Source organism: Tamandua tetradactyla, chromosome 4, assembly GCF_023851605.1.
Source record: "Tamandua tetradactyla isolate mTamTet1 chromosome 4, mTamTet1.pri, whole genome shotgun sequence".
In the NCBI taxonomy this organism is placed as follows: domain Eukaryota; kingdom Metazoa; phylum Chordata; class Mammalia; order Pilosa; family Myrmecophagidae; genus Tamandua; species Tamandua tetradactyla.
This window is the reverse complement of record NC_135330.1, coordinates 72,960,037-73,032,125: the sequence shown is the minus strand read 5'-3', so window position 1 is coordinate 73,032,125 and position 72,089 is coordinate 72,960,037. Positions and strand designations below refer to the sequence as shown.

At 40.8% G+C, this 72,089-nt stretch overlaps 1 non-coding gene across 1 annotated transcript; it reads left to right on the top strand.

Moving 5' to 3' along the window:
• Nucleotides 1-50,852: 50,852 nt before the first annotated feature.
• On the top strand, nucleotides 50,853-50,924 carry TRNAE-UUC (transfer RNA glutamic acid (anticodon UUC)). Its single transcript has one exon. It is a non-coding gene; the product is annotated as a tRNA-Glu (tRNA).
• Nucleotides 50,925-72,089: the final 21,165 nt, after the last annotated feature.

The window sequence follows — 72,089 nt, the reverse complement described above, 5'->3', positions numbered from 1 at the left end:
CATTTGGAGAGAAAGTGGGGACAGTTTATGTAAAATCCAAAATAGAATCTCCTTCTATTTGTTTAGGAGCAACCCTACATATGTTTAGGAGTAACCCTACTTTTCGGTAGCCAACCCAGTGCCAGGACTTGCTGAAAGAGAAACAAGAAGAAATAGTACTCTTCATAGTTAGTAATCATCCAAATGTTGGTCAACAGTAATAAGGAATAGCAATTATGAAATATTCAAGGAGTCTGAATTTTGCAGTTTTGCAGAGTTCCAAAGTGTGTAAACTGGCATGCCCACTCTCAATGGATGAGTGTCTGTAGCAACATTTTCTGAATGTCAACGTGTGTTGGACTGGCCACCACCAACTGACTTGCTGCCAGGGAGGAGGGCCATCCTGGTTTGTTTTGACTCTTAAATGACACTTCTGAATTGCAGTGTTTTAGAATATTTCTTCTTCATCACAGCCCTTCGAATGATCTTATAAAGACTTTCTGTGCAAACTGTCCTTACAGCAAATCAAACACCCTAATTTTAGGATGAAAGCTTTCTTCCAGGAACAGATGCACTTATGAGTAGCTACCATGGATAAAATGCCACTTCCCACTCCCGATGCTGGAAACATGGGGCTTACTCAGCCTTAGGTGTGTGGGTTATCACTACACTTTTTTTTTTTAACCCTGTTCCTATGCCATACTTGGCAAGATTATTCTGTAAAGGTGGTGGCTATTTCAAAAATCAAAAGTAGAAATTCTGAAAGGGAGAAAAACAACTGTGGTTTGATGAAATGCCAAGTGGACTATTTGGATACAGAAAGATAGATCCTAGAGAATATTCTAGAAAGAGAGGCCAAAACAAAGGAAGGACTAAATGAATATCCCTGCATCAGGAAATGAGAGGATTGTGTGTGTGTGTGTATACCTTTATTCAGAAATCAGAGAACAGATTCAAACACTGGAGACAATTCAGGAAATGTTAGGAAGTCAAGTGGCAGAGAAGAAGGTAAGGAGACTGCAGCGTGCAACATGCGAGGAGAGAAAACTTTGCCATTGAGATATTCTAGGTTTGGGCATGACTGAAAAACTGGTAAGAATGGAGATATCTAACACTGCATTTTAAATTGTTACATGGAGCCATGCTATGACCTCTCTCCTATGCTCTAAACCTTCAGTGGATTAGTGGTACTTAGAGGTAAGAGGGAGGGGTGTTGAAGATGAAAGGAATTACAGGAAAAAGAAAGCTGCAGTTCATGTTTGCATCAAAGAGAGGAAACTCAGAGATCAAAAAGTCGCTGGATTGGTGGTGCAATAGTGGCTCAGTGGCAGAATTCTCGCCTGCCATGCCAGAGACCCAGGTTCAATTCCTGGAGCCTGTCCATGAAAGAATAAAAAGTCACTGGATGCAAGAAATCTTAGCTAGTGGTGACTAAGGAAAACAGAAGCCCCTTCACTCCCAAGAATCTTCAGAGGTATTGATGGAAATACTGAATTTTATGTGGAGATTGAAATTTTGTCAATTTAAAGATATTTGCTAAAGAGAAAGATGATGTCAGAAGTCTGTAGGCCCCAGGGACAGCCAGATGGCTGATAATGGGGAAAAGCCACCCACATTTATGTTGGGAGAAAAAATAACAGTGGCCAAAAGTCCCTGAGAAGTTAGGCTTCACTCACACTCACAACAGAGTATTCTTTGATTTCCCATGCACTGAGCATGTAATCAGTTCTGGTCAGTGAAATGTAGATGGAAATGGCACCGGTCCCTTCCTTGCCAGACCATCTACCATCCGTAGCTGACTCTTCTGCCTTCATTTTCTCTGCTGAGGCCATGGTGGAAGCCACACTGAAATGCGGTGCCAGGCTAGAGACCTGGAGGACACCAGTTGCAGCAAACCAGCCACACCTGTGGTGGACTTGGCCTGAAGGACAAATAAAGGCTTTTGTCATGTTGAGCCCCTGAGGTTCAGGCTTGTTTGCAGCCAGAGCCCCACCTGGACCTTCCCGATTGCTACACCAAAGGGCAGTTTCCAGCCACGTTAAACTTAACTGATGCCGGCATGCAGAGGTTACCATACCTAGCAGGAAAATCAGTTATGACAGAACCCTGAACCTGGTAAAGAAGCAAAAAGCCATTGTGGAAGAAAATGGTAACAATTTAAAATTATGAACTCAGTTTTAAGGGTTTTCTCCAGCCTAAGCAGTATATAGGTCAGGGCTGCAGTGTCCATTCTGCTTCTTCCAGTTTCTCTGGAGAAGGCATTTTTAGGGGAGAACAGAGGTGGCTGCTATCCATCATTTTGGAAAGTCATGAGATTCACAGAGATAGATGCCTAAACAAAGGACAAGCGTATTAACAAATCTAGCTGTCCAAAAGTCAGGGCTAATGTTAACCAAGATGAACATTACTGCGATTCCATCAAGATGTCCGGTTATTTATTTAACTTTTCCATTTTCATTTTTTATTTGGGTAAGATAATTGCTTGTGATAAGCCTCGGGTATGGAGGCCTGGCGCATACAGAGTGGAAGAGACAAGCTTCAATCTGTAGTCTCAGGGCTGTACTGGGGAAAGGAAGCGATGGATTAACATATTGAAATGATCTCAATTAGCGTCCTTCAGTGGTTTTCTTCAAAAAGGAGGACCTCTCCAAAGTGAGTAGACCACTTGTTACCAATAGGGAAAAAAGCCATTAGTAGGATAATGTGTTTACCTGCTTGAGGTAAGACGATCTCTTAAGAATGGCTTTCATAAGGAATGAAAATATACAATATTTCTTCTTCTGGGTCTGATAGCACAGTGTATCTGGTGCATTTCATTTCACAGCATCTACACCAGAGGTTACCAGTACTTTTTGCTAAGGCCCTAAACTAGCCAGTGCTAGGCATTTGTGTCACGGACCTAAATTGGATCTTTAAGTGAGACTTGTTTATTAAAATCATGACATTAGCATATAACCATGATAATTTCAATAGAAAAACAACCGTGACCTTCCAACACCAGGGGTTTCCCTGGCGCTCACAACAAGCCCCAGAAATGGTATTGCTATTCTCCATTTCTCAGAGAAAACTGAGGTTTGGGGAGCAAGTAGTTTCCCAGGGTGACCATCCTACTGCTTCTTCTAAAGCCAACAAAGAGGACAGGGGAAGGGGCATGTGGCTGTGGCTAGAAGCATCATCCCTTCCCTGACATCCCCTGCCTATGAGAAAAATATAATATAAAACACCTTTCCCTTTCCTGCCCTGTCTGATGGTTTGAAAGGTAGAAGAAAAAATACATTCTTTGGCCCTTCTGTAGGCTCCTTCTAAAGATAACTATTGACCTCAGCAAGGGTCATGAACCCAAAAAATGTAAATGGAGAATAAACAATATCAAAAGAATTTTGACTCTTTGATCCTCTGTTGACCCACGCTTACCCGTTATTCATAAGTCAGCTTAAATTCTGGCTCTTCCAGAAAGTTCACCTGTCTTGTTTAATCTGGAGTGATTTATCTTCCCTCTGAGAGCATCTACGCTTCCTTCACCACCTGAAACACTTCTGAGCCCAGTCATGAACTGTAAAGGACTTCTTCACCTGTCCCCACCCCACCCTAGAGGGAGGTCACACTTCAGGACAATGTAAAGAGATGGTACCTTCTAGCTCCTCCATCCCAGCAGCTTTGGAAGATTCCCACTTGGGAAATCGAGGCCTCTGAAGCATATGTTTAGCCTCCCTTTGCAGTAGGGGCTGGACCAGACACTACACACACAGAGCAAGAGAGGCCAGTATCTTCTAGTTCGTGGGAGTTTCTTCCCCGATAAGCACAATTTCATTAGTCTACTTTGAAGAGATTTTATTTCAGGTTAGTTTTAACTTACAATTCCCATATGGTTTTTGTATTTTTGACATTTTGAAATATATATTTACATATATGTACATATATAAATATGTATACAGTTTAAAGAATTAAAATAATCTCCCATGAGCCCATCACCAGGTTAAGTAATAGGACATTACTAACACATGTGTGCCCGACACCCATTAGCTAAGTTTTATATTAACCATTCCCTTGCAATTATTTACAGTTTTTATAGTTTCCTTTTTAGTTCATTTGTAGTTATACAAATAAATAATAGAATAAATATATTGTTTGGGTTTGCATATTTTTTTAACTTTCTATACATGGAATATACTATACATCTTCTAACTTACTTTTACTTTTGCTCAACGTTTTTTTTTTTTTTAACATGGGCAGGCACCGGGAATCGAACCCAGGTCCTCTGGCATGGCAGGCAAGCATCTTTGCCTGCTGGGCCACCGTGGCCCGCCCTTGCTCAACGTTTTGAGATTCAACTTGTTGAAATTAACTACAGTTCATTCAGTTTTGCTGCATGTAACTTCCAATCATATGAATAAACTATGATATCTTTTATCCATTTTCCTTTTGGTAGATATTTGGCTAATTCTATTTTTCTTTTCTTTTTATTTTTTGCTACTTACTCTACCAACAATACCACTACGAATATCCTTGCACACATGTCTCATTGCACATATGCTTACATTTCTCTAGGGTACATAAATAGGAGTGAATTTTTTGGTTATTGGGATAGAACATCTTCAACTTTGCTAGTAGCAAATGATTTTCCAAAATAGCTGCAGCTTTAGACTTCCACCAGCGTTGTATGAGGGTTTCCGCTGCTCCACATCCTCCACACTGGCACTGCCCCTGGAAGAACTTTTAGTTTAGGAGCATCTAAATATGTTACAAATAAAGGGGTTAACGTCTAGACCCAGGAAAATAAACCTATGGGACTTAACAGTCAGAGGAAAATAAACCCAGGGGACTTAACAATCAGATTCACAGTGTAAAATTTACCTGGTTAGGTTATTTTATTTACTAAAATAGTGCGGCTTATTGGACCATTCCAGCCAATCCTAGAGAACACTAGGGCAATATATAAGATTCCACAAGGGTTCCCTGCACTAGAGTAACTTTCCAGAAACCTACAACCTCCAGAAGGGTCCCTGAACCAGGCGAGTCCTGAAACCTAGAGGGCCCAGCCTCTCTAGAACATCAGCTAGTCCCATCTCTCTACCCCATATTACTGACAGCCCCTTCCAATATGAAAAAGTTAGAATTGCCATAACCCAAATACCCCTAAAGAGATAGAAAGATCAAAGGTGATGGTGGAGCTATACAGAAAAGATAGGATTTAACAAATGAATATGATTGCTGAATCAGTATATTGATATCTCTTTTAGTCTCCAGTATCTTAGAGCAGCTGGAAGTAAAAGTCTAAAATTGTGGAATTGTAACCCATGTCAAATTCTGAAATATGTTCTATAACTAATTGTGGTTCTGTGCTTTGAAATTTATTGGGTTTTTTTTTGTATATATGTTATTTTTCACACAAAAAGGAAAAAAAGCCTATTGGGATGATAAAAAAAATATTTATGCCTCCTATATTCTGGAGCAACTAGAAGGAAAAATTCTGAGAGGATCGTACGGTAGCCCATGACAAACTCTGGGATCTGTCCTGTAACTACTTGTTGAAAAGCGCTTTGAACACTATTCCTTTTTTATTTCTTTGCTTTGTATATATGTTATATTATACAATTAAAAAGTTTTAAAAAATAGTGCGGCTTAGGTCGACATCCAGAGTCATAAATCATAATATAGTATGTACCCTTGATATGATGTGATAAAAATGACACTTTACCTCTGTGACCTTCACCAAATTCATAACCCCAGTCTAGTTATAAAAAATAGCAAACAAATTCCAGTAAAGAGATGCATTAGTCAGGATTCTCTAGGGAAACAGAAGCAACAAGAGAAATACATACACACACATATATATTATATAGAAATATATATAATATATATATGTAAGTGATAGACTTAGATTTAGATATAAATAAGATTCTTTTATGGGAACTTTCTCACACAACTGTGGGGTTGGGCATATCTGAATTCTGAAGGGCAGGTGGCAAGCTGGGAACTCTGGTGGTTTTTGATGAAGTCCCCAGGGCTGAAGTAGAGATGGAAATTCTCCCTTCTGCCTGCTGAAATTATCACTCCTCCTGAAATTATCACTCCTCCTTTTAGGGTCTTCAATTGATGGATGAAATGCTTCCTTTTGCTGAAAGTAGTCTCCTTTGTTAATTGTAGATGCAATCACCTTACTGATGATTTATATCCACAAAATAATCTCATAATAACAATCAGGCCAGTGCTTGCTTGATCCAATACTTGGACACTATAGCCTGGCCAAGCTGACACATGAACTTCACCATCACGGGGCATCCTGCAGTATATGTGGCCAGTACTTCTCAAAACCATCAATGTCATCTAAAACCAGGCAAGTCTGAGAAATCATCACCGTCAAGAGGCAACTAAGAAGACATGACAACTAAATGTGACGTTGGGTCCTGGAACAGAAAAGGACATGAGGTAAAAACTAGGAAATCTGAATAAACTATGGATATTAGTTAATAATAATGTATCAATATGGATAACAATTGTACCTTACTAACACAAGACATTAGTAAAAGGTGAAACCGTGTGCAGGCCTGTAAAGAGTTATGAGAGCCCTGTACTATCTGCTCACTTTTTCTGTAAATCTAAAGCTGTTCTAAAAAACAAAATCTCTTTTAAAAAAAAAAGTAGTATGGCTTTAGCTGGATACACTATCAAAATCCTAATACATAAAATCTCAAAATTTGTAAACAGAAAGAAGAGAGGATAAATTTTCGTGTTGCAAAAGGATTCATTACTTATACATACTTAATAAAATGTAAGAGTATATGTTGTGTGCAGCCACAGGTTTCTACACATACATTGGCTCTTGATGTAATAAGAGGCCTTTTTTCAGGTAGGAACCTTCATGCTTCCCCTTTTGTGGATCAAATACTAGATCTTTGCGTCGGCTATGGAATTCCTGCATGGGTCTGGTTACGGTGAATCAGTGATGCTTCCACCCTCAGTTTCTGCCTGCTGTTAATAGGACAATTCCTACCTTTTCTTCTCAGGGTGAGAATGGACTTTACTAGTTGATCAAGTTCATACCACTGGAAAGGAAATTCCATGAGACAAAGACAATATCCATTTTCTTATCATCACAGAATAGCGCCTTGCACCAAGTAAGCACTCAACACATTCTGTTGAATAAATAAATTACTACTCAAAGAACAACCCATTTCTTCATTTATTGCTTGTTAGTTCCTACATTCATTCTAGGCAGGAACGCTCAGCCCCCCACTTCTGGACTTTGGTCTGCCTGAGAACCAGAGGGCTCTCTTCTCGGTTGCACTGTGGGCACTCTGAACCCAGCCGCCAAGAACTGCAGCACTGTGAACTGATGGGAGTGGACACAATTACACGTCCCTAAATATAAGATGACTCAGGCCAGGCACAAGGCTGTGGGAATGCAGAGGAAGGAGCCCGGAGAGCTGTTGAGGAGAACACCCTGGAGGAGTGGACTGAGTGTGCAAAACCAGTGCTGACAAGAGAGAGAGGTAGGAGGAACACTCATGGTCATGAGGAAAGTGTGTTGGGTGAGGAGGGAGCAGAGTGAAGGAGAACTGAGAAGCAGAGTGTGTCCTCGCGGAGCCCACACGGTGGAAGACATCAAACGCAGTGCTGATGGACCAGGCCCCTTTGTTCTGACTTTGCTCCACTGTTTTCAAAAATGTTTGTTTTTGTTTTTGTGTACGGGAAGACTTCATCAAGAAGCAATGAGAAACACAAAGGCCAGAGAAGGATCGCCTCCAAACAGAGAAGATGTTCTGTACAGAAAAATGGAATGGAGCCAAATCAGCTTTCTGAGAGAGAGCGACAATGAGCAGGTCAACTGGTAGCAGGTCAAGTGGCACTTCTCTGAGAAAAGAAAAAAAGGATGGAAATATGAAATTTGTGAGATGCAAGCAGAGGCTCCTCAGAACCTGGGACAAAATGTGTTGTGAAAATGTAGGAAGCAAAGCATAATCTGCCTATGGGTCCGCTAGAGAGAGCTAAACAAGTGTGTCGAGAGGGAGTGGACAGAGGGGCCGGCCAGAATGCTTGACCTGCAGAGCTCAAGCTGCCAACCAGAGCATATCCTGACCCGATAAAAGCATCAGAGAGAAAGTGGATGGACTCCAATGTTTTATTTTTACTTGGCATTGTAATCCTTAAATTCCTAACAACAACAACAAAGATTGTATAGAGATTTACCCCTAGTAATCAGAAAGCTAACTGATTGTCTGTGTTGTATCCAGCTTCAGTAACTCCTGGGGAATGTCCTTCCTCCAGCCCTAATGTCTGCAGTTTCTTTCTATTTTTGACTCAGCTTCATCGTTTTTTTCCTTCATTCTTTTCCTCCTTCTCTCTTCTGTCTCCTCCTCCTCTTCTCAAGTTTTCTTCCTTCTTTATGTTGGTGTGTTGATATATATATATATATATTTATATATATGATGTAGGGGATGAATGCCTGTCTGCCAGACAATACTACATTGAGATAGTTCACTTAGCTCATCATTAATTATTTCAGTGCTGCCTGAAAGTTTAGCAGTTAATTGAGATCCTTCATAAAATGTGTGCTTGGAGTTTGCTACCATGGCCATCTCTGAGCTGAGTCCGCATCCCACATCTGCAAAGAGTAAGAGGTAATGAAAACAGGACTGTAAGTCCCATCATACCTTACGCATATGAATCTCAAAAAATTCTATCTGAATTAAATGGAATTAAGGATAGATCAATTCTTTATTGGGATAAATGTTCCAAACTGGAAGGGTGTTCAACGGAAACTGAAAGGTTGGATCTTCTGCTTCTCTTTGTAAATTGGGTATGTCTCCATTTATCCTGGATGCTTTGAATTTGACATGGATGCGGGCTAAAGACAGAAGGTTGGATGCTAACCTCTTAAGGGGTTAAACCCAATTATAACCCCAATTATCAGCCATCACCCCAAGCTGACTTCTCTCTCCCTATCCAAATCTCATCCCAAGCTAGGAATCTGGAAGTCATCCATGAGTTCTCCTCTCACATGGCTCAAGTCATTCAGTTGGCAGACCCTGCCCTTTCTTCTGCCTCATTGTGTTCTCAATCCATCCTCCTCCTCGTCCCCCACTTCCTCTATCTCTGTTCAGGGCCTGTTCTAGTTTGCTAGCTGCCAGAATGCAATATACCAGAAATGGAACAGCTTCCAAAAAGGGAAATTTATCAAATTGCACATTTACAGTTCTAAGACCATGAAATTGTTCAAGTTAAAGTAAGTCTATAAAAATATCCAAATTAAGACACCAACAAGAGGTTACCTTCACTCAAGAAAGGCTGATGAAGTTCAGGGTTTCTCTCTCAACTGAAAAGGGACATGGCACACATGACAACATCTGCTAGCTTCCTCTCCAGGTTTCTTGTTGTATGAGCAACCCCAGAGGGGTTTTCCTTATTCATGTCCCTGGCTGTGTGGGCTCTCACGGTTCTCATGGCTCTCCTGCTGTTTCAGAGGGTTCTAGTAAACTAATCAAGACCCACGTGGAATGGATGGAGTCACATCTCCCTCTGATCAAAGGTTAATATCCACAACTGGGTGAGTCACATCTTCATGGAGATAATCTAATCAAGTTTCCGACCTTCAGTGCTGAATAGGGATTAAAAGAAATGGCTGCGTCCAGAAAATGGATCAGGATTAAAACACGGTTTTTCTAGAGTACATAATCCTTTCAAACCGGCACAGGGCTTCATCACTTTGACGTGAGTCAGGTCACTGTACTGGCCTCCTAAGTGGATCCCATACCCCTAGCCTTATTCCTCTCCATTCATCCCTCCCTGCTGTCTAGTGACACCATCATGCCTTCTACCTGCCATGCCTCCACGGCTCATCGTATTCTCATGGCTAACCCAAACTCTTGGACAACACTTCTAAGTTTTTCATGAACCTCTCCAGCCTCATCTTTCACTATCTCCCAGTATCTGTGGCAATGCTTATGTGAACTACTTGCAGTTCCTGAATGGGACATTCTCTCTCTCTCTCTCTCTCTCTCTCTCTCTCTCTCTCTCTCTCGCTCTCGCTCTTGCTCTCGCTCTCTCTCCTCCTTAGCTTTACATTTTCTTTCTCTTCCCCCTGCAATGTCATTCAAACCCTTCTTCACCCGGTTGCAGCACCAGATTTATCACTCAGTAGCATAAGGGCTAGTTTACTTGTCCCTCCCCCTCATCTGTCATCTGGAAAGTCCAGCCTATACCCCAGGGCCTGCACACACCCTTTCCAACAACCCCAGTCAGTGGCACACATTCCTTCATTTGAATTCCAATGGAATTTCACTGCCTTCTCATCATGACACAAAATCATATATTGCTTAGAAAATCATAATCAAAACAATAAATACTATGCTATTACACGTTATTACAGAATCTCTATGTTAACATACATTATATAAAATAGTACGATTTCTTAACTATTTCGTGAAGGTTGGTCCCCTTGCTTCAAATATATCATGAGACTCTTAGGACAGAGGACCATGTATTTTCCTTCTCTATTATTCCCTTAGCTCATGAGCTCATGAGACTATACACAGGGTGAGTGGAGAGAATTCAAAGTCATACACGAGGTGAGAATGAGAATGGGCAATGCACTGCAGAGAGAAATATGATGCAGACAAAGCTGGAGGTAAGACATTTTTACCCTGTCTGGTAGTTAGATTCAGGTGTCAACTTGGCCAGGTGAAGGCACCTATTTCTGTTGCTGTGGACATGAGCCAATGGTACGTGAACCTCATTTGTTGCTGATTACATCTGTAGTCAGCTAGGAGGCGTGCCTGCTGCAATGAATGATGTTTGACTTAATTGGCTGGTGCTTAAATGAGAGAGGGCAATGCAGCACAGCCCAAGCAGCTCCACATACCTCATCTCAGCAATTGCAGCTCAACCCAGGCCTTTGGAAATGCAGAAAGGAATTGCCCCGGGGAAAGTTGTTGGAACCCAGAGGCCTGGAGAGAAGGCCCTCAGAGATTACCCTGTGCCTTCCCACATAAGAAAGAACCTTAGTTGAAAGTTAGCTGCCTTTTGTCTGAAGAACTAATGAAATTAATCTCCTTTTATTAAGAGCCAATCCATCTCTGGTGTGTTGTATTCTGGCAGCTAGCAAACTAGAACACCTTGCAACCCCCAACTCTACTGGATGCACTTAATAAAAATAATTGGCTGTCCCATCCATCTGCAAATGCTAACACAGGCTCTGCACTTCCTACTTCCCATGTGGGAGGAGGACCCTGCTGACTACAGGGTTGGTGTGTCCAGTGAGATCAAGGAAGAGGGCTGGAATGGGGATAGCAAATAGTTCTCGTCTCACGTGCCAACGGGTCTGGTGGCAGCCATCTGAAGAACTGTGTTGAGACATCTTCAGAGGCCGAGTCAGGGTTCAACAGAAAATGTGCTGACTTAATCAGCAATGGCTTCCAAGGGCTTGTGAAGGAGATGGTGGTCCACGCACTTCGATCTGGAGACTTCTTTAAGTGGACAAATCATTCCTCCTAATCCTTCAACATTCTGACTAAAAGTATATTAAAATGCTCGTCTCCATTCCTGGAAGGAGGAGAACAGGTGGCAGAAGAAGACAAAGTCCCAAAGTTGAAGGATATGCAGGAAACCTATTCTGGACTCAGGAATGCCTCCGTGAACCTTTGCCTGCCCCCAAAACTTGGGATGGCCTTCACCACCTGGCAAACTTCTGCTCAGTCTTCAAAACCTGTTTACATGCAGTCTCCTTGGCGAAGTCTTCCCCAGATCCCCCAGTTAAATGTCTGTTTGCATAGCATTGTCCTATGTCCCTAGTACAATACTACAATTTGACAAATACCATTCTTAGTTTTCTACCCAGACATCTCTCCTACTGGACACGGAGCTCCTTGAACTCATGCCTCAAGTCTCAATTAACTTTGTAGCCCCACTGCTTCATCAGGCGCTGGGAATGGATTTTGGCTGTTATTAAATTGAAAGTTTCCTCAAAGGACCATCTTAAAGCATTACAGATTTTAAAAGTCAATAATAAATTCTTAGCATTTATAACTTATAAATAATATAACTTTGATTTACAGATAACAGGAATTAGAACTATGTGCCTTTCCCTACTGGGTAAACTGAGATTTGGAGCACTTCACCATTTTGCCCCAATCATTTTGCCCCAGGAGAACATACAGGGGCAGAAAACATGCAGGTCCAATGCCTCATGATGGTAGCACTGCTCACCTCTCCTGATTTCCTTCACTAGAGATGGCTGGGGATGTTGTGTAGCAACAATATTCAATTCATGCCTTATTACATCTGTTATCACTTGCTCCAAATACTACAACTGCAACCTGTCCCCGGCACACATCTGCTTCCCACTTCACTCTGTGGGAACACCAGTTAGAATTAAGAGCCCAATCTGGAGCACTGCCCCATAGAAAGATGACCCCACCCCCACCCCCAACCCCCTGCCAGATCCTTTTTACTCTCCAACTGGAACGGCTTGTGAAAAAGAAACTGCTGTGCTTCGGGTCAGGCAAATGAGCTGCAGCAACAGCACCAACTGCAGAGAGGAACGTTAATTCCTCTTATTGAAGGAAGCCTCTATCATTTCAGAATATGCTTCCTTTTTTTCTGCAAGGAAACCAGGCCAATTTATTCAACCGTTTACAATGTCATCGTGCATTTGCTAAATGCAACTGTTCTCTGGGTTCAATGTGACAGGACGCTGATTGCCTACTTCTGGGGACCCACTACCAGAAAGCCAGTGTCAGGGCGATGAGAAAAGGGCCCCAGGGCTGACAGTTCTGCAAAGAAAGGGGAAAAAGAGAAACCAGCTTGCCCTCATGCAGAGTACACATTGGGAGAGAAGGCGTGACGGGAATCTGGCATTCACTGAATATCTTCCGTAGCCCACAGTACAGGAGACACAACATGCTGGAGGGGAAAGAGCCCGGGATTGTGTCCTTCGGTTAGTCACCCTTGACATTCAGAGTCCCCTCATCTGTAAAATGGAGATAATTATATCTGCCCTGCCTCCATCACGCAGTTGTGGTGTGGATAAGGCACTCTGCACTACTATAGACCCTTCACAGCCCTCACCTGCCCACCCCCACTTTATCAGGGCCATCGGTTGAGTCATTTGTATGTTTCTCTTTCCTCCTTAACACAGTGCAGTGCTCAGCCCAGCTCTGATTCCATGGGTCTCATCTGATAAGAGATACATTTCTCACCAAAGAACAGGAGAGTAAGTCCTAGAATATAAGAGTCATCGTCAAAACTCCTAAAACATCCAGGTGTGGAAGGAAAGGCTCGAAAAGGACTTATTCTGCAAACTTGCTAAGGAGTCCACATTTCCTTCCTGCTTACGTATCTCACCATATAGATATGCATTAGTCCACTAAATCTGGGAATGAAGAAATTTCCTAAAGAAACTAATTCATACTAGCTGAGAACCTGGGCAGGTGCTGAACCTTCCTTTTAATGGCCAGGTGTCCTGCAGGGAAAGGGTCCTAGGAATTAATATACCCCTTGAGGTGGCCACCCTCCCCACCCCGTCGGACTCCATTGCTAGGACTGGATCCTAAATAAGAAAAGACTCAGGCATCTCTCATATAGGGAGGTCCTAACTGGTTATTCATCATAATTTATCTCTTTCTAATAAAGAGGAAAAACAGTGACCAAGGTCACTGACGCAAAACATCTGGAGCCTCAGCTCAGATTGTCAACAATCTGAGCATCTCAATTAGTCAGGATGTCCTAAAACACAAAAATTGTGGGCTATTACCAGAAGCTAAACATCTAATTGCCCCCTAACACAGTAGCCAGTTGACACACAAACTCATATACACCCACATTATCAACTTGGCCTAAAATTCTATATAGCTCCCTCTGGGTTGTGATTGTTTGGGGAGTATTTAGAGGAAAGTGGCTGATTTCGGTTCTAGCTCAGACTCCTGATAGGTGAATGAACAAAAGTACAACTTCTAAGGGCATCCCCCCTCTCCACGCACCAGGCACGGTTAGATAAGGTATCTCATTGATTTTCCCTAATGCACCTGTGATATGGGTGTTATTCCAATTTCATAGGCAAGTGAGGAAACTGAGGCTAGAGAATATTTCCTGGGCATAAAGCTAGTCAACAAAGACTAAGGTTATAGCCAGGACTCCAAATCTAAAATCTATTCCTTTCCCCTTTATAAACCAGCCTCACAGGGAGTGGGACAGTGGGGGACAGCAAGAATGCGACAAAGGTGACCCATGTCAAAGAAGAAAGGAGATGCCAGCTGAGGCTCTTTCTCATGCATGCGCCAGTTCTTGTACAACAGTTCATTTTCAGCCTTAAGATACACACTCATGTTCAGACTCTACCCCTTCTCAAGGTAAGGATGTGGCTCACCCATTTTCCCTGTTTTACTCTTTTCATAGCATTTTATTCATTTATTTATTTTGTATATACTGAAGGTCTGCGAAACCCCAGATATTGCCCTGGGTGTCAGAGATTGTGCAAAATAAAACAGACAAAAACCTCTGCCCTCCTGCAGCTTATAGTTGTTACCATTATTCAAAATCATTTTGCTAGTGTATTTGTTTTCTTGTTTACCTTATTGTCTACCCCTCACCCCACCCGAGTCCTGCATATATAAGCTCTGTAACAGAAGGGACACCGCGTCAGCCACCGCTGTGACTCCAGTGCCTGGAACAACATGCCACCCACAGAAAGCGATACTTCATATTTCTAAGCAGTCTGACATAGCCGCCAAAATGGAAATTGTTCTTTTCAGGAATTCGCCCTTTAAAGACACACACACCTCAGTATTTTTACTCAGTTCTATATAGGATAAGCATACTTGAAGGGTAGAAGCACCATGTATCATTAACCCTGAACTTGAAGGGAACATTTTGAACTATCTGCTAGAATCTTTGGCTTCATCTTGCACCTCCTCTATGGACCTTAAACCTAAAGCAAGAGCACTGAAGAAATAAATAAATAAATGGGAGCTCCTCAAAATTAAACACTTTTGTGCATCAAAGAACTTCATCAAGAAAGCAGAAAGACAGCCTTCACAATGGGAGATAATATTTGGAAATGACATATCAGATAAAGGTCTAGTATCCAGAATTTATAAAGAGATTGTTCAACTCAACAACAAAAAGACAGCCAACCCAATTACAAAATGGGAAAAAGACTTGAACAGACACTTACCAGAAGAGGAAATATGGATGGCCAAGAGGCACATGAAGAGATGCTCAATGTCCCTGGCCATTAGAGAAATGCAAATCAAAACCACAATGAGATATCATCTCACACCCACCAGAATGGCCATTATCAACAAAACAGAAAATGACAAGTGCTGGAGAGGATGCGGAGAAAGAGGCACACTTATCCACTGTTGGTGGGAATGTCAAATGGTGCAACCACTGTGGAAGGCAGTTTGGCGGTTCCTCAAAAAGCTGAATATAGAATTGCCATACGACCCAGCAATACCATTGCTAGGTATCTACTCAAAGGACTTAAGGGCAAAGACACAAACGGACATTTGCACACCAATGTTTATAGCAGTGTTATTTACAATTGCAAAGCGATGGAAACAGCCACAATGTCCATCAACAGACGAGTCGCTAAACAAACTGTGGTATATACATACGATGGAATATTATGCAGCTTTAAGACAGGATAAACTTATGAAGCATGTAATAACATGGATGGACCTAGAGAACATTATGCTGAGTGAGTCTAGCCAAAAACTAAAGGACAAATACTGTATGGTCCCACTGATGTGAACCGACATTCGAGAATAAACTTGGAATATGTCATTGGTAACAGAGACCAGCAGGAGTTAGAAACAGGGTAAGATAATGGGTAATCGGAGCTGAAGGGATACAGACTGTGCAACAGGACTAGATACAAAAACTCAAAAATGGACAGCACAATAATACCTAATTGTAAAGTAATCATGTTAAAACACTGAATGAAGCTGCATCTGAGCTATAGGGTTTTTTTTTTTTTTTACTATTATTACTACTTTTATTTCTTTTCTCTATATTAACATTTTATATCTTTTTCTGTTGTGTTGCTAGTTCCTCTAAACTGATGCAAATGTACTGAGAAACGATGATCATGCATCTATGTGATGATGTTAAGAATTACTGAGTGCATATGTAGAATGGTATGATTTCTAAATATTGTGTTAATTTCTTTTTTTTCTTTCCGTTAATAAAAAATAAATAAATAAATAAAGCTTACAAAAATGAAAAAAAAAACATAAGAGTTCCTAGTATTTGACAAGTGACATGAGCACCATAGGTTGCCTTCTCAGGGTCCATTTCCCCTCACTCCAATCCTAACAGGTCCCCGGCTTTATTTGTACCTCTCCCCCAGCTCCCTCCCACCCCGCGCCCCACCCCCAGCTCCCAGGATTTGGTCCTAGAGCTCTCTCACCCCTCATGAGTGGTTCAGGAGTGGGCAGATGGCCTTGATTCCAGCCGATAACACAAGAGGAGAATGACACCAGAGGGTGTTCCTGACTCCTAAAAGAGAACTGCAGAAAAGACGGTCTCTCTGTCTTCCCTGATTGCTGTTGTGTTTGCGGCTCTCTTGTGACAAGTCTGAGGATGGAGCTAGCTCTAAGGATGGCTGAGCAGAAAGATGGAAAGTACTTGGATCCTGAAAGCCATTGATGAGCCATAAGTCATCAATCCTGGAGCCGATATATCTTACGGAGTATCTGTTTCATTAAAAGAAAAAAAAAAAACTTCCTTATATTTTTCAACAAATTTAGGTCAGGAGTTTGGTAATTTTCAGACTAGAACATCCTAATTGATACAACAGACTTACATGGGGGTTAAGGGTCAGAGGAGAAATAATTTGCAAAGTAACCACAAAGGAAATCACACTCAAGGGGCTTCCAGGGAACATAGGGGAATGTGACTGATGCATCTCCCTTGACTTAGGTGAATTCAAGGTCCTCTGAGGAGGTACCAGGCTCTCTCCTTCCATAACGAAAGCTGTGATACTCTGTTTTTCATCTTGCTCTGGCTGCTAGGATGCTCAACATGAAACCTGCCACTACAGCATGACAGTCTTAACGCGTGTGATTGGTGATATTTGCTTCCTTTTCCTTTTCTCAATCAAGGTTTTCTATTTTTATTATATGCTATTAACCTAATTGTACATGGCCACTTTAGAACTCTTTCTGAAAAGAGACAAGGTATAAATTAATTAATTAATTGAAAACACAACCATAGGACCAGTGACTAAAGAGGAATTAATAAAATAAACCTCCAGATGGAGCCTGCTGACCTATACTGATAGAATTTCTCAAAGCAAAATGCACAAATCGCCCTGATGTCAAGCCACTCAACAGTTTTCAGGGTCAGGAGAATATTGCTCAGAATTGTACTGAGTGTGGACAGGACGTGTCCCCAGGTGAACCTGATCATGGCTTAATGATGATGGGGGACCAAGGGTGACAGTGACGCTGAAAGTATAAAAGAGGAGAATGTTATTGTGGACTCAAAATTGTAGAACAACCTGAAATCAGGGGAGGCTCTAGCAGGCAAAGACTTCTGAATGAAGTGGGGTTTGAGATGGGCCTTTTCTATTCTGAGGTATGAACCTCTTGAGTGCAGTAACTGGGTTGCATTTACTTATTTTTGAGTTCTCAACTTCCAGCCTAGTGCCCAGTACACACTAAATACTTAATATGTCATTGTTTCTCTCTTATAGTTATTTTTTGTTTTTGTTTTTGTTTTTTTGGAAGTTATTTGCTTCCAATACTGAGGCATAAAACTATAAACACTGGGAACCATACAAGTTTATGTTTTCAGGAAAAAACTAGAAATCACGAGTGAGCTCTGTGCCCCACTACTAACAATATGCGTGATCTACAGAGAGGCAGAAGAGTGGCTGTTGGAGATGCAGGTTAGGGCAGTTTACCTTGGTTTGAATTTTGGCTCCTCCACTTCATGCTTTATGGCTTTGGGCAAGTCATTTCCCCTCTTATTTCCTCATCTGCAAAATGAGGGTAAACTCCTAGGGGTTGTTGTAACAGTTAAATAAGTTACTATATATAAAGTATTTAGAGTACTCCCAAGCACATGTTAACTATTAATGTATTTAATAAATCACAGTATTTCTAGACCTTATGTTTCGCATCTCTCAGGAGCCAGGTCTGAACCACGAGAGATGGCATTCATCACTGTATTCCCATTCTTTGTCCATGACAGACACCACTAATCGATCACAGAACTTTCTCCCACTGAGTATAGTCATAGCCTCAAAATCTTTTCCAGGGAAATACTGCAGGAAGCCACTGCCAGTCTTTCAGAATTAGCCCAGGAAGCGAAACCTATTTGCTATCCTGGCAAGAAATAATCTTAAATATTCTGTGATCCCCATGATTCCCAGTGAACGTATCTAAGAATGAGCAAAGAGGTCACAGGAAAAGATTGTAGTCTGCCTGGACCAGTCCTTCAATGCTATTCCGAGGACCTTGATGGACTGACCCCCTCCAGACACACAGCTTTGAGCCTTTGCCCTTCCCCAGCTTCCCTCTGGGACAATGACGGGGCTGTTTTCTCCCTTTGCAGAGTAATTACAGGGATAAAATGGTGTGTGGCTAATTGCTGGGTAGGCCACAAACAGAGCAAACCCACATGTAATTTCAGACTGGCAGAGACTGTAAATTATTCAACATGATAACCAAAAGATTATAGCAACGTGTGGAAGAAGAGAGAATGTTTCAGGGAAATAATAGGCTGGCTTTCAAGCCAGGAGAGAAAAAACAACCTCACATAAAAGGGAAGAACATACTTTGGGTAGAAATACGATGGGGCAGGGGAAGCTCAGGCCTCTAGGAGAAAGATCTGTGGATTCTTGTTCATCAGGAACTTTGTTTCCCTGTGAGAATGATAAACTGCTACAGAGAGTTAATTCTTAGTTACTGTATTCCTGAGGAAAGGGATGGCTTGGATCAAGAATATCCACAAATAGTACAAAACAGTATGTACCATGTTGATTAAAAGGACCCAAGGTAAAAGCCCTTCCTGTCAAGCCAGTACCTCCTCCTGACTTCCCTTTTTCATTCTCTCACTTACTCTATGTCTTCCTCTCCTCCTCCCTGATTCCATCGTCATTGTATCCTAATGAAGGACTTTCCGCCCTCCTTTGCTCTCCACTCCCATTCAGTGAGTGAATTGTCACTGCCCCATTCTGGTGTGAAAAACTGTGGCATCTCCTGAGCTCTGACTTCCCTGCTCTGGCTCTTCCTGCCCATTATGACCTTCTCTGGATTTTTAGGGAAACTCTGATCAAAGCACACTTCTATTCAAAAAACCTTCCCTGGCCCTGCTATCTATCAAGTGAAGCCCAAGCTTTCTGGCCTATAATTCAGGTTCTATTAATACCTTCAGTATATTATGTAATACCTCAGCCCACCCTTTGTATTTTTCTTTCCACTTGCCCTCTCCTCTCCCAAAGTGGTCCAGCAGTTGGTCCTGGGGTACACTTGCTCCTTGAGGAGACTTCAGATGGCTGTTTCCCCACCTCGATGTCCCTCCCCACAGACTCTGATGGCTAGGTCATGGAGATTCCTTTAAGAAGTTTGAACATGCTGACAATTACCCCTTGAGCCACAGAATCCAAGACACAGTGTTTTAGCCAAGTTGGAACATGTGCCTCCCTCTGAAAACATGCAGGGGATCTGCTCCTCCTTTCTAGCAACGCCTTGACTATTCCACTCACCACTGATGGAAAGAGCTTCTTCAGCCGGGATCCCAGCACTGAACTGTCCTGGCCTGGAACAGTGGGGAACCTGAAAGCCTACTGTTGGGACAGTTGGGGTGTGGTGGAGAAGGGGTTGGAAGAGGAGTCATTGTAGGTAAAAATCTCTTTAGCATCCTCTCTTGTCCTTTTTTTTTTTGTCCCCTACTATTTTCAGCATTGTTCCTGATTTCCAAAACTCCCTGAAGGCCATTAAAGTCAAAGCCACAATGCTTTGTTGAGATCAAAATCATTTTCTTTCCACAGAAACCAAAGCCCAACCATCTGGGTGCAGGCTAAATGGTAAGCTTCATCGCCTTTAACTCCTGTCCTATAAATCTAAGAGGGAGAGAGTCATCCTGACACATCCTCAATTGAAAATCAAACCCTGAACACCTCTACTTTATGCACCTCCAGGATGGGGCTGTTTTGGCTGCTCCCCACCCCTTCACCCATCTGCTGGAATGGCATGGTGCCCACTCACAAGTTGGTTACAGCCCATGGAGGTGCCAGGCAACAATGTGTTTTGATGGGCAGCCTGCAGAAGGTGGCAATTGCCATCTCTTGTGAGTGAAGGCCATAATCTGTGCCAGCCCTGGCATGCCAGGTCTCTGTATACATGTTCACACCTGTTGACTCTCCTGTGCCAAGAAAAGCATACTCTTGCTGGGGACAAGGCTGCAGGGAGATGAAGTTCTCAGAGTACCAGGGTCATTGGGTTTCTATATGGGGGCAGACAGAACCTAGAGAGATTTGATCTATCAGACCCAGAACTATACCTGCTCTTTCTCCTCTAGCAGTCATCTGTGTTCACTCAGGAAGAGATACTAGCTGTTAAGATGTAGCACAAGTACAACTCAATAGTGACACAAGCCTTGTCTACAAGCCAGAGAAGAGCAGAGAGAGGAAAACCAGCCTGGGTTGAGGCAAGTTCTTTCCACTAATAGTCTAAAATGCTTTGAACTCTAATAAGATATGTCCAAGTTATCTGGAGTTCTCTTCTTTCTCACTGAATCATCCGTCTGTCCTGAGAACTGCTGTTTTCTAGTTAGGACGTGAGTGTAGCTCCAGAGTCAGGCCAAATTACTGATTGAGTGGCCTCGGGCAAGTTACTCACCTTATTTGAGCCTCAGATTCCTCATCTCTAAAACTGTCTCTTCTCCTTGGATTTTAGCAAGAATAAAATAAGACAACTTGAATAAACTGCCTCATGTGGTGCCTGACACATAATAGGAACTCGACAAATTAGAATTTCTTCACCTTTCCTACCTTTCCTTGTTTTCCTTCATTCCCCATTCTCAGTAAGAAAGATGTTTTGAGAACCAAATCACATTATAGAAGTCATTCCACGGATATGTCATTGGGATTAAGTAGAAGAAGAGATTCTAAAGTAAGGACAGTGGAGGAAGGAAGGAAGAGAAAGAAAGGGAAACAAGACAAGACAAAACTATGATTCACTTTCTAAAAGACCCCTTAATCTCTGCACTCCCAAGTCAATACCTCATTCCATAACAACAGTTCCTTTAGCTCCACCCTCACCCCAGTTCACCAATATCTTTCCGCTCTGTCATTCCAACTTCTTAACAAGGCCTGCATAGAAAAATAAAAATTAGGAAGGAAAGTACATAGCAAATTCTTATCATCTAAATGCTCTGTCTAAATCCAAACACATAACTTTCTATACCAAACCCTTGACATTTTCTTGTTCATTATTCTGTGCTACCTGCGATGTGCCAAAAGCATGAGTCCTGTCCATGGGCTCAGGGTCTAGGAGGCAGAAAGGAACTCAAATAAGCCCTCAATCATGCCAGACCAGAATGAAGCTCCAACTAATACGTAAGCAAATGTATTAGCTATTCTGGGAAAATATGGCTTTAATTTGCCTCTGACCTCTACAGTTGACCAATGTTCATGCCCCAAGCTCATCAATCAGATCTGCCTCATGCCAGGGGAGGTCCCACATGCACCACAGCAAGGGGTCTTGTTCAAGGAAGCATTTGGTGACCCCGAGACCCTTGTTTGCATCAGAAAATATGAGGAGCTAAGACAAGTTGATTTGAGTAGCTGCTCTGATCTCACTGGTTTCCTGAGCTATTCTAATGGTGGCCTAAGGGATTTGAAGGTTGAATGATACACTTGGAGACAGATCTGAAAGGTGGCAAGTCACACGTAGATATAGGATGTTGAATCTGTAGCTAAAAGTCTGAAAGGCAATTCACATATTCCAGGGATAGCTAAATGATTTCTCCAAGGAACAGCCCTAACTAAAGGATGAGGTTGGTGGAGAAGGAAAAAAAAGGGCAACAATATATTGGAAGAAAAGACACAGTCAAAATCCAGCCTGCTTCCTTAAGATAGGAGAGGAGTTTTTGAATGAAACAAAGGTAAAAACGGGGAGAGTAACTCTTAGAAGGGGAGAAAAATTCTTGTGGGGGTTGTTCCTGGATCCTCAGGACATTTAATGGAGTGAGGGCCCCAAAAACACAAGAAGGACAAGGGGTGTTTGTACAGAGTAGACGGTATCTCCCTATCCCAAGCAAAACAGAAGAGTTAGAGGTGTCTTGACCCACTAGAAACCAGTCAATTGAGTTCGCAGTCACTTAATCTGTTCCTACCATGAGCCTCATGCCAGGGATCAACAGTGAGCGAAAGCTCACCCATCCCAGCTCCATGGAGATCAAAGCAAGGCCTGGAGTCAGGATGCCTGTATTCAAAGATGGATTTGTCTCCACTGAGCAGCTGGGCAAACCTGAACAGGTCACTTTAGCTCAGGGTCCCCAAATGTGAAATGCAACTAAAAATAATGTATAGCGCATAGCTTTTGTTTGAAATTTATATAAGTTATTGCATAGAAAGACTTAGCAATACTAGAACACAGGCTCAATGAATGCCAGCTGTTATCATTGTTATTATTACTATTATTGCATGATCATTATTATTTATTATTACTTTCAAGGTCTAGGAGAGGAGACAGATCAATCAAAAACAAGCACTGAAAGGTAATTTCAAATTTTGATATGTGCCATGTGAGAGTAGCTTATGGTACTTTGAAAGTGAAAACCAGGGGAATCAGGAAAGGCTTCACTGAGGAATTGGCCTGTGAGTTAAGAACGGAAAGCTGCTTAGGCATTAGCCGTGGGAAGTTGTCCTAGTTTTCCAGAGCTACTGGCATAAATCCCACAAACTAGTTTGGGCTTAATAACAGGGATCTATTGGCTCACAGTTTCGAGGCTAGAAGTAGCCCAAAATCAAGATATCCGCAAGGCTTTCTCCCAGAGTCTGTGCATTCAGGGGCTGGCTGCCGGCAATCCTTGGCAATCCTTGGCTTGTACTTTGCGTCGCATCACATGGTACTGTCCTCTCCTTTCTGGCATCTTTAACTTCCAAGTTATCTTTATAAGGCTTCCAAGGATGTGGACCAGCCTCATTCAGTTGGCTATATCTGAACTAAAAATAATAGTGCCAAAGGCCCTATTTATAGGGATGCAGCTTAAGATTAAGAACGTGCTCTTGCTGGGGTCCATAACTCAATCTCCCATAGAAGTGGAGAAGGGGGGATATGAGTGGGTGGATCAGACAAGTGTTCCAGGCAGAAGAGACTGCTTGTATAAAATCCCTGAGGCAAGTCCAAAGTCAAGGCAAGAAGCTGAGTCCCAAAGAGCATCAAACTGAAACAGGAAGTCCCAGGAGGCAAGAAAAGGTTGAAATATGGTCCTTATTATATCAGCGTGAGGTTAAGAAAATCCTTGGGAGAATGAGCTTCTCCGCCTACAGCAGGCTGTTGGCTGTTGATGTTCAACGTAACTCCACCGTGATCTGGAACTCATAAGCCACTTATGTGCCAGCACAGCCCAGGCAGGCTGCCAGACGTGGGAAAAAATAGAACTGTCCGTTTCCCTCCCTGCCCTTCACCAGTGCCCAGGTAACAGGAGTCCCTATCCTGCCCCAGGCCAATCACCTCAACGGTGCTCTCCCTTTTGTCTGACAGGGTCACGCGATCTCGTCAGCCTGTCTCCCACTTCCCCAGAGAAACAGCCACCTCCACCCAAAGCCCTCCTGACTCAGGAGATCCACTAACTCCCCTTCTAAGAGATAAACATGGCCAGAGAGGCAAAACTTGAGACTTTCCTCTTAGGTTTCACCTGAGGCCCCAGTGCCCCTCAAATCACTCACTGAGTATCTGTCTGTCCAGTGAGTCAAAGCATGGGCTCAGGAGTCTCTAAGACCAAAGTACAAATCCTGCCTCTGCTACCTATTGAAAACCTCCAAATGCTAAGCTTCAGTCTCTTCATCAAAGATGGGCCTTATACCTCACAATGCTAGCCAAAGGAGACAACAGACATAATGTGTGTAAAGCACTTCATACAATGCCTAGTATGCGCATTCAATAAAAGAGGAGAACATGGCTATTACTATGAAGTAGTCTGCTCAGCACCGGCAAAAGAGATTCAATCATCTAGGAAACACAGAGCTAACTCCTTTTGTGAACCCTCTTGATCACCACTCACCAAATTCTCTCCTAAATTACTAGCTGAGTGACCATGGGCAAGTTAATTAACCTCTTTCTGCCTCAGTTTCCTCATCTGCAAAATGTAGAAAATGATAAATCTTATCTTGTTGGATTTACGAGATTAATATTTGTAAAGTGCCTGGTAAATGTTTGCTATGATAATAATAATAATTATTATTAATTTGGATTATAGAAAGATCACTCTGACAGGTATGGGGGCAAATTAAAGTCAGAGAGGTCAAATAGAAGTGTATTGTAGTAAACCAAGCAAGAGATGATGGTTTGGATCAGAGTGCTAATAGTACCAGTGCAGAGAAGTGCTTGGATTCTGGACCCACTTTGAAGGCAGAGAGACAGGATTTGCTAAAAGCTCTGTTGTGAGGCATAAGAGAAAGAAAGCAATCAAGGATGACTCCAAGGTGCTTGGCTTAGCAATTAGAAGGATGGAGTTGCCCTTTGCTGAGATAGTGGTGACAACAAGTAAAGAAAGTATAGGGAGGAAACTAGTTTATGATTTTAGGTGCAATTACATGTTCCGTGAAAGAGATTTAGTATGCAGCTGTTTGTAAAAGTCTGGAATTTAGAGATAAATAAATTGGACATAAATTTACATTTAAAGCCAGGAGACTAAGATAAGATTATTAAAGGCTGGGAAGAGATCAAGAGAAAAGGTCCAAAGGCTCAGCTCTGGACCTCCCCACACCTAGAAGTGTCGGATGATAACCCACCAAGAAAATCTAAAGGAGCTGAAGCATGGTAGGAAGAGAAGAGAGTTTTCTTTGGGGATTTCAGGAGAGGGTGGCGGTCATAAGAGCTGTGTTCAAGAGAAAACAAGATGAGAGAAAGTGGAAACTTTAAGCAGAGACTGACTTCTTCAAGGAATTGTGCTGAGAATGGGGAGAAAAGGAATGGTCCAAGGCAGAGGGAAACGTGGGTTCCAGGGTGGATCTTGATCTGTTGTTTTTGTTTTTTTTCTTGTGGGAGATATGGCATGTTTGATTTCTGGCAGGAATATTCCAGTATAGAGGGGAGAGAGAAGGGACATCCCTAGGAGAGATGGCATCCAGAGAATGGGGCAGATGGCCTGGGGCAAAATGTAGGTGCAGTGAAGGGCATGGCGCACAGTGTGCTTATATGGTCTTCTCTGTTTGCCGCATTTTCTCAGTGAAAAAGGAAGCAAGTTCATCATTACAGTCCAGAAGAGGTGTTGTCAATTTTAAAACTAAGAGCATATGGCACACTAGGAGAACAGGGGCATGCACAGATGACTGCAAGTGAAGCAGGATTTCTTGGGCATGCCAAGGGCCCAGTGGAGCTTAAGCAGTCATGAACTTACAGCAAAGCCAGGGGCCAGGGCTGACGTTTGTCTCCAGCCAGGATCAGGTGCCTGCATGCAACATGGAAGGGAAGAGTTCAATGTAACTAGGGCTGGATTTTGCCAAGCAAGAATGATTATGAAAGACAAGGCGAGGAATTTGAGGGTGTGTATTCAAAGGATGCAATCTATTCGAGAGAATGATAGCATAGAAAGAGTCCTGACATGGCCGTCCAAAAATGGATTCCAGTCTGGTTCTACCATGAACTGTGTGAACCTGAGTCACTTCCATCCACTGTGCCTCCCTTCCTTCACCTAAAAATTAGGTATATAATCCCCCTCATGGGACAGCCACTGGAGTGATAAGATGGATGTCAAAGTAATTTATCCAACTGAAGCAAAGCCCCATTCATAAGTCAAAAGTCTACTGGAAAATGCTTTGTTAGCCCAGTTTGAGTTACTGTTTGTTCTTAAAAGGAATACAAATTGCATTTCTTCAAAATTATACTCTAGAATTAAAAAGGTTTCTTTAATTTAGACTATCAGTCTTTCCACCATGATACGACATCCTGGGTTTTCTGGTACCTAGCTAGCTCACTGGGTGATTTAATTTACATCCATTTGCCACTTCACAACATTCATCAAAAAGAGGTGCTTTGCACTGGTCACGGAGGGAAGGTGGGGGTACTGCTGTAAAGATGAATAAAGACCTGGTCCAGGAACTTGAGAAACTCAAATTCTAGTGAATATTCTGAAAGTTTGCCTCTGTAAAGCTCCAAGAGGTCCAGAACTACATCTCTTTAATTTGCTTTACCTGTGATTATCTCAGCTCAGAGCAGCAATCAGTACTTTAAAAATGAGTCATCAGAAGTGAGAAAGAAGGGAGTGCCAGCAAGGGCAAGGGCACATTTGCCGGTGAGACTGACAGCACAGGATTTAGAAACAGAATGACAATAACAACTGCATCAATAATGATCACTTCCATTACCAGGTATCGACTATTGGGTTGGTTCTTTTACATTCAAGATAGCTCAAGATAAGGATTTTAATCCATAACTTTGCATTGAAAAGGCAGAAACTGTGTAAGCTTGGAAAGGAACTGTAACCTCTCATCATCTCAGTTTTCTCACCTGTATCATGGGGAAAACTTTCTGGCTCACAGGGCTTTTGGAGGATCCAATGAGACCCTCCATAAATACATGTATTATTAGTACTATGATCGGTATTGTTGTCATTCTCTCTGCAGCTATTGAGTTAGAACAGGGAATGATCGCTAGCATGAAGTACAGTAACCCCTGTACCCAGTAGTTACCACGTGGCTGCTCTTTAGATCTACTGAAAAATGGTAACTGCGGAAATAATTTTAGTCCCATTCACAGATTTTTAAATAACTGACTGTATGCAGGGGAGAGGATTTGGCTGCAGGGCGGGGTGGTTGCTGGTAGCACGCAGCTGCTATGGCTGTGAAAATTTAACCTCAAGCAGCCTAAACATTCATTTTACAATGTACACTGCTGATTACTTAATTATGTCTAAAATATAAGTCAGACACACTACAAACCCCAGGGAGTAAATTGCACAGATCTATGAAGCAACATCTAGGCACGCATTCTGGTCTCACGTCTGTGAATTATCTTTTCCCACCAGTGGATTTGAAAACCTCTTCGTTTTCTGCAAAATGTGTGGCGATTGCGAACAAATGATCATTTTCTCAGTATTTGAAGCTCGGGGTAGGAGAGCTCATCTTCAACCTGACATCACGGACTCTTACCAACAGATCCTTCTCTTTATGTATATTTCAACTGGGAGATCTACATATGCTCAATCTCAGCATGAACCTCAGTATGACCTGATTTTGTTACCATGGTCACCAATTAGATGAGTCTTGTTGACTGCAGAACAACAGTCAAAGGATTTCTATTAAGTTACAGGGTGGAATAGCAGTCAGATTTTGTGAACACACTTTATGGGTTATTTTTCCCATTTGTTTGCCCCAGGTCTACCTGCCTCTATCTGCTGAGAGTGCCGTTGTTATATAAAATCCAAAGAAAATGCTTCTTGGGGCCCATTAATTAAATTTTCTTATAAAATGAATGGATTGACTGGGACACTCGTCTCTCTTTTCTCTCTCTGGGATCCAGCCATATAGGTCTTACCCCAGAACTCACCTACAACCATACTTTCCTTCCCTAAATAATCTCATGCCCACTTCACTGCCTTTCTCATAGGTACACAATGTAAAAACACATTGTAAGCTTGACCCTATATCAGACATCTTTATATTTAAACTGCTTACAGGTATTTTTTTAAAGCTTTAGCTGACAAGCTTTCCATGCTACCATTCCAGCCAAAAAGTGGGGCCCGGGGTTTCCATGACCTCATGAGGGCCATGCCTGTTGATTTATAAATGTTGACATTAACAGGTGGCATGGAGATACTGACTGTTTTATGACTGTATTGGTTTTCTCTAGGTGCTGTAACAAATTATCACAATCTCAGTGGCTTAGAAGAAAAGAAATAGACTCTCTCATGTTTCTGGAGGTCAGAAGTTTGAAATCAAGGTGTCAGCAGGGCCATTCTCCCCATGAAGACCCTAGGACAGAATTCTTTTTTGGCCTCTTCCCATTTCTGGTGGCTCCAGGTGTTTCTTGGCATGTGGCTGCATAACTCCAATCTCTGCCTCCCTCTTCACATGGGGCTCTCCTCTGTGTCTTCTTTTTCTCTTCTTAAGAGACGACTCATTGGGCCACCAGATAATCCAGAACCATCTCATCTTGAGAATCTTAACTCAGTTACATCTGCAAGACCATTTTTTAAAATTAGGTGATATTCACAGGTTCAAGGGATTAGAACAACATGGGAATATCTTTTCTTGGGGCAGGGAATGGTGAGGGGCAAGTACCATATATCCATTATTGCTTTTCTGAAGGTTTTTTAATATTAAGCTTAGAAGTTTTATATGTGTAACGCCAGGCACATATCACTAATTTTGAACTTAATGCAGTGCCAAAGACTTTAAGAATATTAGTCTCCCTTGGCATTTAGTCATTGACAAAGGTTAAAAGACTGATTTTAAATTGATAAGGCAGGTGCAAAAATGCTGAGATGTCTTAGAAGAAGTTCTAATGAAATACCTTATTTCCAAATGGATCTAAGACCAAAATAAACTCCCAATACTGAAGGCATTCTGAGAACAGTAAAGAAACAGAATAATGATTCAAAGTGAGAAGAGCATGGAATCATCAAAAAGATGGGCTGGATGAGAACAGTCAACAAGCTGGAGACAACATGGTAGACATAAGGCTGGCGATATATGCTACAACTATGAGTGCTTCGGTGCAAGAAATCAGGAGCAAAGGCCATTGTTGTATTGATAGTCAGATAGCTGGAATGGCACATACAATACTGGTAAGGCTGCTCATCAGTGTTACTTTGCATCTTCATGCCAAGTCTTTATGCGCTTTGTGCAATATTATGTTGTTCTTGTGATAGTTGTTTCTGACTACTTATCTGCAAGTTGCTTGCCTACTAAAGCAACAAATTAAAAATGGGATTTGAAAACTCCTCTGTGACCCCCAAAGAAAAATTGTAGAAGACCTTCATTTTGAGATTATTCTCTACCACTCCAACATTACATTAAAGGAAGGCACTACCTTTTCTGCTTCTTCAATTGCCTGATACAAAGTCCATGGACCACCTTGGGTATTGTATTAGTTTTATGTTGCTGCTGTAATAAATTTAGGCCACCACTAACTTGGTGGCTTAACACAACAGGTTTTTTATCTTATAGTTCTGGCAGTCAGAAGTCAGAAATTGATCTTGCTGGGCTGAAATCAAGTTATCAGCATGGCTATATCCCCTGTTCTAGTTTGCTAGCTGCCGGAATGCAATATACCAGAAACAGAATGGCTTTTAAAAAAGAGAATTTAATAAGTTGCTAGTTTATATTTCTAAGGCTGAGAAAATGTCCCAATTAAAGAAAGTCTGTAGAAATGTCCCATCAAAGGCATCCAGGGAAAGATACCTTGGTTCAAGAAGGCCAATGAAGTTCAGGGTTTCTCTCTCAAGTGAGAAGGCAAATGGCCAACACAGTTAGGGTTTCTCTCTCGGCTGGAAAGGCACATGGCGAACATGGTGTCATCTGCTAGCTTTCTCTCCTCTCTCCTGGCTTTCTGTTCCATAAAGCTCCCCAGAAGGCATTTTTCTTCTTCATCTCCAAAGGTCGCTGGCTGGTGGACTCTGCTTCGTGGTGCTACAGCATTCTCTGCTCTCTCCGAATCTCTCATTTCCAAAATGCTTCCTCTTTTATAGGACTTCAAAAACTAATCAAGACCCACCCAAACGGGTGGAGACATACCTCTACCTAATCCACCTTAACAACCACTCTTGATTAAATCACATCTCCAGGGAGATAATCTAATTGCAGTTTCAAACGTACAATACCAAATAGGAATTAGAAGAAATGGCTGCCTTTACAAAATGAGATTAGGATTAAAACATGGCTTTTCTAGTGTACATACATCATTTCAAACCAGCACATTCCACATTCTGAACCCTAAAAACGACATGTTTTCCCTATATACAAAATATATTCATTCTATAACAATATCAGAGAACCTTAAACCATTTCATTAACATTACAACTACTATACAAGGTTAAAACCAGTACAAAATCTAAGTTAGTTGCAAGCATGGTCTGTTCTAAGGCAAAATTATCCCCTGGCTTTGCACCTTTGAAAACTCATAACAAGTTTTTTGCTGCCAACATACAAAGAAGGAACATTCATAGGATACATATACCCATTTCCATAGGGAGGAAGGAAAACAAGGGTCACTGGACCCATACAGTTTCAAAAACCTGCACAGCAAAGTCCATTAGATTTCAACATTTGAGAATCATTTATCTTTGGGATTTTAGAAAGCAGCAGTCCCACCCTTTCCAAGGCTAATCAGAGGCCTGCCTCTCTCTGAATGCAACCTTGGGGGACATTGGGGAGACCACCTTTTTCTCGACTTCGCCCTCTCCAAGCATTGGGGCTGCACCCGGGCTCTCTGCCATTTCCAGGCCACATGGTCAACTCCTCCATGTGGTGGCAGCCAGGCTCTCCCCAAACCCCAAGGAATCTACTTCACCCTCTCCAAGGCCTGAGGCGGCATGACTCTTCCACTGCAACGAGGTGGAAGGCCCATCCTCTGCCTTTGGGGCAAACTCACCCTCTCCACAGGCTTGGGTGGGTCCACTCTCCTGGCCTGAGGCTTCCTGACTTCAGACCTCAGCCTCCATGGCTTTGCCTCTGAAGTTATTTTTCCTCCAATGTGTCCCTCCTCTGAACCCCTCAGTTCAGACTGATAGTGGCTTTGTTTGTACAGGTCCCACAGCATTTTCGTTGGCTTTCTATGCAGTAGCCTTGGATCATGCCCATCAGACATAAGGAGTTTCCACAGATCCTTCCTGGGTAACTCCACGTCTGATCCTGGCTTTCTCTGAAATGTCTGACTGGTTTCACGTTTGGTTAAATCCTCACACAGGGCTCTATGCTCTGCGGTCTCCCTTTCTGGAGGCCCGGGATTTTCCAAACATCAGTTTCTGATTTCTTTGTACTCAAGAGTTCAGTTTTCGGCTTATCTCTCTCCTGTCTCATTTCACTATAAGCTGCAAGGAGAAACCAGGCTGCACTTTACACATTTAATTTGGAGATCTCTTCTGCTAAATATCCAAGTTCATGCCTTTTAAAATCTGCCTTCCAGCTAAAACCACTAGTCAATTTTGCCAGATTATCTGCCATTTTAAAACACGGTTCATCTTCCTTCCAGTCTGAAATAATACATGCCTCATTTCTGTCTAGAGCTTCATCACAGGTATCTTAAGAGTCCACATTTCTACCAAGTTCTTCAAAGCATTTTAGGCCTTCTCTATCAACCTCCTCACAACTCCTCCAAAATCTTCCCCATATCCATTTAAAAAGCTGTTCCAACATGTTTGGTATTTGCAAACTACAGCAGCAGCACCCCACTTCTCAGGTACCAAATCTGTTGTAGTTTGTTAGCTACCAGAATACAACACACCAAAGACAGATTGGCTTTTAATAAAAGGGGATTTATTTAGTTAACATATAGTTCTTCAGAGGAAAGGCAGCTAACTTTAACTGAGGGTCTTTCTGACACGGGAAGGCACAGAGCAATCTCTGCTGGCCTTCGCTCTAGGTCTCTGGGTTCCACCAACTTTCCCCGGGGTGATTTCTTTCTGCATCTCCAAAGGCCTGGGCTGAGCTGCGAGTGCTGAGATGAGGTATGCTGAGCTGCCTGGGCTGTGCTGTGCTGAGCTCTCTCATTTAAGCACCAGCCAATTAAACCAAACATCACTCATTGCAGCAGGCATGCCTCATAGCCAACTGCAGATGTGATCAGGAACAGATGAGGTTCACATGCCATTGGCTCATGCCCACAGCAACAGAACTAGGCACCTTCACCTGGCCAAGTTGACACCAGAATCTAACTACCACAATCCCTTTCCAAAGACTTTCAGAGAAAATCTATTTCTCGCCCTTTCTAGCATCTAGTGACTGCCCCCATTCCTTGGTCTGTGGTTTGCCTCCATCTGTAAAACCTGCATCAGTGAGGAGTTCTTATCCCATCCCACCACCCTGACCTCCTCTTTTGTCTCTCTCCTTCATACTTAAAGACTCTTGTGACATTGGACCTGCCCAGATAATCCAGGATGATCTGTCTCAAGGATCCTAATTTAATCATATCACAAAGTCCTTTTTGCCCTGTAAGGTAATATAGTCACTGATTCCAAAGATGAGGATGGGGACGTCTTGCCCCATCCTAATCATTTGTTTATATAACAAATCAGTGAGTCAAGGTAGGCTACCTCCCTGCAATCTGAACACGGGCCACTTCTCCAGGCTGGGCACACTCCAATCACTGGGGTCTGGAATTCATTGCTGGAAGTAGATGGCAGAGCGAGAGGGGTAGGGATTATAGATATATGGCTAATGATCAAGTTTTCAGGCAGTTGAGTTTCTATGGTTTACAAGTGCTTTAAAACTACTCCTTTCAAATGGTGACTCATAAAAACTCCGCCCCATGGGAAATGAAGAATAAGTGTGCCTCATAACAAGCAAACCCTCACATGAGGAAATCTGCCCTTACCCATGTAGATAATATGCCAAAGCAACAGATCAGAGAACTAAAGTCAACCTTCATCCCACTAGAACTCCCAGCAGTTTGTGCCACTTAAATGTCTACTAATGGGCTAAAGCAGCTACTAATGGGCTAATAAGTTCGGTCATTAACAGTTTCTTAAGTACTGGACTGGGGGAGCTGTGCAACTTTAGCTACTGCCCCTGAGAATGAAATGAGTTGTCTCCATTTGTAAAAAGGCCCTAAATCGGGGCAAGAATTTTTTTTTTCCCTAAAGGTTGACATGTTTGGCTTTATGCATAGAAGCAGCAGTTCATGATACCAAACAGTTTCTCACTCTATTAAGATAGTCACTGTGAATTCCCTGCCAGGTTCATCCTCCCGGCATTTCAATGTTGGTTTAAAGACCATGAATTACCTCCAGAGAGACTAAAGAATAGAGGAATTCTTAAATGAAGCCTTAAGACATAAAATCAATCAGAAATGAACTCACAGACTCATTACAATTGTTACGTGAATGTCCCCAAGCAAAACCAGCTCAGAGTGCAAATGAAATCAGGGAATCTGTACATCTGACTATGACTAATCAAGGCTCCTCAAGCTTTTTCACTCAGTCAATAAAGATTTATACATAGTGGGTATTGTTCTAGGAACAAGGCTACTTTCTATGAATGAAAAGACTAAAAATAAAGAGTAAATAAGGAAATTATATGATATTTTAGAAGGTGACAAGTGCATGGAAAACAAGAAAGGAAAGGGGAATCAGGACTGCCTGGGGGTGGGGGGATGCAATGTGTCAGCAGAACTCCTTGAGGAGGTGACATTTGTTTAAATGACTTGAAGACTCAAAGAAAGTAAAAGTGTTGTCAGGAGGAAATTCAGGCATGGGTAACAGCTAATGCAAAGGCTCTGAGGCGGGAGAATATCTAGCTTATTTGAGGAAAAGTAAGGAGGCCAATGTGGCTGGGGAAGGGAAAAAAGATGAAGTCACAGGGGGTGCCAGAGATATGGATTCTGTGGGCCTCTTGGCCACTGCAAAGACCTTGGCCTTTATTCCAAGATGAATGGAAAACTGCCAGAGGGTGTAGAACAGAGGAGTGAAGGAATCTGGTCCCAAATAAGTCTCCCCCAGTTGTTTCTGGGGAACCTTAAAGTGATGCCTGTATGGAGTCAAGAACAAGTGAATTCTTTGCACCAGTTTGAATCTGTGTGTATCCCAGAAAAGCCATGTCCTTTAATCCTCATTCAGTATTAACGGTCAGACCTTTCTGATTATTTCCATGGAGCTGTGACCCACCCAGTTGTGGTTGGTAACTTTTGATTGAATGGATTCCATCGAGACGTGTCTCCATCCACTCATGGCGGGATTGCTAGTGGAGCCCTTTAAGAGGGAACCATTTTGGAAAAAGCTCAGAGCAATGAGAGTCGCCAGAACTGACAGAGCCAACAGAACAGACAGAGCCCCAAGGATGCCATTGAAGAGAAAGCTAGCAGATCTTGTCATGTGTTTTTCCAGCCGAGAGAGAAACCACGAATGTCATCGGCCTTCTTGAACCAAGGTGTCTTTCCCTGGATGCCTTGGATTGGACATTCTTACAGCCTTACCTTAATTTGGACATTTTCAAGACCTTCAAACTGTGAACTTGAAATTTAATAAATTCCCTTTTTAAAAGCCATTCCATTTCTGGTATATCACATTCTGGCAGCTTACAAACTAGAACATTTTGTTCTCCCACAGTTGACTTCTTACCCAGATACCTCTTTCTACCTCCACCAACAATGCTGTGATGGTTGGGTTCTGGCATCAACTTGGCCAAATGATGATGCCCAGTTGTCTGGTCAGGCAAGCACCGGCCTGACCTTGCTACAAGGATATTTCCTGGCTGGTTGATTAAACCATCAGCCGGTTGATTGCATCTGTGGCTAATTACAGCTGCGGTCAACAACTAAGGCATGCCTCCCATAAGGAGATAATCCAATCAGTTGAAGGTTTTTAAGGGAGAAGAGAGACTCTTTCACTGCTTCTTCAGCTGGCAAGCCTCTCCTGTGGCTCATCCAGACCCTTCATCATAGCCACCAGTTTCACAGCCTGCCCTATGGATTTTTGGACCCCCAGGGTTGCATGAGACACCTTTATAAATCTCATATTTACAGATCTCTCCTGTTGGTCCTGTTTTTCTAAAGAACCTTGACTAACACAAATGCCCTTGGCAAAAATCCAACGCCTGGCAGACTGCTGCTTCCAGGTGCTTCCAAATAGTCAAATCCCAGAGTGCTGAGCAGGCATGGTCTTCCCAGTCCCATCCCGCCTTCTGAGAGTGAGTTCCCAAAGCCAGGAAGCTTCAACTTGCAGCTTATGCGTCTCAAGGCTCCTCCAGCTTTTTGACCTTCTTGCTTAGCTAGTAAACTGTTCCTATGTCTGAAAAAGGCAATCCCTAAAATTTTTTCCATTCCTAAAGATACACTTAGCCTTATAATTCAAGATTTTTCTTATCGTTCCATTTTCTCTGAATGTATTATTTCTTTGAAACGTAGTTGGTTGACTTTAAAGTCTGACTTCTCTTCTCATCTTCCCTTTGAATTTATCCTGTCTTGGGACCCCCTCTGATGGCCTTTATTGTGCCTTTCTCTGATATTTCACACCAAGCCTTGTATACAGCAAGCACTGGGTCAATATTGGCTAAATTAGTGTTTGTTAATTCCCTATGAGCTCAGCCCTTGTGAGGCACTGAAACAGTCAGTGAGTAGAATACTTTTACCACCACCACCAAAAGAGGATTATATGTCCGATAGAGAAGTCTGAGAATTAGTATCAAACACTAGTTGAATACAGTTAACTATAAGAATTGAATATTACAAACCCAGACCCCTGTGAATTCAGGAAGAATGGCATGGGGTCTGAGAGGTTGGGCAAGATTTCCCAGGGATGAGAAGACATGAGCTGGAGAAATTGATACTTATTTGATGCAGTATCAAATAAGACCCTTAAAGCCACCATAATCAGTTGAAAAGGGAAATATTGGGATAATTGGTAGCCAAAATTTGTCTTGCAGAATAACTATAAAGCCAGTGAGCTATTTTTTACAACTAGTGTTGGTAAAGTCTTTGTGTAGTCAGTCGGCCCTGTCTGTAGTTTCACAGCATTAAGTTAGGGAGTGTACAATATACCTCAGCAGACACCCTATCAGTGTTCCATCAGCAACAGAAACGTACTACACAGTACCTACCCCATCCGATGAGCTTAGATGACAAAGATAAAAGGATTGAACCTTTGGGTGAGACAAGTCAGGCATTTGGGGAGACTGAAGGGTTTGTTGTAGGTATGCAGCATTTGGTTACTGTCACCAAGAATTACCACAAGTAGATATTGGAGGAATACTTGTTTGCAGACAGGTGCTAACAACAAATGGAACTTAGGAGACCACAGAGCATGTAATTTTAGGATGTACCACCTTGGTTGTAGTGCATTACACCAAGAGGCAGAATAATGCTGTTAGATGTTACCTGCAATGTGGGTTAGTAAATGAAGAGCCCCGATTGTAAGTAGGAACCCAAGAGGCTATTGGGAAATAAACCACCCCAAGGTATTGAGGACAGAGATGGAATTGTAAGAATCAGTCTACCCAGACCAGAAAGAGAGAATATATTCTGCTGTTTGATAAATGTATAAAACTAAAAACTTATTGGTATTCCTCTTCCACGTGTAAAAACATTTTCAGAGCATGTATTTCAATAAAAGAAAAAATATTTATCTGTGGGCACAATAAAAGAGCTAGAGATGGCTTGCAGGAATGTCTTAAAAAATGATTGTTTACTCTCTCCGCCGGACCGCCGCGCGGCGCACGCGCCCCGCAGCAGCCGAGCTGCCCGACCTCCCTACCCCCTCTCTCTCTCCGCCGGACCGCCGCGCGGCGCACGCGCCCCGCAGCAGCCGAGCCGCCCGACCTCCCTACCCCCTCTCTCTCTCCGCCGGACCGCCGCGCGGCGCACGCGCCCCGCAGCAGCCGAGCCGCCCGACCTCCCTACCCCCTCTCTCTCTCCGCCGGACCGCCGCGCGGCGCACGCGCCCCGCAGCAGCCGAGCCGCCCGACCTCCCTACCCCCTCTCTCTCTCCGCCGGACCGCCGCGCGGCGCACGCGCCCCGCAGCAGCCGAGCCGCCCGACCTCCCTACCCCCCTCCTCCCCCTCCTGCTCCGGCTGCTCTCCAACCAACACGGTGCCCTCTTCCCCTGCCTTCACCGTGCTCCTCCGCCACCAGCCTCGACAGCCTTGCCGCCCTCACCTTTCCTCGTCCAGAACAACTACTGGGGGAGTGGAGATAGTACAGAGCAGCTCCCGGAGCCACGAGAGAGATCAAAGGGACAGCGTACCCCATCCTGGAACGGCTGACTATCTGGGAGAACCAGCTCCGGTGAGATCACCAAGGGGCACGGGCTTTCCTGGGTGGGACAGCAAGCGACCGGAGTCCCTCCCTTCCACCTTCCCAGGCCAGCTGGTAGAGTTGGACAGGCGGTCCCCTTAGGCCGCGGCGGCTGGTGCCCCCACCACACGAGGCCCCCCGGAACAACTGAGATAGTTGGGTCGGAAATCCCCAGACTGCGGAGAACAGTGACCGGGGGATCCCTTCCAAACACGTGACTCCCCCGTCGGCTGGGAGCAGTGCACTCTCCCGGGCTGCGACAGCTGGCGCCCTCCCGCCACGCTTGGTGCCCCGGGCCGACTAGCTAATTTGGCCGGACGATCTCCTGTGCTGCGACAGCCGGCGACCCTCCCCGCGTTTGGAACCCCGGGCCGGCTGGCATTCTTCCAAGACGCTTCGGTTGCTGAACCTCCCCTACGGCGAGAGTTTTCCAGAGTTGAGGGACCCACAGCAACTTTCGCTGGTGGAACCCACAGACAGGCGTGTGCCACGTGCGCCACCTACTGGGCAGGATAGGAAGAACAGAACCCAGAGACTGCGCAGAAAAATCTTTTAACCTGTGGGGTCGAACACCCGGGGAAATCTGACTAAATGCCCAGACGCCAGCAGAAGATAACGGATCACGCTCAGAAAATTGAACATATGGCCCAGTCAAACGAAGAAACCAATAGTTCAAATGAGATACAGGAGCTGAAACAACTAATGCTGAATATACGAACAGAAATGGAAAACCTCTTCAAAAACGAAATCGATAAATTGAGGGAGGACATGAAGAAGACATGGGCTGAACATAAAGAAGAAATAGAAAAACTGAAAAAACAAATCACAGAACTTATGGAAGTGAAAGATAAAGTAGAAAAGATGGAAAAAACAATGGATACCTACAATGACAGATTTAAAGAAACAGAAGATAGAATTAGTGATTTGGAGGATGAAACATCTGAACTCCAAAAAGAAACAGAAACTATCCGGAAAAGAATGGAAAAATTTGAACAAGGTATCAGGGAACTCAAGGACAATGTGAACCGTACAAATATACGTGTAGTGGGTATCCCAGAAGGAGAAGAGAAGGGAAAAGGAGGAGAAAAACTAATGGAAGAAATTATCACTGAAAATTTCCCAACTCTTATGAAAGACCTAAAATTACAGATCCAAGAAGTGCAGCGCACCCCAAAGAGATTAGACACAAATAGGCGTTCCCCAAGACACTTACTAGTTAGAATGTCAGAGGTCAAAGAGAAAGAGAGGATCTTGAAGGCAGCGAGAGAAAAACAATCCGTCACATACAAGGGAAACCCAATAAGACTATGTGTAGATTTCTCAGCAGAAACCATGGAAGCTAGAAGACAGTGGGATGATATATTTAAGTTACTAAAAGAGAAAAACTGCCAGCCAAGACTCCTATATCCAGCAAAATTGTCCTTCAAAAATGAGGGAGAATTTAAAACATTCTCAGACAAAAAGTCACTAAGAGAATTTGTGACCAAGAGACCAGCTTTGCAAGAAATACTAAAGGAAGCACTAGAGTCAGATACAAAAAGACAGAAGAGAGAGTCATGGAGAAAAGTGTAGAAAGAAGGAAAGACAGATATGATATATATAATACAAAAGGCAAAATGTTAGAGGAAAATATTATCCAAACAGTAATAACTCTAAACGTCAATGGACTGAATTCCCCAATTAAAAGACATAGACTGGCAGAATGGATTAAAAAACAGGATCCTTCTATATGCTGTCTACAGGAAACACATCTTAGACCCAAAGATAAATATAGGTTGAAAGTGAAAGGTTGGGAAAAGATATTTCATGCAAACAACAACCAGAAAAGAGCAGGAGTGGCTATACTAATATCCAACAAATTAGACTTCAAATGTAAAACAGTTAAAAGAGACAAAGAAGGACACTATATACTAATAAAAGGAACAATTAAACAAGAAGACATAACAATCATAAATATTTACGCACCGAACCAGAATGCCCCAAAATACGTGAGGAATACACTGCAAACACTGAAAAGGGAAATAGACACATATACCATAATAGTTGGAGACTTCAATTCACCACTCTCATCAATGGACAGAACATCTACACAGAGGATCAATAAAGAAATAGAGAACCTGAATATTACTATAAATGAACTTGACTTAACAGACATTTATAGGACATTACATCCCACAACAGCAGGATACACCTTTTTTTCAAGTGCTCATGGATCATTCTCAAAGATAGACCATATGCTGGGTCACAAAGCAAGTCTTAACAAATTTAAAAAGATTGAAATCATACACAACACTTTCTCGGATCATAAAGGAATGAAGTTGGAAATCAATAATAGGCGGAGTGCCAGAAAATTCATAAATACGTGGAGGCTCAACAACACACTCTTAAACAACAAGTGGGTCAAAGAAGAAATTGCAAGAGAAATTAGTAAATACCTAGAGGCAAATGAAAATGAAGACACAACATATCAAAACTTATGGGACGCAGCAAAGGCAGTGCTAAGAGGGAAATTTATTGCCCTAAATGCCTTTATCAGAAAAGAAGAAAAGGCAAAAATGCAGGAATTAACTGTCCACTTGGAAGAACTGGAGAAAGAACAGCAAACTAATCCCAAAGCAAGCAAAAGGAAAGAAATAACAAAGATTAGAGCAGAAATAAATGAAATTGAAAACATGAAAACAATAGAGAAAATCAATAAGACCAGAAGTTGGTTCTATGAGAAAATCAACAAGATTGATGGGCCCTTAGCAAGATTGACAAAAAGAAGAAGAGAGAGGATGCAAATAAATAAGATTAGAAATGAAAGAGGAGACATAACTACTGACCTCACAGAAATAAAGGAGGTAATAACAGGATACTATGAACAACTTTACGCTAATAAATACAACAACTTAGAAGAAATGGACAGGTTCCTGGAAAGACAGGAACAACCAACTTTGACTCAAGAAGAAATAGACGACCTCAACAAACCAATCACAAGTAAAGAGATTGAATTAGTTATTCAAAAGCTCCCTAAAAAGAAAAGTCCAGGACCAGACGGCTTCACATGTGAATTCTATCAAACATTCCAGAAAGAATTAGTACCTACTCTCCTCAAACTCTTCAACATAATCGAAGTGGAGGGAAAACTACCTAATTCATTCTATGAAGCCAACATCACCCTCATACCAAAACCAGGCAAAGATATTACAAAAAAAGAAAACTACAGACCAATCTCTCTAATGAATACAGATGCAAAAATCCTCAATAAAATTCTAGCAAATCGTATCCAACAACACATTAAAAGAATTATACATCATGACCAAGTAGGATTCATCCCAGGTATGCAAGGATGGTTCAACATAAGAAAATCAATTAATGTAATACACCATATCAACAAATCAAAGCAGAAAAATCACATGATCATCTCAATTGATGCAGAGAAGGCATTTGACAAGATTCAACATCCTTTCCTGCTGAAAACACTTCAAAAGATAGGAATACAAGGGAACTTCCTTAAAATGATAGAGGGAATATATGAAAAACCCACAGCTAATATCATCCTCAATGGGGAAAAATTGAAAACTTTCCCCCTAAGATCAGGAACAAGACAAGGATGTCCACTATCACCACTATTATTCAACATTGTGTTGGAAGTTCTAGCCAGAGCAATTAGGCAAGAAAAAGAAATACAAGGCATCAAAATTGGAAAGGAAGAAGTAAAACTATCACTGTTTGCAGACGATATGATACTATATGTAGAAAACCCAGAAAAATCCACAACAAAATTACTAGAGCTAATAAATGAGTACAGCAAAGTAGCAGGCTACAAGATCAACATTCAAAAATCTGTAGCTTTTCTATACACTAGTAATGAACAAGCTGAGGTAGAAATCAAGAAACGAATCCCATTTACAATCGCAACTAAAAGAATAAAATACCTAGGAATAAATTTAACCAAAGAGACAAAAAACCTATATAAAGAAAACTACAAAAAACTGTTAAAAGAAATCACAGAAGACCTAAATAGATGGAAGGGCGTACCGTGTTCATGGATTGGAAGACTAAATATAGTTAAGATGTCAATCCTACCTAAATTGATTTACAGATTCAATGCAATACCAATCAAAATCCCAACAACATATTTTTCAGAAATAGAAAAACCAATAAGCAAATTTATCTGGAAGGGCAGGGTACCCCGAATTGCTAAAAACATCTTGAGGAAAAAAAACGAAGCTGGAGGTCTCGCGCTGCCTGACTTTAAGGCATATTATGAAGCCACAGTGGTCAAAACAGCATGGTATTGGCATAAAGATAGATATATCGACCAATGGAATCGAATAGAGTGCTCAGATATAGACCCTCTCATCTATGGACATTTGATCTTTGATAAGGCAGTCAAGCCAACTCACCTGGGACAGAACAGTCTCTTCAATAAATGGTGCCTAGAGAACTGGATATCCATATGCAAAAGAATGAAAGAAGACCCATCTCTCACACCCTATACAAAAGTTAACTCAAAATGGATCAAAGATCTAAACATTAGGTCTAAGACCATAAAACAGTTAGAGGAAAATGTTGGGAGATATCTTATGGATCTTACAACTGGAGGTGGTTTTATGGACCTTAAACCTAAAGCAAGAACACTGAAGAAGGAAATAAATAAATGGGAGCTTCTCAAAATTAAACACTTTTGTGCATCAGAGAACTTCATCAAGAAAGTAGAAAGACAGCCTACACAATGGGAGACAATATTTGGAAATGACATATCAGATAAGGGTCTAGTATCCAGAATTTATAAAGAGATTATTCAACTCAACAACAAAAAGACAGCCAACCCAATTACAAAATGGGAAAAAGACTTAAACAGACACCTACCAGAAGAAGAAATACGGATGGCCAAGAGGCACATGAAGAGATGCTCAATGTCCCTGGCCATTAGAGAAATGCAAATCAAAACCACAATGAGATATCATCTCACACCCACCAGAATGGCCATTATCAACAAAACAGAAAATGACAAGTGCTGGAGAGGATGCGGAGAAAGAGGCACACTTATTCACTGTTGGTGGGAATGTCAAAGGGTGCAACCACTGTGGAAGGCAGTTTGGCGGTTCCTCAAAAAGCTGAATATAGAATTGCCATACGACCCAGCAATACCATTGCTAGGTATCTACTCAAAGGACTTAAGGGCAAAGACACAAACGGACATTTGCACACCAATGTTTATAGCAGCGTTATTTACAATTGCAAAGAGATGGAAACAGCCAAAATCTCCATCAACAGAAGAGTGGCTAAACAAACTGTGGTATATACATACGATGGAATATTATGCAGCTTTAAGACAAGATAAACTTGTGAACCATGTAATAACATGGATGGACCTAGAGAATATTATGCTGAGTGAATCCAGCCAAAAACTAAAGGACAAATACTGTATGGTCCCACTGTTGTGAACGGACATTCGAGAATAAACTTGAAATATGTCATTGGTAACAGAGTTCAGCAGGAGTTAGAAACAGGGTAAGACAATGGGTAATTGAAGCTGAAGGGATACAGATTGTGCAACAGGACTAGATACAAAAACTCAAAAATGGACAGCACAATAATACCTAATTGTAAAGTAATCATGTTAAAATACTGAATGAAGCTGCATCTGAGCTATAGGGTTTTTTTTTGTTTTTGTTTGCTTGTTGGTTTGTTTGTTGTTGTTGTTTTTTACTATTACTACTACTTTTATTTCTTTTCTTTATATTAACATTTTATATCTTTTTTTGTTGTGTTGCTAGTTCCTCTAAACTGATGCAAATGTACTAAGAAACAATGATCATGCATCTATGTGATGATGTTAAGAATTACTGAGTGCATATGTAGAATGGTATGATTTCTAAATGTTGTGTTAATTTCTTTTTTTCTTTCCGTTAATAAAAAAAAAAAAAAAAAAAAAAGAAGTTTAATAAAAAAAAAAAAAAAAAAATGATTGTTTAACAGATTATAATGATTTTCCTTTGTTAGAATTAGTTTGTAGTGTTTGAGTGATATCTGCTACAGGGGAGAAAATTATAATATAATATAAATTATAAATGTATTAATCAAGGTACTATTTACCCTCATACTAAAGAATTGTTATTTGTTGGTTTGATCTCATACATGTGGATTCCAAGTGTGCTTACCTCACTCTAGATGGGCCCAAATTCATGCTTAGAAATTAAAGTCATGTGAAGGGTAAAGACATCACAGTTGTGCAACAACTATCCTGTAAACAAGAGTTAAGTAGGTTAATTACATACAAAAATAGGTTGTGGTCTAGGAATCTGGGTAAGTCTTTTCATTATGGAATCATAATTTTGAAAAGTGAGTAACCATTTGCTGATTACTCTGAAGGTGTAAAAAATGTATTTTCACTGATTGTGTTTTCTGAAAGTGGAATCTACCTGCCTTTGCGGACTCTAATTCTTCAAGAAAAGATCAACCATCTTTCTTTAAAGATAAAGCAATGACTAACCCCAAAAGAAGTTCATAGTCAGACCCCTGAACCATGATTTTGTTCCATCTCCTTTCTCATTTTAAATCTCAGTCAAATTTGGTCTTTAGCCATGCCATTTTAGGAGGCTTATATGTACAGGCTTGCCCAGCACAGTTCTGCTTTATACTTGATGCCCTTACTAAGGAACTTGGAATTCATTGTATTTTAAGATCAATTAAGAAGGCAGTATTTTGTACATTACTCACATCCTTCTCCAAGGGTGAAGTGGCAGCCTTTTTACAACTCTCTCGGCAGACTTTGCTAAGAATTCAGACTTCCCTCTATGAGTTTGTTGAGTTTGCATTTTTCAATTCCAAATTAAAATCTTGTCATCATCCCCCTCTCTCTAGCACCCACGCCCTTTTGTCAGTGGTTCCCTAAACACAGTGAATATTAGCTGGAGATTAGCAATTGAAATCAATTAACAAGAATTCATTGGGCTCCCCAAACATATCTCAAATAGTGCTAAATTCCTGGTAGTGATATTCTTTTTTTTTTTTTTTTTGTATGCTCTGCGGTAGGGTCACGTCTCATTCTTTTTCATGTAAGTATTCCATTCTCACACTTTCTGCTGTTGCTGTTGTTTGTTTGTAGTGCAGAGGCCAGGAATTGAACCCAGGTCTCCCATATGGCAGGTGAGATTTCCACCACTGAACTACTCTTGGAACCCTGATATTCATTTTGATGAAACAATGTTTCTTCACCATTTACTAATGCACTTGTACTTGAAAATATGTTTTCCAGGTTTATATGTGGAAACTGAGGCTTAAAGAAAGAAGGAAAAGCTCACAGGAAGCATAGCCAAGGAGCTCCTCTCACCTCTACCCAGTAAACCCACAAACTGCTTCCCCAACTCACACACACACACACACGCACACACACACACACACACTCATATACACTCACCGGTGATAGTAGGGTCCTTCAAAAGAGACACCCAATTCATTCTACCAGTGTCCTATTTTCTAGCTCTCCACTTTTTGTGTGTTGAATTGGTAATGGAGCTAATAAAGGTTCAAGACTGCTCTTTCTGGGGGCCAAATTTTTCTTTTCTCCGTGTCATGCTTTTTATTCAGAAAATAATTTTCTTTGCATTGTTTTCACAAAAGCTTTCCCACACCCCCAAATAATGCAGAGAAATTGGCTTTTATTTTGAACAGGCTTTTTCAATGCACACTGTATCTCTCAGCTTATCTATTATATTAATCCAAGCCTCAATGATACAATGGGTAAAAACAGTGTACGGATGTGTATAAATGAAAAATTTAATAGATTTCCCTCTTAATGTAATAGAATTGGCATGAGGCATCGGGAACAGCAGTGAAAGTAGTCACTCAAGCATTGTGTTTACATGATATTTAAATACAAGTGGCTGGGGTAAAGTACCCCTAAGTACACCTGAAAGGGATGGTGCCTCCTAATCATTGTTTCAGCAATTGACAGTTGTTTACACAACAGCAGCACATTCGCTGCTGATTTGAATAATAAACACGCTTAAATACCAGCTGGATCATAGAAGGATAATTGAAACATAGTTTAAAGCTCTGATTTACAGGCATTGTAGCAACACTTTTATTTGCTGTACAATGCCACACTTCTGTGCAGTCTCCAAAAAAAAATTTTAAGGTATTGTTTCAAACATATTGGGGTCTATTAAGCTTGATTAATACACCCAGCATATGTAACCATGGCTCGAGTCCTGCCCAGGTGTACTTGAGACAGCCGCTCTGCCATGGGTTTTATCCAACCGCACCGGGCTCGAAAGGAACCACTCAGAAGACCCAGGAGGCAGCTCGGAAGGGTGGATGGGACCTCAGATACCTGACAGAGCCAGAGGCTGCCATCTGGCCTTATGATTCATGGCTGAAAATGAGGGCATTGACCTAAATAGCCCCTGACTGGGAAATGTTACAAAGTTAGGATTCTCCATCAGATCTTCTTCCGCTTTTCAGGGTCCTTTTCCTTTTTCCATCCCCATTGTTTCCACCTTTAGCTCAGACCAGTTTCACCTTTTTCCGGGCCAACTATAAGAGTATCTAATCCGAGAGTGTCCCTGTTTCGGCCAGCCCACGCCGCGTCACCGGGTCCGTTGCTCCTTTTCAGGTAGCAATGCCAGGAGGCCAGCTACCTGCTCAGGTCGACTCTCGTGGGGAAGCAGGACTCGGCCATTGCTAGCTACCTTCCCGGGTCCTCAAATTTGGCAATCTCAAACACGATAGTACCTGTTCATTTGGAATAGGCCACACTTGTGGAAGTTACTCATGTAACCAAATTAGCCGGTGCCTAGCTTACCAACCAGAATGCTAATGTGTTCATTGATTTATCTGTTTCCATGGGAGCTATGTCTTACGGGGTAATTCACATTGGTCATTCAGAACACCGGTGTGATTACCTCAGAGGAGCAAATGACATGTCAGAAAGTTGCCTCATGAACATAAAGTAGAAGCAAGCAGAAAGGGACGAACTGCCCCTCTCCCCTCCAGGGAAAATGCTGCCTGGAAGCAACAGCACCCACTCACTGGAAGCCAAGCACCAGACCAGCCATCTATCATCTTTAATTCTTACAAAACCCCCTGGGAATTTTAGCTCCTTTTTAAATATAAGTGACTGATCTAAGGCCACATAGTTGCTGAATTACAAGGTAGAAAGCACACTACTTGCTAATTAATTACTAATTATTATATTGATGACCAACAATTATAATCAGACCCTGTTGTTCACAGTGCATTCTCTCTCTCTCTCAGACTAGGCTGAGTAAAATAGGCAGGTGTTTACTTGCAGGGGCAGTCTGACACCCCCTCTGTGACATGGTGGGTGCCCCATAAATGTTGAACGAGTGACTGAGTGAAAGGTTAAATGAACCTTAAATAATTGTTACTTGATGCCAGACATGTCTTTCTGAGAATACAGCCTGGAATGCAGAAGAGAGTTGGGACCACAATTGCATCTCCAATCCATTAAGAAATGGTGTTGCTTCTGCAGATAGCTAATCTCTTCTGAAATGAGTGGCTTGCTAAAATTTTGTTTCCATCACAACCATATCCCGAAATTCTGAAGACAGCATTTCTTGGTGCCATCTTGCCCTCAGAGCCCCTTCTAGGAGAATTTGCCCCATTCCCCGTCACTGCTGAATTGCTGAAACTCTCTACTATTGAAACTCTCTACTCCCTCTGGCCTCAGCTGCGTAGGGGGAAGGGCATTTGATCCAAGGACAGCAGGTGCAGAGGCCAGCCCATAACCTGTGGCATTGCCTGACCTGACAGAGGAGGCAGGTCAACCATCTCAAAACCTCCTCCCACCTACCCTTGCCCCAACCCCTGTCGCCACACCCCCCTCCCCCATGATTCGAGAAAACTCAGGCAGTTGGTAGTGAAATCAGGGGCAAAAAGTGTGCATAAAGCCACGAGGTATCAAAGCAAGTTACAGTCTTATAGAAGCAGGAGCTATGAGAAAGAGAAACCCCTTCCCCCCCAAAAAAGCAGAAAGAAAGCCCAGTTAGTTATGGGTAACAGCACAGGCACTAGCATGAAATGATCAAGCCCATGGACTCTGGAATCAGACTGTCTTAGTCTGAATCCCATTACCTCCTTCCCCCTAACAGTGTTGGGCCTCTGCTTCCTTACCTATAAAATAATAAAAATATTACCTGCATCCTAGGAATTGGCACATTCTCGGTCCAGCACATGGATTAGCTCAATTAAGCATCACCACAACCCCATGAAGCACTATTCTTAACTCAATTTACACATTGGGGAATTGAGGGTCAAAGAGGTAAAATCACGCGCCTTGTCCAAGTCCCCATATTGCGAGCCAGTGACAGGGCTGAGATTTGAATCGAGGCAATCTGGCTCTAAAATAGCCATGCAGAAAAAGAACAGTGGTCATAAAAGAGAGAACGAGTGACCCATGGCACAGAAATGTGTACCCAGGAGGTGGTCTCTACTCACAGGGAAGCACAGGACACCCGCCTCCCTTTGCATAAGGTGGTCTGGACGGGTCTCTTTTTCTTGAAACTGAGAGAGCCTGACTAACACTGAATTAGTCCTGAACCCGGTGGGGAGGAGGTGCAGGGTGGAACACAGGACAGATCTTTGACGATACGCAGGGTGTGGGGGAGTTAGTAAAGCATGGTGGGAAGGTGGAGGGGAGAGGGAGCCCCCACAACCCCGCTTGTCAATACAGTGACAGGGTGAAGGCTGGGCTTCCATTCATAGAGTCTGGGGCCCAGACCTTGGGCCCACTTGAGGCGTGACTTGTGAAGAACTTGGTAGCCTTGGCCATAACTCAGTTGCAAAGGGCTTAGAAATTATGTAAAGACCGCAAAGTATATGGACGCTGTGCACCATAATGGGCAACTTAATGGGAAGGGGTATGTCCCCTACGTTTCCTAACTAAGAGGCTCCATGCCAGGAGCTCAGCTTTGCTTTACTGTTAAGTTGAGGCACGTTCACTGCTGTTAACCTGCCGAGGTTGAAGCGTGGCAGGCATCGCTAGGTGGGAAATGGACTTTGAGAACAGAAAAAGGATAAGTTTCCTTTTCTCCTAACCTTCTGTATAATTTGTAAATTTAAAAAATACACTATAAGATTACATTACGTGATAGCAAAAAACCATTATAAATTGCCAGTAATGAAGAAAGCAGGAGAGTGTTCCATGAGTAGAAGAATGGGTCGTACCCTTTTCTGGAAGAAGGAAAGTGCGTTTTTGGATCAATGGCTGGTAGCAGCAGGGCCCAGGAAGCTGAAACTTAGAATTACACATCAAGGAGCCTGAGGCTAAGCAGGGAGCTGGCCAAGGAGGGACAGCTAGGATGGAATGGAATAAGACATGAGGCAGGAAAAAGGGAATAATTGAAATTCTATACAGTGAATATTCACTACTTACTTCATCCTTACGAACCCAGGTTTTTATCCTAGGGTTAAAGAAGATCAGGAATTTATAATTTATTACGAAAACTCCTGAATGAATTGGAAACAGTTAAGACAGCTGGTGAGGACCAATTTGGCATTTAGGGGACCCCAAGCATTGACGCAGCTCTCCAAACTACCTATCTTTTAAGAAAGCTAGACAGGGAGCATGTCCTACACAAACATCCAGACATCCTGGTCAGGATTTCCACTACCTCATTCTACATATAAATGGACAAACAAAGATTTTCACACACCTAAAGAAAGACAGCAGTATGAAAAGGGAAATCCAAGATAACCTTAATGTACCCATGGAGAAAACAGGTAATTCTGGCATAAATAGAAAACTAAACAAGCAAATAACTCAGATTAATATACTCAAAATATTTGCAAAGAGCCACACAACAAGGTGGAATACTATTTACAACGTATTTGCATGAAAAGCATATAAAAAAGAACACTTGGGAATTTAAATGAATGATTAATGAAACAGAAAATTCAAAACAAGTATGAAAGTAAAATCAAAGATATCACCAAAAAGTAATTCAAAAAGGCAGAGACATAAACTTTGGAGAAAATAAGAGAAGAAATACAAATCAATCCAATAGCTTCAACATCAAATAAATAGGTGTTTCAGAGAGAATAGAAAAAATAGATAATAGAAAAAAATTCCCTATGGCAGAGTCTTTTGATAAATAGATCCATTTTGAATGATCCATGAATGAAAAGGGAACCATAAATGTGAAATTTCAGATCATCAAGGATTAAGAGTAGAATCTAGAAGCTTCCAGTCAGAAAAAAACAAATCGCTTATAAAGAAATGAGAATGAAATTGATCTCAGATTCCTCAGCTGCGACACTGAGTTACAGAAAAGTGATTCAGAAGATAACACTTTTCAAAATTCTGAAGGAAATTGACTTCAGTACCCCGCTAAATTGTCAATTAATTCAGACATGTAAATATTTTCAAAGTTTATTTTCCACACCTCAAGGAAATTACTTGAGGATCTGCTCCCTCCTTTAGAGGGAAAAAACTGTGAGAGAAGAAAAACTATAGAGTACAAAGAAAAGCCCAATCACTTGTTGAAAGAAGAAAATAGAGCACGTGGATAAAGGAAAGCAGAGGCAAGAGACAAACTTTGCTGGTCAGGAGGGAAACGGAGCCAGCTCTCCCATGAACCTTAATTCCTAATGCTTCCCTGGTTCCCTGTTTCTGTTCCAGTTCTGTCCATACTTAATATTACAATAATTTTATTGGCTGTTTTTCCTTATTATACAAGTGATCCAAATGTACCAAAATATTTTGAAAACTCAAAACAGAAGCAAATGAAGATCCATCCACAATTGTATCATTCAAAGATAACCACTGAATATCTTCATCTTTTTTCTATTATTTATTTATCTATCTATCTATTTATTTATTTATTTTTGCATAGGCAGGCACCGGGAAACAAACCCAGGTCTCCCACATGGCAGGCGAGAACTCTGCCTGCTGAGCCACCATGGCCCACCCTTTTCTATCAATTTTTAATGGGACCTTTTGACTTATATTATTGGGTAAACTTAATTTTCAGAATATTTAACAATCTAGAAATATTCATCAGATAAACAATATATTATAAATATTTCCTTGCTATTATTCTTTTATTCAAATATATTTAATAACTATATGAAAATCTGTTCTATGGATGAACTATAATTTATTTTATTGATTCTCCCATTTTGGACATTTAGATTATTTTAAATGTCATGACATAGGTTGATAAACATTCTTGTGCTGATACATTTTCCTATATTTTTTGTACATTTAATAGATAAAAAATGGTATCTTGTATTAATATGCATTATTGAATTACTAGAGGCACCAAACATTTAATGTGTTACTTGACTATTTTTTATCTTCTTTTGTTAATGCTTTATTTATATCAACTTCCACTGAATTTTTCAATAATTTCTAGAAGCTCTTTATTTATTAAGGACTAACCTTTGTCTTACATAGTGAATATTTTCCCCAATTTATTTGCCTTCTAATTTTGTTTATTGTCACTCGATATAAAAAAGCCATCTACAGTTCCTATTTTCCCAGTCTTTCTCTACAATATTGACTGGAAAGCTCACTTTCCCAAACTCTTCTGCAGCTAAGAGTGGTCAGGTGATCAATTAGAGCCAATATAAATGTGAATGGGAATTGCTGGGAGGGGCTTCTGGGAAAACTTTTGTTCTTGTTTTTTAAGTAAGGGTTGGACTCTGTTGGCTTGTCTATTAGGCATTTTGCCCTTTTACCTTCTTTCTGACTGGAAAAATGGATATGAGTCTAGACGTATAAAAACCTTGGCACAAGGGTGCACGGGTAGTTCAGTGGTTAGAATGCCTGCCTTTCATGCAGGAGACCTGGGTTTGATCCCCAGACCATGCACTCAGAAAAAATTTAAAAACAAAGACCCTTGGCACAACCTTAAGGTGACTTTTATGAGGACAAAGCTCTGTACTCTAAGGATAGGGAACAGAAGGATAGAAGGATGAATTTCCTAAATTTCACTAGCAGCCTAGACTACCAACCTCCAGATAGAGAAACAGATATATAATATATATACATATACAGGATGCATCTATCATATATATTTATGATGGATATACCCTCAAATAAATTGATTATTAAGTTTTGTCAGGTTTTAGTATACATGCTCACTTAGCAAAAAAAATACAATTTCTTGTTGCATAAAATAAACAAATATCTATTTGAGGTAGTCACGTTTTCTGTTACTAGCAATCACAGATATTTTTAATTAATAAATTTATGGTAGTTTTATAAACATACTTTAAGTGTAGAAAAGTCTACCTTTTTTTTTATAAGCCTACTAATTACCAAACAAGTATCAGAAAAATAAGTGAATGAAAGGTTTATGCCTTTTAGCCTGGGAAGAAACACTTTCTCACAGAAAAGACTGTCAGTATTCATTTGAATTTGCTTCTAAAATTTATGTATGTTTTACTTTTAATCAATCTGGGAATTTGTTTTACAGAGTGAGTTAGGAGAATCTAATTTTTTTCTCTAAATCCAATTTTTAACAGATCATTTTTGGCTAATCTTTTTTTTTCTCAAGGTTTCTCAAAATGTCACCTTATTGTTTTAATTATTTCACCTTTATAATGCATTTTATATATTGTAGAGCAAAACTTGTCTTATTCTTTTTCCCAAAAATTATAAACTGTACTTAATCATTGAGTTAACTTTAGAATCATTTTGTTAAGCACCAAACATTACCCCTTAGAAATTTTTATTGCAATTGAGTTACATCTGTAGATTTTTGATACCTTTAAACACTGGCTTTTTTCATCCATTCACTCAGATTTTCCATATGGTTTTCAGTAACATAGTTTCTTTCCATTAAGCATATCCTAGGCATTTTATTGAGTTTGTTGCTATTGTTTTTGGGTAGCAATAATATCCATTTCATATCTACGAAAGCACTTAATTTTTTACTCACATTATGTATAAGCGCCATCCTGATTCTAAAATGTTGTTTCTTATAGTTTTATATATATATATAATCATATCACCTGCAAATAATTATAATAGTTTCAAGTCCTTTCCATGGCGCCTTATCTTTTTTTACACTTCGTCTATGGCTAGAGAACAGTTACAAAATAGAGGTGGAAACAGGTACCATGGTCTTTAATGGGCCTTCCTTAAGTGCTACAACATGATTTGTGATGTTGATTGGTGATATGAAGGAAATAGTGTTCAGCATGTAAAGAAAACAGACGTCTATTATTAGAAAGAACTGTTTATCAAAAGCCTTTCTTGGTATCTGTTTCAGTTTGCTAAAGCTACCAGAATGTAATATACCAGAAATGGGTGGCCTTTTATAAACGGAATTTATTAAGTTACAAATTTACAGTTCTAAGTCCATAAAAGTGTCCAAACTAAGGCATCTAGATAAAGACACTTTGACTCAAGAAAGGCTGATGGCATCCAGAATGCCTCTGTCAGCTGGAAAGGCATGTGGCTGGCATCCGCCATTCCTATGGCTCTGGTTTCAAACCCCTTCCCCGGGGGTGTTTTCTTTCTGCACCTCCAAACATCTCTGTCTGTGTCAGCTCTGAGCTTTTTCTGAAATGGTTCCCTCTTAAGGGATTTCAATAAGTGGATTAAGACCCACCTTGAAGGGGTAGAGATGCATCTCCACAGGAACCACCCAATCAAAAGGACCCACCTACAATTGGGTGGGTCACCTCTACATGGAAACCACCTAATCAGAAGGTTCCATCCTAAACAATAGGTCTGCCTCCACACATGTGTGCTTAAAAAAAAGAAATGGAGTAGGAAAAAGAACGTGGCTTTTCTGGAAAACGTAACAGTTCCAAACCAGCACAGACTCCATTAAGATGACCTCTTTTTTTCTTATCCTAAACTATTGTTAAGGTGAATTATATTGAGGGATTTCCTAATATATAAAAAACCTTGGGTAACTGCAATGAAAATTCTTGTCCATGAAGTCATTTTTAAAGTACTGGTGGATTTTATTTGTGTAGATGGATGGATGGATGGATGGATGGATAGATAGATAGATAGATAGATAGATAGATAGATAGATAGATAGATAGATAGATAGATAGATAGATAGATAGATATAAATAGATAAACAAATGAGTAATATGTATATGTATATTGGATGCAACCATCACATATATTTGTGATGGATGTATCCTCAAATAAATTGATTATTAAGTTTTGGTTATCTTTATCAGGTTCTCATATCAGGATTATGTTCAGTTAGCAAAAAAAAAAATCACAAAGTTTCCAAGTGTTTTCATGGTTAGAAGTACTTTAAAAGCACAAGAATTTTATTATTCTTTAAAAGCCTGAAACTAGTCAACATAAAAAGGCTTTGAGCCTTTTATTTCCTAGCACAACTGTTTGAAAATTGTTCAACTCTTTTTATCATTAGTTATTTAGTTTTTTTTTCAAAGCTTGATACAATTTTCACACTTAGTGGGAAAGTATTTTAACTAATAGTCTCCGAAAATGTTTTAAACTTTTTCTGCATATTTGCTTACATCTCTTTTGCAGAACTGGACCAAAATAAAAAGTTCTGTGATCTTGACTTCTTACTTTCACAACCGTCCCATTCCTGCCCTCACAACATTAATAAAGAACCCAAAGATATCAACCCCATGCAACTAAAAGCAAAGTGCCACTACTTACATATAGACACTACTTAAAAACAGTCCTTTGTGAAAAATAAAATGAACGCTCCTATAAAATCAGGCTCCCATATCGTATAGTATGTGTGACGAGGTGACCAACGACGTCTTCTCTTGCTTGTTCAGACCCCAACATCTCCAGCACTCTCCCCTCTACCAGCAGCACCGCCACCCTAATACCTTGAGAACGTGACTCTACTCCGCCAGCTCAGAGCAGCCCTCAGCCCAGCTCTCACACCCCCAGCTGAGACCGTGTGTGGATCCGCTGAAGGAACTGGCCACAAAAGGGCTTCCTCTGGAAGCAGCGGCCCCTCACAGCATTCCAAGGACATGTGCACTTAAAGGTGGCTGACAGGCATTTTCAGGAATCGTTCGCTGCTATTTCATAAAGACGGAGAAAGAGGTCACAGACGAGAGAGATATTAAGCATAGGAACTCTCAGAGAAACGGACAGGGACACTTCTCTATTAGTGACAATGCCTATTATATGACATGCAGACACCACAAGTGCTATTCAGCTGCTTGTAAGTCACGAAAGGTGAGTGAAAACACTTATCTCCTTTGTAGAAGGGGAAAAGGAGGTGGAGAATCCTCCACACAAAGATCCACTTTGACTTAAAATACAGGGTGAGCAGTACTAGAAATCTGTGTCTGCAAAACCTCCCTAGCTAACATTTGGAACAAACAGAGAACCTCGATACCGGGTGAGGCTTCGTTGTTAATATGTAGTTAGTTATGTCAAGGACTCTGAACAAAGCTTCTTTTCATGTGTCAGTTTAAGCTCTCCCCATTGATAACCACAGTGGTTCCTGGGTCACAACCCCAGACAGGCAGCCATTGTACGGGAGAAATCAGCAGCAGGGCCCCAAGGCGCACAGCCCAGCCAGGCATCCATGCCTTCAGCCATCTGGGCTGAGCCTCAGCAAAGCTCAGAGGTAGCTGAAGTGTCCCTTTAAGGTCTTGTTTGCTCTCCTTCCTGAGCTTCCTCCATGCACATGGTGGCCACCTGTTCCCCCAGCTCTGAGTCTCACCTGGAGCCTCCGTGTCCCCAGCAAGCTCCGGTTCCTAATGCACATGCCCCATGACAGCCCTCCTCAGGAACTTGATTTCGGCCAGTCTAATCACCTACTTGATGCCGAGGCATGGAAGATTGCTGATAGATTAATCGGTCTCCTTGCCAGATAACAGATACCTTTTGTTCCAGATAAAAACAGGAGTTTTAACAGCTGCCTTCAATGCCTAATCACCACCAGGCTGGACACGAATGCTGGGTGGATGGGGAGGGTGGCTCAGACTCCCTCTCCAATCATGCAAGCGCAGACTCCATCACCAAGTGGCGGGATGGTGTCTCCTGGATCCTTCACTTCACTTCTCATCAGTCCATCTGGAAACCCTGTGAAGGCAGGGAACAGAAAAGGCGGTCCCCTCAAAACCCACCCGAAAGCCATAATCTGAGCTACTCTGTGGCCCCACCCTCTCTACAGGGTCTCCTTCTCCTCCAATGTGGAAGCCAAAGCCAACCTTTTAAGATTCTTTTAAAACAAGCTGTTTTTCAGATGCTGCTCAGAGCCGTTAATTCTGTCTGCATGCACTTCCACCACGCTCATATCTGCCATCTTGAGCAGTCCATCCTGGCCTGAGAGGTCAGCGTTGGCTTTTTCCAAACAGCCAAAGGCCAGTGCATCTCTCAGTCCTCTGATGACCACAGAGTACTCCAGGAATGGGCCACAGAGAGAACAGGACTTCCTTAAAGGTTGTCCAAGAGCCAGAACACAAGGAGCCTAGCATGAATGGATGTCCAGGAAGAGGAAATGGAAGCTCGTGTCACCTCACAGCAGAGTCACGAGGGAAGCAAGAATAAATGGGCCTCCTACGGTTCCTCCTCGAAAGTCAAATGTGCACTAGACACAAAGTTGGCCTCTTCAGCTAGCACCGCTGAGAGCCCACATCAACACAGCTTTCCATCTGAATGGAATTCATATTTGTTGCCATATTCAGCAGCCTTCAACTTCTGTAGGGGGTGGAGAGGTGAAACTGAAGGAAAGGGTTCTGAATTTACGTTCAACAGGACATTAATAGAAATAAGACTGAAAGAGCTTCTTCTGGGAAAATGGAAAACCATGCGAAGCAGATCTTCAGAAATAACCCCTCCTCCTTTCCCACTGCCCGAGACCATTCCAAACCCACTGTGACTCAGTTGGCAGGATTGTCACAAAACCCTTCTTACCAACCACAGTCCCTTCTTCAGGTTTTGTCTGACTCTAATCCACCCTTCATAGCATTTCCAGAGCTCTTATCCTGGGAATAAATAGGAACATGTTGCTTCCTTGTTGAAGTCCCCTGGCAGCAGCCCCTCTGCCTGGAGTAAAGACTTGGTCTCTCAGTCTGGCTCTAAATGACTTTTCCCACTGCATGTCCAGACAGTTACGAGTTTCTCCCATAAGGACCCACCACCATGAGCTTCTTGCTTTCCCCGTCGAACACATTAGGCCCATCCACAATTCTAAGCATTGGGATACCATTCTTTTTGTCTGAACTGCCTTTTTCACCTGTAATTACCCCCAGGAGCCAGCCACACATCGCCTTTTCTGGTAAGTCCCTCCTCAGCATTGCCACTGCACACCTCTGTTCCAGACGGCAGCATATTGTAATATAAGGGACTGTTGCTTGTTTCTCCCACTCAACTCTAACCCTCGGAAACAAGGATGGTACGTATTCTATGATCTTTGTATCGTCAGCATCTACCTCAGTATCTGGAATCAAGTAGATGCTCAATAAGTATTCATTGAATGAAAGGGCCTAGAAATAGGCCCTCCCCTTCTCAGTTCTGTGGCATCATCTACCTTACCCAGCTTGCAAGGGAAGGTGGTCCTTACACACTGTGACCCCGACTCCACACCTACTCACCCCCCATCTGATGCTCTTTCCTACTGGCTCTCCCACCTTTACCTCCCACATCACTTGCAACCTCCCTGGGCCTCTTCTGGACACCTAGAATCCTCTCCATTCTCTCCGATGAAAGGCAGCAGCTTTCGTCAGAATGATGCTCAAAATCCACCTACTTCCTGGCAGCTTTCCTTAAGCAACTACACTCAGTTCTGGTCATTCACTTTACCTTGTTCCTGCAGATTAAAAAGCATATTTCACATTATATTATCCTACCCTTGGACAACGTGCAATTAATTTTTCCTTTGGATGTGTGTGTCCCAGCTCTCCGAAGACAGCTCAGGCTCCCTAAGTGCATGAACTTCAGGATTCTCCCCAAGCTGCCTGCCAACTGCATTGCAGCAAGTGTGATCCTGTAAAGGGGAAAAGGGGGAGGAAGCAAAAACATCTCTTTACTTCAGATTTAATTAGGAGACAATTGTACGCATCACCAAAGGGTGCGCTGCAGTGTGAACACTTTTCTAGAGTACTGAATTTTCTTTTGTGGCAGTTCACAGGGTAGAGAGCTCTAAGGTGATACCAAACAAAGTCTAAAGCATTAGGACCCCCAGCTGAACTCTGAGCCATTCCAAATAAAGATTGGAATCTGAAGAGATTATATGTCAATTTGGAACAAATAGGATTCCCTACTCTAAAACTATTTTTTTATATACAACTTCAGCAGGAAATGAAATATTCTTAGAGCCTGAACCTCAAACATGAGACCCAGATGTTTAAACCAACTTGCATATTACCTGCTCCACTTCCCTGGGGTAGAGGAAGCTACTCCTAAGGATTCTTGGGTTCTGTATTTTCTTGGGAATTTTCATTTTTTAATCCAAGAGGCTTCCAGAATTTTCCAGGTTTAAAGAAGCAGACCCTGCAACAGACACCCACCAGCACCACCAAATGAAGCCTCTGCTCCCACCTCCCTGACATTGGGAAGCTGGCTGGAGGGGGTGGGTATCTGTCAGTTCCTCTCAACAGGAACTCTTTGCCCTTTGTATAGGCTGAATCTATAGGAGGCAGATTTCTATATTCCCATAAGACTTTGTAACTAGCCCCATTATAGTGTGTCACACTATGCTATAGTATTTTCAAGCTTACAGTTGTTAAGTGCCAGCCATGCATGAGACAAGGGTAGAGTTGGTGAGGAAGAAGAGTGGCGTCCCTGACTCGAGAGTTTGGATCTTGCTGAAACAACTGGTCTTGCTTAGGTGATCATGAGCGTGATGAGCATTAGGGGAGGAAGATACAGGTACTTGTGAGCACATGCAATGGAGAAACTGTTCTGGGGGCAGTGGAGGTGGGAAATAGGGAGAGTCCTCCTGAAGGATAACCCTCTTAAATGGAGACCTAAGGATTTATAAAGCAGAGCCAATCCAATGAGGGGAAATGGCATCTTCAGAAGCCAGAGGCTAGAGAGAGAAAGGCACCAAGAAGAAGAGAAGAAGGTATTCTAGTTTCCTGGGCTGCTGAAGCAAAATGGGTTGACTTAAAAAATGGGAATTTTTTAGCTTACAGTTTTGAGGCATGTCCAAATCAATGCATATTCTAGGCAATGCTTTTTCCCCGAGACTGGCTTTCTAGGACTGGTTGTTGGTCCTTTGCTTGTCACATGGCAAGGCACATGGCGGACTCTCCTAGTCTCTTCATTTTCTTCTGGCTTCATTTCAGCTTCTTTCTTCTTGTGGCTTTCTCTCTCTTTGACTATATTCATTTCATTTATAAAAGACTCCAGTAATAGAATAAGATCCATCCTGATTGAAGTGGGTCATACACTAACTGAAGTAGCCTCATCCAAAGGTCCTACTTACAAAAAGTTCACACCCCCAGGCATCCATTAGATTTAAGAACATGCTATTCTGGGGGTACATAAAGCTTCAAACCACTTCCAAGAGTAAATACCATTTGTGGAGTAGAGTAAGAGGAAAACATGGTAATGATAAAGGAGGAAGGTGGTAATCATAACATCATGTTCTTACCAAGTTCCTGCCACAATTCTAGGTGCTAACTTGCCTCCTCTTATAATAACCTGAGATACTTTTATCATCTCCACTTTACAAATGAGGAAATCGGGACCCAGAGAGGTGACATCTCTCATCCAAGATCCCATAGCACTAAAGTGGCAGAGCCAGGATTTAACCCCAGGCTGCCCAGTGCAGACCCCATGTTCTTAACTACTTCGCCCCGCTATGCGGGGTCGGGGTGGGGGAAGGGCATATCGGACAGGGCCCTGTAGGACTTTATCCAAGAGAAATAAGGACAAATTGAGGAGTCATAAGCTAGGAAATGGCATGATCATTCTGGGACCTGAGGAAAGAATCACCCAGGCTGCTATCTTAAATAGGGTTGGAAGAGGACAAACATGTATTCAAGGGGGGCCACTGAGAAGATTATTTCAGTCATTCTAAGGGGAGGTGATGGTGGCCTGGACCAGGTTGGAAGCAGTGGTGTTGGGACAAAGTAGATGGGGTCGAAAGATGTTCAGGCAGGAGAAATGTCAGGACCAACTTAGCAACTGGATGTAACCGGAGGGCCAAAGCTATCACTCAGCTGGGCATCTTTTTATAACCTAACATTTATGACAATTCTATGATGTATTTATCTTAATTTCATACATTGGGAAATGAAAGTTTAAAGAGAGGGTAATTCCAAGAGCAGAGAGCTGTAAATGGTGAAGATAGGGCTTGAACTTAGATTTTGAAACTTCTGTATGTAGGTTTATCTTTCCCACGTGAGACTCACATCTTTGGTCATATTTGTATTTCTGCTCATAGGATCTAGGCCTGGCCCAGAGGTTCAATAGATCACTGAACTGATGAGCAGAAGGAAAGAAGTCCATGGACTCCAGCTTGGCCCCTGCCCATGCCTCTTGTGTCATCACCACACAGTAGACGGGACACTCATCCCAAAACCAGCACCATCAGAATCTTCCAGGCCTACTGTGCAAATAGGTTCACCCAAGGGTACCCAGGCATTGCCTTTCTCTGCCAACCCATCAGGCCTCTGCTGGTGGCACCTGCGCCCTGGCTCCAGCTCACCTGACCATCTGGAATCCTTTGTCTGCACTTTGTCAACCTCGTCAGTCTCTTAGGTAAAATAAAAAACAACTTAAGCCAAATTATGCTGGGAAGCTCAGGTATTATTTAAGTTCCTCCAAAGTCTTAATAAATTGCACAAATATTTAACAAGTGGATTAATTTATGTAAAGATCTGCACATATTTGATAAACTTGAACCAATTTAATAAATCCTGTTTCTGTTTTAATAAATGCTGGATTAGGGTTAGACTTCCTACAAACAGTGACTACATAAAGAAAACATTTGATATGTGTGTATATGCACTGCCGCTGCATTTTCAAAGATCAAGAAAAGATTATCTTTGCTGTAAGGACTTTAAGCCACTACTTTGTAAGTTGTGTGTATGTTTGCTGGAAAGGAGGGAGGAGAATGAACTAATGTGTGTTCAGGCTTAAGCCGATGAAAACTTCATGGACAGGATGGCATCCCAGAGAGAGCATCTGAAGTTCAGGCTATATAAAACTTTTCAAGAAGTGCAAAGACAAAAATGAGACAGAAAAAGGTCCAGAGTTCCTATTCTCTATTTTTATAAATGTAAACACCTCTCCCACTCATTCCTTCTCCCTGCGCTGCTTCCTATTTTATCTGACCCACAAAATCCTATCCATCCTTCTTCAAAACTTAACTCAGACACCCACTCTTATGTGAACCCTTCCTTTAGCCTCTTCTCCACCTCCAGGCAGAGTTGTACTTGCTGCCCTCAATTCTGATAGCACCTCATGCAAACCCTTACAATAGCTCACATCCCATTGTCTTATAATTAGCACTGTGCAAATCTACACGTTCAGACAGGTAAATGATCTCTTTCTTTTCATACCCAGCATCTAATGGCCCTAAAATGTAGGTGTAGGGGCAGATGGTGCCATCAGCAGCAGCTAGCATTCTTTCAATAATAACTTCTTAAGAAATAGTATGTGCCAGATCATATATAGATAACGAGGAGGCACTGGAGAGGAAATGATAGGATAGAGTTTCTTGCCTTCATGAAACTTACAGTCTAAGTGGGTATAACAGATGCTGTTGGTGCCCCCACCCCCACCCCATATCCCCTCAGCATTTACCTCCACATAAAGAAGGGTTTGAGGAGAGAAGAACTCTTGGAATACACAGGGAAAACCAGAGTGCAAGAGAATTTTTGCCCCTTGATGGGCTTCCTTACCTTTTCTGTCTTGTTCCCCCATTTACTATGGGCATTTTCTGGGATCACTTCCCAAATTAGCTATTTGAGATTGAGTCCCTTTCTCAGGGTCTGCATCTGGGGAAATCCAAACCAAGACACTAGGAGAAAAAAAAAGTAAAGATCTACGTGGAAAGGAGGAGTGATGTCATGGTCTCTAAGACAGTACACAATGACCTTCACCTCCTGCTATTTACACCCTGCACAATCCTCTCCTTTTAATGTGGAACGGATTTTACTTGCTTATGAATGGAATACAATAGGTGTGATGGGATGGCACTTTCAAGAATAGGTCATTAAAAACTGCGGCTTCCATCTTGGGCGATCTCTCTGGTTTTCTCTGGGGAAGCAGCTGCCACGTTGTGAAGCAGCCCTGAGGTTAGGTCCATGCAACAAAGAACTGAGGCATGGTAGCAGACACACGAGTGGACTTGGAATCAGCTCTTCTGAGGCCAGCCAAGAGCCGAGTAAGCCTGAAACCAGATCCACGTGGAGCCTTTGATGAGCGTGGTCTCAGCGGATGCCTTGATTTCAGCCTGTGAGAAACCCATAACCAGAACCCCCTGGCTGAGTAAAGTCGAGATTCCTGAGCCATGAGAGATAATAAATGTTTGTTGTTTGAAGAAACTAAGTTTTAGGGTAATTTGTCATGCACAAATAGGTAGCTAAACAAAGCGATATGACAGAATTCTAGAAAGATGACAATATAAATACATGATGTCCTGTCTTCCTCTTTTTCTTCATTGTCTCCCAAGGAAAATTAGTATAAAAGAAAGTCTCATCACATTACTGAATAATTAAGGAGAGGGTTCCACTGATTTACCTAAAAGTCTGGATTCCTGTGAAGACATCATCCCAATAATGACAAGGGAAGTTTGCCACTGGCCTTCCCCTCTAGTACGACTGGAAGGGACCTTCTTCCAGGTCAGCTTCCAGGCCCTGTGACACCCTCATCACATTTGAGTTAAGACTTAGACTCTGCCAGGTCTCTGTGCAAAGGAGAACCTCCCAAAGCCAACCCCTTTCCAAAAGGGGCTTTGTTTGAAGTCAACAACTCCACAGCTGCCTTCTCGCTCATCAGGAGGCACTCTTCACCGCAGAAACCATGCCACCTGTGGACACAGTTGCTGCTGAGATATTGAATGGTGCCAGGAGACTGCCCAGCTCCCTTTAACTGGGGGTATTCTCAGGGCCTGATGCTTTTCCAATAGCCTCTAACTTGGATGAAACAAGAAAATTCTTAGAAACATACAAGATGCCAAAGCTCACTCAAATGAAATGGAACTCTCATACATTGCTATAGGAGTGCAAAATGCACAATTGCTTTGGAAAACAGTTTGACAGTTTCTTATAAAGTGAAACCCTTACTGTACCTCAAAAACTTGTATACACAATGGCCTGTACGTGAACTTTCATAGCATTTTTAGTCACAATGTCCAAAACCTGGGGGAAGGAGGGACTGTCCATCAAATGGTGACTAGACAAATAAATTGTATTATATCCATAAAAAGGAATACTACTCAGCTATAAAAGGAATGAACTATTGATACATGCATCCACATGGATGAATCTCAAAAACATGCTAAGTGAAAGAAGTTAGACACCAAAGAGTATAGAGTAAACAACACCATTCATATGAAATTATGGAAAAGGCAAAACTATAATGACAAAAAACAGGTCACTGATCACCAGAGGTTAAGGAAAGGTGTAGGAATTAACTATTAATTAACACAAAGTTTTTTGGGTGCTGGAAATATTCTGTACAATGATTGTGATAATGGTTATAGAACCACAGACATTTGTCAAATGTTATTGCATTGTACACTTAGAAGTAGTGAATTCTGTTATGCATCAATTATGCTTCAATAAAGCTTTCTTTTTTAAAAAAAATAACAGGTTTCTATTTTTTTTAAATTGGAGCTAGCAGGGAATAGGAGAGTTATTGATGTTTTTTAAAAATCAGAAAAATAAAAGCAATGGAGGAAGTGACCAGCAGAGTCATGTTAATGAAAACTTATTTGCAACTTAGAAAACTGCCATGAGAAACTCGTCCAAAATACTGCAAAAAGAAAAATACTAGGTTTTAAGAGAGAAATTGTAGGAATTATGAAGGATAGATCTAAAAGAAGCAATATAAGTACAAAAAGATGTTCAGAAAAAAGGAGAGTAGTGGATGAGTGAGACTAATAATCAAACGAGTAATCAAAGAAAAGTTTTACAAACTGAAGACCTAATCTTTTACACTGGAAAGGTTTGCTAAATGCAAACAAGAGGAGAGAAGATAGTAGAAAGACATTTTATATATAATCTTGATAGTAAATATGGCCCATAGAAATCCTTACCCAGTATAGGAATTATTTCTGAGTGGGCACAGAAGAAAGGGAATATTTGACATGCAAGTATTCTGAAAGTCCACCATTTTACCTCTGTGTGGAAAAGCTTACCAGTGAAAAAATTTAGAAAAATGAAACATGAAATCAGTGCTTCATGAAATAAGAAGACATAATGTACAAGAATTAATTATCATCAATGAACCCAGTAATATATAGTATCACTTCTAAATAAGGGCTGATGATATGACTGTGAAAAAAACATGGTTTGTAAAGAGGAAATGCTATTAAAGAAAAATGAGTATCTGTGGGATATAAGAATTCAATGTTGATGAGATTCAAGGAGAAGAGGGGAAAATGGACACAAATGGGTAAGTTTAACTTTATCTAAGATGGTCATTTTAATTCATGAAATTGAGTTAATAAAAAGTACATTTGAAACCATTTATGTTTTTTTTTTTTATTAACGGAAAGAAAAAAAAAAGAAATTAACACAACATTTAGAAATCATACCATTCTACATATGCACTCAGTAATTCTTAACATCATCACATAGATGCATGATCATCGTTTCTTAGTACATTTGCATCGGTTTAGAGGAACTAGCAACACAACAGAAAAAGATATAAAATGTTAATATAAAGAAAAGAAATAAAAGTAGTAGTAATAGTAAAAAACAACAACAACAAACAAACCAACAAGCAAACAAAAACAAAAAAAACCCTATAGCTCAGATGCAGCTTCATTCAGTATTTTAACATGATTACTTTACAATTAGGTATTATTGTGCTGTCCATTTTTGAGTTTTTGTATCTAGTCCTGTTGCACAGTCTGCATCCCTTCAGCTTCAATTACCCATTGTCTTACCCTGTTTCTAACTCCTGCTGAACTCTGTTACCAATGACATATTTCAAGTTTATTCTCGAATGTCCGTTCACATCAGTGGGACCATACAGTATTTGTCCTTTAGTTTTTGGCTGGATTCACTCAGCATAATATTCTCTAGGTCCATCCATGTTATTACATGGTTTATAAGTTTATCTTGTCTTAAAGCTGCATAATATTCCATCGTATGTATATACCACAGTTTGTTTAGCCACTCTTCTGTTGATGGAGATTTTGGCTGTTTCCATCTCTTTGCAATTGTAAATAACGCTGCTATAAACATTGGTGTGCAAATGTCCGTTTGTGTCTTTGCCCTTAAGTCCTTTGAGTAGATACCTAGCAATGGTATTGCTGGGTCGTATGGCAATTCTATATTCAGCTTTTTGAGGAACCGCCAAACTGCCTTCCACAGTGGTTGCACCCTTTGACATTCCCACCAACAGTGGATAAGTGTGCCTCTTTCTCCACATCCTCTCCAGCACTTGTCATTTTCTGTTTTGTTGATAATGGCCATTCTGGTGGGTGTGAGATGATATCTCATTGTGGTTTTGATTTGCATTTCTCTAATGGCCAGGGACATTGAGCATCTCTTCATGTGCCTCTTGGCCATCCGTATTTCTTCTTCTGGTAGGTGTCTGTTTAAGTCTTTTTCCCATTTTGTAATTGGGTTGGCTGTCTTTTTGTTGTTGAGTTGAATAATCTCTTTATAAATTCTGGATACTAGACCTTTATCTGATATGTCGTTTCCAAATATTGTCTCCCATTGTGTAGGCTGTCTTTCTACTTTCTTGATGAAGTTCTCTGATGCACAAAAGTGTTTAATTTTGAGGAGTTCCCATTTATTTATTTCCTTCTTCAGTGTTCTTGCTTTAGGTTTAAGGTCCATAAAACCACCTCCAGTTGTAAGATCCATAAGATATCTCCCAACATTTTCCTCTAACTGTTTTATGGTCTTAGACCTAATGTTTAGATCTTTGATCCATTTTGAGTTAACTTTTGTATAGGGTGTGAGAGATGGGTCTTCTTTCATTCTTTTGCATATGGATATCCAGTTCTCTAGGCACCATTTCTTGAAGAGACTGTTCTGTCCCAGGTGAGTTGGCTTGACTGCCTTATCAAAGATCAAATGTCCATAGATGAGAGGGTCTATATCTGAGCACTCTATTCGATTCCATTGGTCGATATATCTATCTTGATGCCAATACCATGCTGTTTTGACCACTGTGGCTTCATAATATGCCTTAAAGTCAGGCAGCGCGAGACCTCCAGCTTCGTTTTTTTTCCTCAAGATGTTTTTAGCAATTCGGGGTACCCTGCCCTTCCAGATAAATTTGCTTATTGGTTTTTCTATTTCTGAAAAATAAGTTGTTGGGATTTTGATTGGTATTGCATTGAATCTGTAAATCAATTTAGGTAGGATTGACATCTTAACTATATTTAGTCTTCCAATCCATGAACACGGTATGCCCTTCCATCTATTTAGGTCTTCTGTGATTTCTTTTAACAGTTTTTTGTAGTTTTCTTTATATAGGTTTTTTGTCTCTTTGGTTAAATTTATTCCTAGGTATTTTATTCTTTTAGTTGCGATTGTAAATGGGATTCGTTTCTTGATTTCCGCCTCAGCTTGTTCATTACTAGTGTATAGAAAAGCTACAGATTTTTGAATGTTGATCTTGTAGCCTGCTACTTTGCTGTACTCATTTATTAGCTCTAGTAATTTTGTTGTGTGAAACCATTTATGTTTTAAAGATGATTATATGGTATGTGAATTTATAATAATATCTCAATAAAATTGCATTTAAAAAATCCTCCCATCAAAGAAAATCCCAGGACTAGATGTCTTCACAGTTGAATTTTACCAAGAATTCCAAAATGAACTAATACCATTCCTCCTTTAAAAAAGCAGAGACCCAGGGAGGTGCCAAGATGGCAGTTTAGCAAGGTGTGGGATTTAGTTCATCCTCCAAAACAGTTGCTAAATAACCAAGAACAGTACAGAACAGCCCCTGAGCACATCAGTGACTGTACACACAGCATACCCAAGTCTGAACCAGCTGGACCAGCAACGAACCCACCCAGAATCTGAGAGTCTGCCAAAGTTAAAGGTGCCACATCATCTTATGCTGGTAGGATCTGCAGACAGACAAATGCCACATACTGGGCAGGATAAGAAAAACAGAGCCAAGAGACGTCACAGGAAAGTATTTCAACCTGCTGGGTCCCACCCTCAGGGAAAACTGATGCAGGTGACTCTTTCCTCCTGACAGGAGACCAGTTTGGTCTGGGAAAATCTGGCTGGGATATATAATACCTAAGTAGACCCTCCTAAGCATGGCAGGGGTGGGGGCCAGGAACCATACAAGCAGGGCAAGAACCAAGAAAATAAGAACTGAAAAATTCTCCTCTGTTAAACAAAACCTAAGCTAGTGGTCCAGAAAAAGCTGAACTGAATGTCAAAGAACAGATAGACAACAAATTCATCCAGCAAGAAAACCCTAGGTAAAAGAAGTGAAAACAATCTCCAAAATAAACTAATTAAGGTAATTAAATGACTAGACACCAGCAAAAAATAACAAATCACACTAGGAAAATTGAAGATATGGCCCAGTCAAAGGAACAAACCAACAATTCAAATGAGATACAGGAGTTGAAACAATTAACTCAGAATGTATGAGCAGACATGGAAAACCTCATCAAAAATCAAAGCAATGAATTGAGGGAAGTTATAAAGAAGGCAAGGAATGAACAAAAAGAAGAAATTAAAAATCTGAAAAAACAAATCACAGAACTTATGGGAATGAAAGGCATAGTAGAGGAGATGAAGAAAACAATGGAAACCTACAATGTTAGATTTCAAGAGGCAGAAGATAGGATTAGTGAACTGTAGGATGGAACATCTGAAATCCAACAAGCAAAATAAAATATAGGGGAAAAATGGAAAAATATGAGCAGGAACTCAGGGAACTGAATGACAATATGAAGTGCACAAATATACATGTTGTGGGTATAACAGAAGGAGAAGAGAAGGGAAAAGGAGGAGTAAAACTAATGGAGGAAATTATCACTGAAAATTTCCCAACTCTTATAAAAGACTTAAAATTACAGATCCAATAAGTGCAGCATACCCCAAAGAGAATAGATCCAAATAGACATACTCCAAGACATTTACTAGTCAGAATGTCGGAGGCCAAAGAGAAAGAGAAAATCTTGAAAGCAGCAAGAGAAAGACAATTCATCACATACAAGGGAAGCCCGATAAAACTATGCATAGATTTCTCAGCAGAAGCCATGGAAGAAGACAGTGGGATGATATATTTAAATTACTAATAGAGAAAAACTGCTAACCAAGAATTCTATATCCAACAAAATTGTGCTTCAAAAATGAGGGAGAAATTAAAACATTTTCAGACAAAAAAAATCACTGAGAGAATTTGTGACCAAGAGATTGGCTCTGCAAGAAATACTAAAGGGAGCACTAGAGGCAGATACAAAAAGACAGAAGAAAGAGGTGTGGAGAAGAGCATAGAAAGGAAGACTATCAGTAAAGGTAAAAAGAAGAAAAATTAGATATGACATATAACATCCAAAAGGCAGAATGGTAGAAGAAATTACTATCCATACAGTAATAGCACTAAATGTTAATGGATTAAACTCCCTAATCAAAAGACATAGACTAGCAAAATGGATTAAAAAACAGAACCCATCTATATGCTGTCTACAGGAAACACATCTTAGACCCAAGGATAAACATAGGTTGAAAGTGAAAGGTTGGGAAAAGATATTTCATGCAAATAATCAGAAAAGAGCAGGAGTAGCTATATTAATGTACAACAAATTAGACTTCAAATGTAAAACAGTTAAAAGAGACAAAGAAGGATACTATGTATTAATAAAAAGAACAATTCAACAAGAAGACATAACAATCATAAATATTTATGCACCAAGCCAGAATGCTCCAAATTACATGAGGCAAACACTGAAAAGAGAAATAGACACATCTACCATAATAGTTTGTGAATTCAACTCACCACTCTCATCAATGGACAGAACATCTAGACAGAGGATCAATAAAGAAACAGAGAATTTGAATAATACAATAAATGAGCTAGACTTAGACATTTATAGAACATTAAATTCCACAACAGCAGGATACACCTTTTTCTCAAGTGCTCATGGATCATTCTCAAGGGTAGACTATATGCTGGGTCACAAAGAAAGTCTTAATAAAGTTAAAAAGATTGAAATTATATGAAACACTTTCTCAGATCATACAGGAATGAAGTTGGGAATCAATAATAGGCAGAGTGCTAGAAAATTCACGAATATGTGGAGGCTCAACAACACACTCTTAAACAACCAGTGGGTCAAGGAAGAAATTACAGAGAAATCAATAAATATCTTGAAGCAAATGAAAATGAAAATACAACATTTTGAAACTTATGGAATGCAGCAAAGGCAGTGCTAAGAGGGAAATTTATTGCCCTAAATGCCTATATCAAAAAAGAAGAAAGGGCAAAAATCAAGGAATTAACTGTCCTCTTGGAAGAACTAGAGAAAGAACAGGAAACTAACCCCAAAGCAAGCAAAAGGAAAGAAATAATGAAGATAAGAGCAGAAATAAATGAAATTGAGAACATGAAAACAATTGAGAAAATCAACAAAACCAGAAGCTGGTTCTATGAGAAAATCAATAAGATTTATGGACCCTTAGCAAGACTGACAAAAAGAAGAAGAGAGAGGGTACAAATAAATAAGATCATAACAATAAAAAAGTGGTGGCAACAAGCAAAAATTAGAGAAAATTAAAAAAGGAAGCTAAAACACAAAATAAACAAACCAGAAACAACAGGAGCAAAGGCTGGCAAAATACTTATTAAAAAAAAAACCTGCAAAAGTCAGTTTGATAAATTCCCTTACCTAAAAGACAAAGATTCCCAAGTAAGTTTGAAAAAATAAAAGCCAAATCCAAATTAAAAGTTTTTACCTGAAATTTACTTAAAGCTAAATGCCACTAAAACAAAGTGTTGAAAAGAAAGAAATGGTACTGTGATTTTACATACAAATCTTTTTCCTCGACTCCAAACACAGAAATAACAGATTTTTAAGTAAGTTAAAAAAAAAAGGAGTTATAAGCCAGAACATTTACATGAGCCAAAAAAAAGGAATAAAACCATGGCAAAGCCAAACCAAAAGAAAACAAAAATTTTAAATTTTACCAAATCAACAGGAGCAACAAAGAGAAAGAAAAAGAAGAAGAAGAAAACCCAGGAAAAATGAATAAGCAGGAAAAAAAAAAGAGGTGATAGATATAATCCATAATTTGCATGTAATAATAATAAAATTTGAATAGATTAAATGACCCCATCAAAAGAGAGCAGCCATCAGACTGGATTAAAAACAGTAGCAGCAACAACAATAAAATCCACCCATTGCAATGCTTGAAAGATCCACACCCAAATTTAAATATGTTTGAAAACACAAAGGATGAAGAAAGATATACCAGACAATTACCAACCAAAATAAAACTGTTTTTAGCATTATGTTATCAGGGAAAATAGATTTTTAGGCAAAGAAAGAACAACCTTAAGGCTAGTGGAGAACACCAACATGTTGGATATAAGGAACAACACATTTATTAGATATAAAGGTTATGATCCCTGAGTAAAGAGACTCAAGATTCATGAAACTGGTCCTGATCTACCTACTTTAAACATTTGCTCTTGAGAATGACACTTCATTTTGTTACACAGTGTCTATTTAATATTGCTACATCAATTGATACTTCAATGTAAATGTCTCATCACTGTACAAAGAAACTTGTTTTCTTCTAGATTTTCTTTTCAAACTTACATGAAAACTTTACAACAATTCACTGCACTCTAGATAATAGTTTCAAAGAATTGACATTATATAAGCCATGTTCTCTGACCACAGTGAAATTGACAAGAATTTAATGATAAAGAAAAATTTTCAAAATATCAAACGTTTGGAAACTGAAACATATCCAAATAACTCCTAAGTTAAAGAGGAAATTACAAAGAAGTCCTATGTAAAGAAGTTCCACTCATCAAAACTTAAAGATAAAGGAAGCACGCTACCAAAAGGAAAATAGCCTTAAGTGCATTTACTAAAAATAAACAAGATTAAAAATAAATGAATTAAACATTTACTCAGGAAAATAATAAGAATAAACAATAAAAAGGATTGAAGGTAAAAAAAAGGGTTGAAGGCACAAATAAGGAATATTAAGAATAAAAGGGGGAAATTACCTATAAATATTGTATATATTAAAATTTATAAGAGAATTATATTATAGTATTGTATGATAGATAATATGAACAACTTTCTAGAAGAATACGAACTACCAGATATAGAAGAAATAAATTATCTAAATTAATTTGAAATGAAATGGATATGCTAGGTAAATCACAACGTTTTAAAATAATTGAACTGATAGTCAAAATACTTTCCCATTCCTGCCTCCCACATCCCCCCAAAAATGGACACCAAGATAAACTGGGTTTTCAGGTAAATTCCACACAAATCCTCAGGAACAGAAAATTTTACACAATTTGTTTAATGAAAAATAAAATAAGAGAGAGAGCATCTGTGCTGGCTTGAAAGGAAGTATGCCCCCTAAGTAAAGCCATGTTTTAATATAAATCCCATTTCTTAAAGGTAGAATAATCCCTATTCAATATTGTATATTTGAAACTGTAATGAGATCATCTCCCTAGTTGATGTGATTTAGTTAAGAATGGTTGTTAAACTGGATTAGGGGATGACATGTCTCCACCCATTTGAGTGGGCCTTGATTAGTTTCTGAAGTCTTATAAAAAAGGAAACATTTTGGAGAATGAGAGATTCAGAGAGAGCAGAACGATGAAGCCATGAGATGCAGAGAGTCCACGAGCCAGCAACCTTTGGCGATGAAGAAGGAAAACGCCTCCCGTGGAGCTTCACGAAATAGGAAGCCAGGAGAGAAAGCTAGCAGATGACACCGTATTCGCCATGTGCCCTTTCAGCCAAGAGAGAAGCCCTGACTGTGTTCGCCATGTGCCTTCTCACTTGAGAGAGAGACCTGCTGAACTTCATCGGCCTTCTTGAACCAAGGTATCTTTCCCTGGATGCCTTTGATTGGACATTTCTATAGACTTGTTTTAATTGGGACATTTTCTTGGCCTTAGAACTGTAAACTTGCAACTTATTAAATTCCCCTTGTTAAAAGCCATTCCGTTTTTGGTATATTGCATTCTGGCACTAGCAAACTAGAACAGCATCTGACCTATTTTATTATGTGAGACTCATTTAGCCTTGATACAACAACAAGAAAAAGACAGAACATAAAAGAAAAATATAGACCTATCTCATGAATGAACACAGAAAAGAAATTATAGATAAAATTTCTCAAATTGAATCCAGCACTGTATAAAAATATGCTAGGTCCAAAAAAGATTTATCCCAGAAATGCAAGGATGGTTCAACATTAGACACTTCTAAAGAGTAATACCCCACATTAATCATTTAAAAGAGAAAAATGCAAACTATTATCTCAACATATACAGAATATGAATTTATTACTATTAAATCTTCATGAAAGACCCTTAGCTACCTAGGAATAAAAAGGAACTTCCTTAACCTGATGAAACAGATCTATTTCTATTTATAACAAAAAATTACTTATTATATAATACCGAATAACAGGAGAAAGTATAGGGCTCCTTTTTGTCCTGACTTTAATGGGAATATATCTAAAATTTAAATATAAAATTTTAACATTAAATATGACATGTGCTATAATTTTTGGTATATGCCCTTTATCAGATCAAGAAATCCCCTTCTACTCCTCATTTATAAGTGTTTTCATATTGATACAAAGTCATTATTTGGATATGAACTATTGGGACTGACAAGAAATACATTAAGATTGTTAGGCATATGACAGTGCACAAAAATCCATAACATTCAAATAC